General features: G+C 36.2%; 3 protein-coding genes across 6 annotated transcripts in view; 1 reads left to right on the top strand and 2 right to left on the bottom strand.

Annotated features, from left to right (window-relative positions):
- Positions 1-302: 302 nt before the first annotated feature.
- Positions 303-7160, bottom strand: LOC106867536 (DNA-directed RNA polymerase I subunit RPA43). Its single transcript, XM_014912434.3, has 3 exons — positions 6982-7160; positions 1566-2057; positions 303-527 (listed from the first exon to the last, which is right to left on the bottom strand). Exons 1-3 carry the CDS (start codon positions 7158-7160, stop codon positions 473-475), a joined length of 726 nt encoding a protein of 241 aa, XP_014767920.1. The 3' UTR covers positions 303-472.
- Positions 7161-7618: 458 nt separating this feature from the next.
- LOC106867532 (GDH/6PGL endoplasmic bifunctional protein) lies at positions 7619-19218 on the top strand. The gene is made up of 3 exons (XM_014912429.3): positions 7619-9315; positions 12246-12337; positions 17569-19218. The coding sequence occupies exons 1-3, from the start codon at positions 8648-8650 to the stop codon at positions 19161-19163; spliced, it is 2355 nt and encodes a 784-aa protein (XP_014767915.1). The 5' UTR covers positions 7619-8647; the 3' UTR covers positions 19164-19218.
- Positions 19219-46150: 26932 nt separating this feature from the next.
- The window catches only part of LOC106867534 (atrial natriuretic peptide-converting enzyme), a 169452-nt gene continuing 154654 nt past the window's right edge, over positions 46151-60948 (bottom strand). For 3 of the 4 annotated variants that reach the window (XM_089352458.1, XM_089352459.1, XM_089352460.1), the window contains exons 16-20: positions 58012-58061; positions 54925-55108; positions 52013-52317; positions 48391-48539; positions 46151-46604 (exon numbers count right to left, since the gene is read on the bottom strand). In XM_089352458.1, the coding sequence (XP_089208584.1) occupies positions 46419-46604; positions 48391-48539; positions 52013-52317; positions 54925-55108; positions 58012-58061 (874 nt within the window). In that variant the 3' untranslated portion in view covers positions 46151-46418. The remainder of the gene's footprint in view (positions 46605-48390; positions 48540-52012; positions 52318-54924; positions 55109-58011; positions 58062-60948) is intronic. The other variant, XM_089352461.1, reaches the window with a different exon arrangement.

The following is a 60948-nucleotide window of genomic DNA, read 5'->3' as shown; positions in this document are numbered from 1 at the left end:
TCCTAACGCCAAACACTCCGAGAGTGTAGTGGGTGCTTTTATGTGCCACCAGTATGAAGGCCAGTCAGGCGGTACTGGCGACGGCCACGCTCAAAATGGTGTATATTACGTGCCACCTGCACAGGAGCCAGTCCAGCGGCACTGGCAGCAACCTCGCTCGAATGACTTTTCACGTGCCAATTGAATAAAATCATAATTAATTGATCCTCCTGTATTTTCCTTTACCCAAAGCCAGGAACTTTTCAGTACCTCCTCGTATGCAAAGGTACTTCTTATTTCTTAATGACTACAATGACTAAATATTTAGAAAATATAAAATTTATTTTCTTCCTAAAGATGAAGTGATATCAGTTTTTTAATGTGATGTGGGTCTGTAGTATCAATGTGAATGTTGAAAGGCTGTTTGACGTGTTCACCACAATAAACAATTTGTTTGGTGTTGAAGCGGTTTTCAAATCAATGAAAGATCAAATCAGTTATCTTCATCCACTTTTTTCTTTTTCTTCTTTTTTTTCTTCACAGGAGAACTGAAAAATAAAATAAAAATAACAAATCTAAAATTAGTTGCTGAAAATTTAAAGAGATCTAAATTATAGCTTTCAATAATTATTATTTGATAATTCTGTTTTATAAGAACTACAGAAATAAGATATTTGTCAAATAATCCTGTGATGTACACATCAGGAATTAAAGTTTATCTGTTCACTTCATTTGTGATCATGGAAATTCTGATTGTATGACTAAATAATATAATGGCTGTCATCTGATAGGACAGATACATTATAATGTCAGCCTACTTGAGAGGTGTACAAGTGAGCTGAGAGAGGGGCTGCAAATTAATGGCATCAGTTAATGTATGCAGGAAGAAATGACTGCCTTGGTATGCAGATGTAACATGAATGAACAAGGAGCGGTACATGTGGTTTGTCAATTTACCTGTAGAAGACGTGAAGTCAGATCTCTGGATATTGGACTTCGCAGTTAGATGAAACATGACTGAAGACAAGCAGTAACATGCTGTGTAGTAACTCCTCTAACCAATGCCATATTAGAAAATGATGACAATAGATTGGTAAGAAACTCACAAGAGTAGGTCTTCAGAGAAGAAACACCCAACTCATACAAGTGTTTCAGTCCTTAACTTCTTACATTCTAATGCCACTTGGATATCAGACTTGAGCATTTAAACCATATTGGAGATTTCATCAAGTTCTAACTCCTCTCCTGTCTGAGACTACTCTTGGTCCTAAGATACAAACTTCCAATTTGAAAATGAATCAAATTAAAACCTTCTACCAAAACTTCAAGTTAATTTATGTTCCAAACACCAGCTTAATTATTTTGAATGTGGGTACAAGACCAGAAATGCCACTAAGCATTTTGCCTGATGTACTAATGATTCTGCCAGCTCACCATGACAAAGTTATTTTACTGAAGTTTTCATTGCTTTCAAAATTAACTGAAACAAAGGTAGCGCATTTCAATAAAATTTGGAAACAAAAGGATTAAACACACATTCACATTCATATGACAAAATTCATAAGCAAATAAAATTACTATCTTACCTGCTGTCATTGATAACATCAAGTGTGTGGCCATTTATTTCATGGTTTTCGATTTTTAACTTCTCACTGTCAGGACATACATCTTCAGATTCTACATCCCTATGTCTTTTCTTTGCCTTTTTATCTTGTTTTACAAGAGAGTTTGTTTCAATCCTTCTAATTAGTTTACCTTTCATGGAGAATAATTTAGGAGTTGAGTGTAAATCCGTAACTGTGAACTCTATCAAATTACTAACTCTAAATGCATTAATGTTCCACGTAGCGTCATCACTAGATTTAATCACAGTAGCATTGAATAGTTCATGCACAACACACACTACGTGGCTGGCATAAATCTCTTTGATGACACCCGTTAAAGTACTTCCAATTTTTGGCTGGAACAGAATGTAACTAATTTTCATCTTAAAATAAATAAAAGGTCGATCTCCTTGTATTCTTCCTTCAGAACTAAGCAATTTCAGGTCTTTATAAGCCAAAATTACTCCATTCAAACTGAAAAAATCAAATATTAAAATTAAATTGAGATATTAGTATAATTATTATAATAATAATAATGATGATGAGAAAGTCAATATGAGAGATACAGCAAAGTACCAGGACCTTGCCATTGAGTTACAGAGGTTATGGAAAGTGCAGGTAAAATATATTCCCGTAGTTATAGGTGCACTAGGAACAATCCCTTAAAGATTTGAACAGATGGAGATGAAATAGGCATAAAACTTAGTTTAGGGCAGCTCTAGAAAACAGTGTTATTAGGGACAGATAGAATACTTAGGAAGGTTCTAAGCATCTAAGGTTACATGTTGTAGCCTTATGTTAGGAGGTTCTTTTTTTTTCCAACAGTTTAATCTGTAGTGCATATATGAAATAATAATAATAATAGAGATTTGAGAAGACTTGTTAACAAACCTCAAGAAAACATCCTAGGTAACTAAAACCCTTTAACATTTAAACTGGCCATATTCAGCTCAAATAATCTACCCATTTTATGTTCAAAACGACCAGATCTAGCCTTTCACACCTACCCTACAATGTCATAAAAATAAACAATTACATCATAGCAATCTCAAAGCTATGAAATAATGCATGATTAATTCAAAACAATATGAATAAATAAGCATTATATTTGATAGAGTAATCTGAATGCTAAAGGATTAAGAGAATATTAATTCTTTCTACTATAAGCACAAGGCCTGAAATGTGGAGGCATGGAGCTAGTTGATTACATCAACCCCAGTGCTTAACTGCTACCAATCTTATTTTACTGACACCAAAAGGATGAAAGGTAAATTTGACCTCGGTAGGATTTGAACTCAGAACATAAAGAGCTAGAACAAATACCACAATTCTCCAACACTCCATCAATTCTACCATTACCATGGAAGTATGCAATGAAGAGGACATTAGGACAGTTTACAGTTTGTTGAGAGGTTTACATAAAAATACTGTACGGGAAACTTAGATAAAAATTATATATTATATACAAAGCGAAATCGTGATGGCACCTGTGCCCAGCGTAGCCTTCCTGGCACGTGTAAAGACATTCGAGCGAGATCGTTGCCAGTGCCGCTGGACTGGCTCCTGTGCAGGTGGCACGTAAAATACACCATTTTGAGTGTGGCCGTTGCCAGTACCTCCTGACTGGCCTTTGTGCTGGTGGCACATAAAAGCACCCACTACATTCTCGGAGTGGTTGGCATTAGGAAGGGCATTCAGCTGTAGAAACTCTGCCAAATCAGATTGGAGCCTGGTGTAGCCATCAGGTTCACCAGTCCTCAGTCAAATTGTCCAACCCATGCTAGCATGGAAAGCGGACGTTAAATGATGATGATGATACAAAATATATGAATACCTGGATGATGCAGTCCTAAGTAGGGCCAATCAAAGAACCCCACAAATCCAAGATCACTCACGCTTCTAAGGACACAATCCCTCCCTCAATCTACAGGCACATGCTTAGAGTAATTCAATTCACTCAAACCATTTTTGTGTCATTCACCTTTTAACAAATTTACTGAGGCAAATGCACTTTGCTCTCCATCCTCATTTTTCTTAATGAAGTGGAATTTAAGTTGATGAGGGCTTCACTGAAGAGGAAAGTGTCTGCTACCACATAACCACTTTCACCATAGCCACCAGACAGAGGAACACTGCCTGCCTCGCTGAAGATGGTGAGACAATCTACATGATGAGCTTGACTAACAGTCAGATCCATCCTACACAGTCAGATCCATCCTCTTACAAGTTAGCAATAATAATAGTAATAATAATAACACTAATATTAGATATTTCTTTTTCATTTTCAAATCAGTTTTTGTTGAAATTTCCATATAAGTGCAGGTATGGCTGTGTAATAAGCAGTTTGCCTCCCAACCACATTGTTCTGGGCTCACTCCCACTGTGTGGCACCTTGGGCAAGTGCCTTCTACTATAGCCTTGTGAGTGGGTTTGGTTGACAGAAACTGAAAGAAGCCTGTTATATGTGTATGTGTGTGTCATTGTCCCCCACCACTGCTTGACAACTGGTGTTGGTGTGTTTACATCCTTGTAACTTAGTAGCTCAGCAAAAGAGAATGATACCATAAGTACCAGGCTTAAAAAGAAGATAAGTACTGGGGTTGATTAGCTCAACTAAAATTCTTCAAGGTGGTGCCCTACAGTCAAATATCTGAAACATGTTAGATATGTAGCGAAATCGTGATGGCACCTGTACCAGTAAATCACTAAGAGCACCGTCCGAGCGTGATCATTGCCAGAGCACCAGCTGTCTGGCTTTCGTGCCGGTGGCACGTAAATAGCACCATTTGAGCATGACCGTTACCAACGTCGCCTTCCTGGCACTTGTGTCAGTGGCACGTGAAAAGACATTCGAGCGAGTTCGTTGCTAGTACCGCTGGACTGGCTCCTGTCCAGGTGGCACGTAAAATACACCATTTCGAGCGTGGCCGTTGCCAGTACCTCCTGACTGGCCTTCGTGCCAGTGGCACATAAAAGCACCCACTACACTCTCGGAGTGGTTGGCGTTAGGAAGGGCATCCAGCTGTAGAAACTCTGCCAAATCAGATTGGAGCCTGGTGTAGCCATCTGGTTCACCAGTCTTCAGTCAAATCGTCCAACCCATGCTAGCATGGAAAGCGGACGTTAAACGATGATGATGATGATCTGGCTCTTGTTTACCAAGAGAATAACTTTAATAGGTACCCTGCTCTATGATCTGATGGTTACTAAAGAAGCTTGCAGTAGATAAATGGCTTGCGAAAGCTAACAAGCTAATGTACAGAGGTGCGGTTAGCAAGGTAAGTGTTAGTGATAGGTCTGGTGATGAATCTAGTGTGAAGGTAGGGGTGAACCAGAAAATAGTCCTCAGTCTCCTTTTGTTCCTCAAAACAATTCAAGAAGAGTTTAAGACCAGTTATCCACAGAAATTTCCATATGCTAACAATCTAGATATACAGGTTGGCCAAAAGTCACCTGACAGTAACTCAATACCATTTAATTCTAAGATTTATTTATGTTTAACAAATGAATGAATTTAATAAAAGCATCTAAATATGAAATATGATGAAAATTATTCAAACTGAAGTCCTTGAGCGACACGGTTTTCCATTCGAGTCAATACAGAATTACAGATAGTATTTATGGAATTTTGATTTATACACTCTCTGAGTGGTTGGCGTTAGGAAGGGCATCCAGCTGTAGAAACTCTGCCAAATTAGACTGGAGCCTGGTGTTGCCATCCGGTTTCACCAGTCCTCAGTCAAATCGTCCAACCCATGCTAGCATGGAAAGCGGACGTTAAACGATGATGATGATGTCGAGTGACTTTTGGTCAACCTTGTATCTGAAGTTGAATAAAAGAAATTTAGCAAAAGCCAAATTCTTAGTAAATACAAGAGAAGACAGAACCCTGCTACTATCAGGGAAACGACTATGTTCGATATGAAGAAAATAAGTAGAAATTCCGGCACTATCATGCTATTAGCTGTCAGAAGTGAAAGTGTTCACTGCTAGTGAAGTATCTGTCTGTCTGCCTGCCTGTTGCTGGCCTGTCGATTCTTTGGCTACTGACAGCTAATACCATGACTGGCCGGAGCGAGCTATATGTCTGTCTGTCTCTCTCTCTCTCTCTATCTATCTATCTATTACTCGAAAGTTATTGGAACAAATTTGACACCTATATCCATGCGTTTGAAAACACAACACAGAGTATAAGGGTACTCGCGTCCGCGCTAGCTAGTCGCGAGTGGTCGATCCTATTATTTTTAAACTTCAAACTTCATTTGTTTTCTATTTTGATAAATTCTCTCTGTTGAAAATTATATTTTTATATTTTAAATAATTTGCAATTTCAGGAAATATGTTTTTATATTAAATTTGTGTTTTCTACTCACGACTAGCTAGCGCGGACGCGCGAACTTTCGAGTAATAGATAGATAGAGAGAGAGACAGACAGACAGACATATAGCTCGCTCCGGCCAGTCATGGTATTAGCTGTCAGTAGCCAAAGAATCGACAGGCCAGCAACAGGCAGGCAGGCAGACAGACAGATACTTCACTAGCAGTGAGCACTTTCACTTCTGACAGCTAATAGCATGACAGTGCCGAAATTCCTTATAGTGTATCCGGTGTAAACACAAGAATTTTACTGATTACAGGCAGATTAACGGAAAATGTAGACGACACATGTGTACGTGGCAGGTGTCACAGAAACCAAACATTAAGAGCACGCGAAATAGATAACTGCTGTGCCAATGATGCCAACTAATGCAGAAACATGTTTATAATATTGTCCTCTCATTCCAAATACACTACGTTTTAAAGACAAGATGATCAAGACTTGATTACCTTTGATCACAGGCTTACTGGAACAGTGATAACCTAGGGTCAAACATCAATAACAATACTAGATCTTGTAGTCTCTGATACTCTATGTCTGAATCTGAATAGAGGCTGTGATGGTCACGGTTAGAATAACTTTGATTATGGGTTTGCTCTATCAAGTTGGATAACGTAACCTTTGATTCACTGTTTGGCTAAAAGATGTGACAGTCACGACTGGAACACCTTAACTCATTGGTCTACCCTATCAAGACTGACCTGGAGAAAAAGAAATAAACGTCAGAATGTAGTCCTCGGCGTAGTACGTTTCAATAAAAGACGTGACAGTCACGGAAGGAAGATCTTTGTTTACAAATTTACTTCATCACGATTCGCCTAGTGTTAAAACCCCATCAGATCTCTGTGATGAAAAAAAAAACTAATAATCAGAAACAAGTCATAAAACAAGGTACTTATAATCTCGAACAGCTTCGTGTCTAATAATTAAAAATGATGTGGAGTACATAAGACTTAAAACTGCTTCAACAGAATAGGAAGAAATCGACAAAATACATGTGCTCGATTTCTGAATACATACCGATGAGAAAATGTGTTGATTTCAGTATTCAAACGAAATCGAATACCTTCGTTCAACTTTCCAATAAAAGCAGGCGGAATAGCTATTTCTTCTTCGCTGTCTTCTTGTATACATAGTGACGCTGGATCATCTAAAAGTAATTTAGCTTTTTCAATACCTAACGCTAAATTATTAAACATGCTGGATTACAAAACGGAAGTAACTGTTTGAAATTATAGGAGAGCAGTAAATATGCTTGGCGACAAGGCTCAACAGTTAAAGATGTTATACTTGGTATATTTTACTTTTACGTTGTTGAAAATATTCAATAATACTGAAAATATTCAAGAAATAAAACATAAAATCAGAAAGAATGGCACTACTTATTAATTTGATGCTAGCCATAATGTTTTAATAAATGTGAAAATTCTATTTTTGTCCCTTTGAAAAGTGGTAGGGTTAAGTTACACATTTTAAGTAAAATAGACTATAGTTTTAGATTATGGTTATAAAAATCACAGGCATGTATAGATATATGTTTTGAGTGTGTGTAGAATTACATATCAGTATGAAAATGTATGAAGTTATATTATATTATATATTACATATATATTTTATACATTGTGTGATAAAAGTGTGTGGAGGTATATTTGCTGCTGAATACTTCCAGTGGAGCAGACAGTATGATTATAACGACAGCTGACGTATATATATTTCCTTTACACATGTCTATAGAAACAGGGGACATTAGATAAGTTGCTGCTCTTTTATTTTTGCAATATCCATTTCATTTATTTTTGGCTATAAAATTGCTGCATATCACAATATGTAAACAAAGGAAAGAATAAAATTTTACATTGGAGGGCAGGATATTGAAGACCCCTCTTGTTTTTATTATAACTGAAACACGAAAACTCACGGCAAAAATGATTATTATAAAAATTATTCAAAACCCAAGCCCTAATTAAAAGAGAGAAACAAATTGGAAAATCACTGCTTTACACCGGACCGGATTCACTGAACTAATTGGGATTATTTTTTACCGAGAATTAAATATTTCGATAGTTTACTATACACAAAGTGAATTTTTATTTTATTTCAATTTCATGTTTTTCCCCTAAGCTTATATATTATTGTATATGCATAACATGTGGAGAGCATACGCCACTGAAGGAAACACCGGTGTATGTTATTGTTGACATTGTAAATTTCACAGTAAAGACTTTTTGCAGTCTGCTAGATGGACGATGTCTATCAAGTAATTTGTTATAAAACTTATCCGCTGTGTATTAAAGTCATTTACACACATACATACACGCATGCATACTTGTAAATATATATGGAACAAACAAACGTGATGTTGAAAAGACGAAGGCATTAACCGAACGCATTAGTTTTTTTTTTTTTTAATGTCTATTTTATGAAATGCTCCCAATTTTACCTCTAAATTATTTATGAGGAAAAAATCAATGAAACTATCATCTTATTTGATATCATTTCCATCTAAAGATTTCTCTCTCACCGGTTCTGCCCATTGTATAATACACTGTATCCTTGAAAAACAATATTATATTGTTAAAGTGGTGTGTTCACTGTATTAATTTCAAAATCCAATCCTTCAACGAAGTGGTTTGTTTTTAATATTGATGTTTTTTTGTACAGAGGATATCATTTAGGTCTTCAAGAAATGTTACTTAATATGAATTCTTGCCAGAACTTTCTGGCTGTAATATTCTTTTTATGCATCCTTCAAGCCGTGTCTACCAATCAGTTTATCAGTGTTGTTTTGGTTGGTGCTACCGGAGATCTAGCTAAGAAATACCTATGGCATAGCATGTTTGAAACCTATAGAAACGGAATCGAAAATAAAGGTCCCTATTTTCTGTTCTTTGGGGGTGCGAGAGCAAATAGAACTTTTGGCGAAGACACTCTCATGAAAATAATTGACCGTTCTGTTACTTGTTACAATATGCAATGTGAAAGTCATAAGAGACGATTTATAACAGTTGTTAGGTATGTCCAGCTGAAAGTCGAAGAAGATTATGAAAATTTAGCCCATCAAATGGCCCTTGACGAAGAAAGTCATTCCCCAGATAATCCCATTGCTGGTCGTATTTTTTATTTATCAACTCCGCCAGCCACATATGTGAAAACAGCTCAGCTTTTGCACAAACACTGTCGATCACATGTGGCTAACAGTTGGATACGATTAGTTCTGGAGAAACCCTTTGGCAACGATCGTAAAACTTCAGAAGCCTTAGCCTCGTCTCTTGAACAGTGGTACTCAGAGGAAGAAATCTACAGGGTTGACCATTACTTGCAGAAGCCTGTTGTTAAACAAATTCTACCATTCAGGTAAGTGGTGATATTTTTAGTAAAATAATACCGAGCTGAACTGATAGGAATAATAGTGTGCTGAATTAAATAAGAACTTAAACATTTGTGCATCTATGTTTATTTATCTCGCCAACTCCACTCTGATTACTATAAACCACACTTGTACAAAGCGAATAACTATGTAGGTCTTCTACAGCAAGATACCTGTTCTGGCTCATTCCTTTAACAACCCCTTGTTTTCTAGCATAAAGTTGCTTCCTTCTCTATCATAGCCCTACTGAGTAGAAAGGGATCTTAGTCATGCAAGCTACAGAATAATCTTACTAGTGCTAATGCCACGAAAAAGCACTTGGTACATAAAGTGTTGGCATTAGGAAGGGCATCCAACCATAGAAACCATGCCAAAGCAGACATTAAAGCATAACACAGTCCTCCAACCCATTGGATGCTGTCAAAATATTCCAGAATGGAAGACAGATATTAAATGATGATGATAATGTCCTAGGTTTAAATCCATTCATGGTGCCTTGTAGTGGGACAACCCAAAACCATGTGAGTGGAAATCAAACTTCTCAACTACATTTCATATAAGAAAAAAACAACCAGAAGTCACTCAACAGCAAAATCCAATACATACTGTTACACACACACACATACACACACATATCAATGGTCCACATTCTTCAGATAGTCAAGACTGTATCACTTACTTTCCATTTCCTTTCAGGATCAAGAAGTAGTTTGACATTGAACTGTTGTTCTTTTATCTCTTTACAAAATGTTTGCCTAATGCTATCCTGCAAAGTGCCTTTTAAATGTTTAGGATTGGTCACAAGCACATACATTCCAGGTTATGGTCAAGAATAATGGAAACTGGCTATCTGCTAAACAAATTCCATATTAAACACTATACAGTAATCCCTCGCCATATTGCAGTTCACCTATTGCAGCTTATTACTTAAACTTACATTGATTCCTCCATGGTGTTGTTTTGCATTTATAATAAAATGAATATGTACAAATTATAAAAATAATTTTTAAAAAATACAGTACAGTACTGTTTCTACTTCACAGATATTCACCTACTGTGGGGGGTTTTGGAACATAATACCTGTGATAGTCAAGGGATTACTGTATACAATATTCTTTCACTGAAATTTATTCTTCCACTACTTTCTTCCTGCCCACATTTTCCCCTCTAATTACTCTCAATCTTCAACTATTTCTACTGAACCATTAACTACATAGAACCTGAACCTCCACAGTTATCTCTATCTTCCAGTTGTGGAAAATTCACAAATTTTACTGCTACTGAACCACCTATTCCCCACACTAACATGATATGCCATAACAACATATTACATGAAATACCAGTGACAATAGTATTTTCCTTATCACTCTTCCACTGCCAGCTCTATAATGTCTTTATACTAATAAAACTGTTTCAACACCCCTAAACGTCTGCTTTCCATGCTGGCATGAGTTAGACATTTTGACCGGAACTGGCAAGCCAGAGAGCTGCATCAGGTTTTAGTCTGATTTAGTTTGATTTCTACAGTTGGATGCCCTTCCTAATGCCAACTACTTCACAGTGTGCCAGGTGTTTTTAATGTAGCTTCAGCAAGAGCAATATTACACAGTGCTGGCACAAGTGCTTTTTACATGGCACAGGACTATTGCAGGCCACTCCTCTTCATCAAGGGAGGTGACCTCAACAGGACAGGTCTTCTGGAGTACACCAAGGTGCTAGATATCTAGGTCCTTTGTCATCTCCTCCAAAAAGTTCAGTGTCCTGAGGTCATATTTTGGTACTTTATGCTATGTCTTCCTTTCATAAAGTAAGGTGAGTTTGTGTGTGAATGAAGTTGAGGAACTTCATTCACAGCCTTTTAATACACACCTTATATTTCTTCAAAAAAGTCAGAACTCAGAGCTCCCCACTCCCAAGCATACAAATTGATCTTATTTTATCAATTGTTTTTTTTTATATATATCTTATAAAATTTTATCAGCTGTTTTAAAAATTCCATTGACTATTAATCTTCTTTATTTTTTTGACAACACAGACTATCACAAATTTTTATAAATATCTTGCTTTTTTTTCATCCCTTTTGCAATTTATAATTTCAGCAGATTTAAAGTTTTACTCATGACCATTCATTTACACCCCTTTCTTTCTCTATACATACACATACCTTTCATCTTCTACCTATTTTAGTCATTTGACTGCAGCCGTGCTGGGGCACCACCTTGAAGTGTTATAGTCAAGCAAATGAACTTCTGGACCTTTTTTTTTTTTTTGAGGCCTGATATTTATTCTATTCGTGACTTTTGTCTAGCAGCTAAGTTACTAGAATATAAACATATCAATACCAGTTGTCAAGCAGTGGTAGGGGAAAAACACACAGACATATATATATATACATATATATATATATATATATATATATATATATATATATATGGCAAACTTCTTTCAGTTTCCATCTGCCAAATCCACTCACAAGGCTTTGGTCAGCCTGAGGTTGTAGTAGAAGAATCTTGCCACACAATGGAACTGAACCCAGAACCATGTGGTTGGGAAGCAAGCTTCTTATGACACAGCCACACCTGTATAATCTTCAAACCTACACAATAGACAGAAGTATGGCAAGTTTAACTATTTCTGGGTTGATTGAGAAAATGATGAATGACCTTAATCAATTTTCGACCTTTATGAGGTATCTCTATCATTTGACCAGTCCTTGAGAAACAAGCAGCCAATCCATTTATATGCACAACCATTCCTGTAGCTTCAGGGCACTGGGGCAATTAATTTGCCTACTATAAGAGTTCAACACTTTATTTAATGTCAGTGCCCTATCACCTGGGATCCCAGTCCACACAGTATCAAGGTATGGATGTATATATGTATGCATGTATGTAATATATGTATGTATGTATTGTAGGATTAAAAACCAAAATTGGTTGGAACCTCTATTGAACAGACATCATGTAGAAAGGGTGGAAATTGTCAGCAAAGAATACATTGGTGTCAAAGGTAAGTCTTGGCAGATTACTATTTTATCTTGTGAGCTCTCTCCTATTGTGTTCTTCTAATTCTCTTCAACTTTCTTAAGGACTCGAGCATAGCTGTGTGGTTAAGAAATTAACTTTATAACCCATAGTTCCATGTTTGATTCATATTGCACTGTATTTATATTATAGCCACCGACTGACCAATATTTTGTGAACTGAATTTCATAGATAAGAATGGTATGAAAGCTCATCATCTATATAATGTGTCTGTTCATATATATATATATATAAGGTAAATTTTGCCACTCTATATTAGCAAAAGATGTAGACATAAGTAAGAAAATTGGAAAAGCAATGTTCTTTCAATGAAGTTCTTTGTGATGTTTGTTCAACACTGAGTTACAGATACTCCTTTATCATTCTCACCATCATACAGTGATGCAGTTATTGGTTTGTTGGAAACCTATAACTAAGGATGTTGTTGATCACCAAATAGGATATGAAGTAAGTAAAACAAACAAATAATACTAATTTAAATAAGGCTATTAAAGTTATTCAGTTTTCTAAAAGAATCAGAATATATGGTATGGTTTCTTTTTGGTGTTTTTTTTTTTTATCATTGAGGATGAATACTTATATGCTGAGGGTACTGTTGTTATTTGTCTGAATGCTGGAGTTGATGTCTCATCAAATGATGAAGAAGCTCTTTAGGTATTTCAGCCCCTTCCAATTCAACACCGAAGTTACCCAGGGCCACCCACCAATGTGGCCAATAAAACTCCCTCACAAAACCACAAGCTTTGTTGCAACTCTGGGCCAGATGTTTGTATCATCCTAAACACTTAATCTTGCTGCATCACTCATCTTCTCTCAGCCAGATGTAATGGCTTGCTTTCTCAACAGCTTCAGACAGTTTTCTGGCATCTTTTCTCTCCTTTGCAGTTACACTGTGACTCCTGAGCATGAATAGACATCATCAGCATAGCAGTTATACATTTCTTGTGCTCTTATTGTTTATTGTTTCTCTGCACCTGTCACATTTGGTTCCAATGATGCATGTAATAAGATGTGTGATGCCTGAATGCATGTACCAATTGAAATATATGAGTCAATAAAGTTAGTCAGCTCTGAAATGAGGAGAAATAGTAGGGTCTAGTTAGACCATATATGAAGTGTTGACCAGAAATAGTTGAGCTGAAGTCAGTTTAAAAAAAAAATTACTGGACATAAAAGATATTAATTAATGTTTACAGATGATGTTAATTGATGCTTACAGACGATACTAATTTAATAAGCCAAGAATCTCATGAAAATAGGTTCTTTTCTCTGTAACTCTATGTCATTCTTCCTGTTGGTCTCATTTCATTGCTATTCAGTCAATTTTGAAAACTTGATCTACAGTGAAAGAACAAGTCTCTATGCAGTTGCATTACCTATTAGAAATAGCTGCCAAATCACCCTTAAACCGTCTTAAAATAGGTAGGACACAATATAATCCTAGATACACTACATCTGAGAAAAGACAATATGGGCAAGGCTGACACATCCTTGTTCTCTGAGATTTGTGATTGAGTGTATTCCAACTGTAACTGTACTGGTCATGCTCTTATCCAACTCACCATGGTTCAACAACTTGCTGTAAGAAAATGTGAGTTGTTTCCCCTTCATTTTCTTAGAATTGAATTTTTGATGCATGTATGTTCATAGACATGTGTTTGTATTTAGTGGTGGTGGCGTGGTCACCATTATCATCATCATCATCATCATCATCATCATCAATATTATTATTATTATTATTATTATCATTGCTATTGTTGCAAATTAATAGAACTGTTAGCACATCAGGCGAAATACTTTGCAGTATTTAATACAACTCTTTACATTTTGAGTTCAAATTCCACTAGGGCCAACTTTGCCTTTCAAACTTTCAGGATCAATAAAATGAAGTACTAGTTAATTACTGTGGTCAATATAACCGACATATGCCCCCCCCCCACCTCAAAACTGCAGCTATGTGCCAAAATTAGAAAGAATTATTTTTATTATTGCTACCAAGGGTGACTTTGCCTTCCATGCTTTTGGGGTTAATAAAATAAGTACCTGTTGAGCATTTGGATCAATGTAATTAACTTATCCCTCTCCCAAAACTGCTGGGCTTGAGCCAAATTTTAAACCATTATTAAGGTGAGAATCATTAGCATACTGGACAAATACTTAATGACATTTCTTTCAGTGTCATAGTCTGAGCAAATATCACTGAGATTGACTTTGCCTTTCATCCTTTCAGGATCAATAAAATAAGTACCAGTTGAGCACTGGGGTCGATGTAATTGATGTACCCACTCTTCTGTAAAATTACTGGCCTTGTGCCAAAATTTGAAACCAGTATTATTGGGTGAGGGAGCAGTGCATGTCATCAAAGTGACACTGGAGTACAAATATATGAAGCCCAATATACCCCTATATGACTACCTATCTGATAAGGATACACCAGGCACATACATCACATCATATGTGCAACATGGTGATCTTGTATCAAGATAAGCAATGCATGACTTTGCAGGTAGGGGACCCAACTAGAATTATCTTCCAGTCGAGTAGCCCATCCTGCTCAAAAGGTCCCTGAATAAGGGTTGTTTAAGAATGATGAGCAAAACAACCATGTTTCCAGGGGTGAGTTATTCAAACTCCAAAGAATACTTCTCAACACATGGCTATGATGTTACTCCACTATACCTGCCTGCGATTAGAGATGCACAAATTGTCAACCACTAAGGGACATGCTCAACTGGTTATGGTCAAGCCAATGACAAGTAAATCTGTGGTACTGATTGGAATATTTGCTGTAGCCCATCTTTTACACCAAGACTAAGTATGTACATGATAACACTTCCAATCAATAAAGATCAGAAGCTATGAGAGCTAGTGCCTGGTACTGAATCAGGGCATTATTATTATTATTATTATTATTATTATTATTATTATTATTATTATTATGAGGAATTAATTGTTCAGTTAATTAACCAAGCAATTCATTGAATTTATTTCATAGTGGCTTCTATTGATAACTATACTTTGTGATAACCTATGACAATACTGTATTAATTATTCCAGGAATAAGATTGCTTAATGTGTTTATTAATATTACTATTGTCATGCTTAGCAGTATTTCACCCATTGCTACATTCTGAGTTCAAATTCTGCCATGGTCAAAATGTCCCTGAATAAAGTTTGCTTAAGAATGTTGAATGAAACACCTATGTTTCTAGAGGTGAATTATTCAAACCCCAGAGAATTCCTCTCAACACATGGCTATGATGCTTCCCCTCTACTTCTGCTCGGGATCAGAGATGCACATATCATCAGCCACTAAGGGACATGCTCAACTGGTCAAGGTCAAACAACTGACAAGCAAATCTGTGGTATTGAGCAGAATATTTGCGGTAGCCCATCTTTTATACCAAGACAAAATAAAACATGTACATGATAACACTTCCAATCAGTAAAGATCAGAAGCTATGAGAGCTAGTGCCTGGTACTGAATCAGGGCATTATTATTATTATTATTATTATTATTATTATTATTAATTATTATTGGTTACACTAAACTGTTTGGTAAAATATTCTTATTCTTTTTCCTTTTCATTTTTCTTTTCTCTTTTTTTTCTGTCTTTTTCTTTTAATCAGTTATAAATTTGTAACTTAAAGACTGATTATGTCATTCCAACATGTGGATGCTGGTTGCTCTCATTCATACTTTAGATCTGAATTCCTATAATTTTCAATTTTTAGCACTTTTTTATTTTGAACTTGACAAAAACAGGCTTACTGTCAAAATATCGTTCAACCAATAAAATATCTATTGTAATTGCATCACGCTCTTCGTCTTCTCAGCTTACCTTTGTGAAGAGTTACGTCAATCCTTTTAAAATATTATTATTGTTGTTCTTGTTGTTATTGTTATCATCAGTTAATTAAACAATTCATTGACCTCTCTTCATGGTGGTTTTCACTAATAACTGTTCTAGTACACCTGTCTCAACAAACTTTGAGTTGAGATATGCATCAATTTATATACATACATACATACATATATATATATATATATATATATATATATATATATATATATATATATATATATAGATTAGATTAGATTCACTCATTGTGGCCTTTCTGGGGTACCATCTTGAAGAATTTTAGTTGAATGAATCGACCCCAGTACTTTTTAAGCCTGATACTTATCATTCTCTTTTGCTGAACCACTAAGTTACAGGGACATAAGACACCAACACGGGTTGTCAAGTGGTGTTGGTGGGATTAATACACACACACACACACACACATATGACAGGTTACTTTCAGTTTCCATCTCTCAAGTCTGCTAATAACGCTCTGCTTGGCCTGAAGTTACAGCAGAAGGCACTTGCCCCAGGTGCTGCACTCTGGAGCAGAACCATGTAGTTGCAAAGCGAGCTTTTTAACTACACAGCCATGAGTCCAAAATTAAGATTGTTTAATGTGTGGCTTGGCAATTTAGAGACAAATGAAAACTGACAAAATTTGCAATAAATAGTTATCCATGCTCATCATCATTATCAGTTTGACTAAACTGGGGAGCTATACCAGGTTCCAGTCTGATTTAGCAGAGTTTCTATGGCTGGATGCCCTTCCTAATGCCAACCACTCCAAGAGTGTAGTGGTTGCTTTAAAATGTGCCACCGACATGGGTGTCAGTTACATAACACTGGCATCAGCCACAAGTATGATTTCACCTGGTTTGACAGGTCTTCTCGAGCACGGTATATTGCCAAAGGTCTCGATAACTTGTCACTGCCTCCATGAACCCAACATTTGAAGGGTACTTTTTATGTGCCACCAGCACAGGTGTCAGTTACACGACAATGGCATCAGCCATGACTACAATTTCACCTGGTTTGATGGGTCTTCTCAAGCACAGCATATTGCCCAACGCTTGAAGGGTGCCTTTTATGTGCCACCAACATAGGTGCCAGTTACACGATCCTGGCATCAGCCATGACTATGATTTCACTTGGCTTGACAGGTCTTCTCCATATGTAAAAAAACCCAATTTTTTAAAAATTTGCCAGGGTGAGGAGCATGCACCACATTTACTCCCAGCTGGGTACACCACATCAGTAAGTGGTAAGTATTTAGGGAAACAAAATAATTCTCATCATACATCACTATTTCTAAACTTGTATATATTTAATTTTATTTTATTTTTTTCAGGAAGAACGAAGTTTTACAATAACGTAGGTGTACTTCGTGATATGATGCAAAATCACCTCACAGAGTTACTTACACTTGTTTCAATGGAACTTCCTGCTGATGGAAATGTAGACAGCATTGATGAAATAAAAGAAAAGAAAATTGCTCTCCTTGAACAAGTACAACCAATGAAAGTCAAGTCTCTTCTTTTCGGTCAGTATAAAGACTATATGCAAGAAGCAGAGAAAGAAAGTATCAATAAATCTTCATCAGCCAAGACACCAACATTTGCAGCTGCCTTGCTTCACATAGAATCTGCACGATGGAAGGATGTCCCATTTGTCCTTGTGGCTGGTAAACAAATGGATGAAAGGACCACTTATGTTAGAATTATTTTCAAAAATAATGTATTCAAAATTCCACCAACTACTGATAGTGAGAGGATTCAACAAATCATTTTTCATATCAACTATGGTGTTATGAAAGAGCCCTGCATTATTGTACCATGGTCTCTTCACAAAGCTCTCTGGCCTAAGGATGTTGTACCTAAAATGTGGTCCCAGCCTCCTGCTTATGGTTCTGAGATGTCTACCTACCAAACTGGTGTTCCTGGTCAAACTACCGATGCTTATATACAAGTGGTTCAAGATATAGTAAACGGTAAACAAGCTCACTTTGTTGGAACCCGTCAATTAATGAGTATGTGGGATATTTGGCAAACTAGTCTTAATGTATTGGCAAAACGTCCCAAACTTTACACACGAAACAATACTTTGGATTTTACAATTATCAATAAACAATTAGCATTCGTTGAGAGTGAACATTCACAGCAAGAATATGTGAAGCCAACTTCAGACAAACCAGTATTTGCTCAATTACCAAAACACTTTCTTGGTGGAAACCTCTATGTGAACTCAACTGGTGCATTGGCCATGCAATTAACTTCATCTATTATTGAAATCTCAATGAAATTGATTAAAGAGAAGAAGCCATTCCACATTGGATTTTCTGGTGGTAAAACACCAGCTTTGCTTTTCCGTAAATTAAGAGAAATTTACCCCCTCCACTTGTGGGTTAACACTCACATCTGGTTGGTTGATGAGCGATGTCAGCCTTTAAACAGTCACAGATCTAATTTCAATTTATTGTTTACTGAACTTCTACAACATATTAACATTCCCTATGTCAACCTTCACCCAATGCCAGTATCAATAGCTGGCTCTCTCTGCACTGATAAAGATGAAGGGGATATTCTTTATGAGAGACAGCTATCTAATGCTGTAATCAATGGGCTGGACTATGTTGTACTTGGGCTGGGAAAAGATGGTCATGTAGCTTCTTTATTTCCACATGATAAATCCTTAACCTTAACAACCCCAAGGAAAGTGATTCTGACTAATGCCGCCAACAGAGGGGATAAACGAATGTCACTTACTGTTGACTTTCTTAATATGTCTAAAAATATTGCTCTTTTTGTAACTGGTAAAGAAAAACATAAAATCTTAAACAGCATTAGTTCAGAAAGTGACAGACTTAAATATCCTGTTCAAAATATTCAGCCAAATGCTGGACATCTTACTTGGTTTGTAGATTCAGCTGCATGGCTTGGAGTGTGATCAGATGAGAGCAGGAAAAATAAAGTTCTTTTTGTTTCAATTAATTAATAAGCAATACTGTAGGAACTTATTCGATTTAATTGTTCCCAATGGCATATACATATATATATAAATACACACACCCAACTATACATACATATATATGTACATGTATATATATATATATATATATATATATGTGCATACAAATGTCTGTCATCACTTAGAAGCACAGCATTCACATTCCAAATTTTAAAGGCATCTAACTACAACCACGAATTATATTGGACTATTTATTGTTATTTTGCTCTCTATACATCTAGTCCCAATGTTCTTTATATACTCTACAAAAAGTATTTAGAATTTTGGATTGCACACTACTATAGAATACAACAGATGATTATAACATTTCAATTTATTCAGGACGCAGTTTCATTTTTCTAGTTTAATTAGTTTAGTGATAGTAAATCAGTCATCTAATTATTGTCTTAGCTACTACACTGAAATTAGTTCACATTTTAGTAAGACTCCACTGTGGGTGATATAATGAAATATATAGTGTTGCACACCTCATCATTCACTTGCCTCTTAAATTTTCCTTCCACCAAAGCAACCCATTTGGGTAACTTTGTTCACATTTATTTAGCCATGTAAAACACACACACATGCAAGGTGGAGAAAATAGTAATCAAGTACCAAAAATGAAGTAAAACAGTGTTTTATCGAAGCTGAAAAGACTTCACAAAATGTGACTCAGAGTTTCACAAAACCGATCATCAGAAAGTCATGAGTATTTAGGGCAATGGTATGGTTTGTATGTATTTAATAAATTACTCTCTCTCTCCCTATATATATATATATATATATATATATATATATATATAGTATTCCTCTCTCCCTATATATATATATATATATATATATAGTATTCCTCTCTCTGTCTCTCTCTCTCTTTAAAACAAGTACTGATATATTAGTTAATAGAGTGGATATATTATTTTATATAATGTTATAAATTTTGTTTCATTGCAGCCAATTCATGTTACTGAATTCGTGTTACTAACATGAGTTGACTAAATTTGTAATATTGTATAGATAACACTTGCACACACATGTGTGTGTGTACTTTCACACAATTGACTTATTTCTGCCAACATGTTTTTAAGGTGCTAACTAACATAGATGTTTCAATTAAACATTTATTAAATGGTTTCTGCTCAGTTTTGTTCTGAACTCATCCACATTAATCTATAATTAAGATAGTCTCTAAGGAGTCCAGTTGACAGAGTGTGTTTATGTATTAGTGGAGTTAAAAAAGATACACACACTGTTTCTAGTTGTAATCTATAATATTTTATTTTTTATTTTTATCAATTATAATTGTTTGTAAGAGTAGTGGGTTGGTAGAATTGTTAGAGCATTGGACAAAATACCTTCTGGTATTCAGTTATGGATCTTTACATTTCCTGTTCAAATCCAACCAAGGTTAACTTGCCCTTCATTCTTCCAAGGTCAATAAAATAATGCACCAACTAGAAATAGCAGTGAGCTCTATCCCTTCAAAACTGCAGATTAGAAACAATAACACTGGTTTACAAAAATTTTTTTTTTGCTCTGAAGCAAGGATGTGAATAGTTGTTTTTTACTAATTTTTGATATGCTGAATTCAATTTTCTGAACAATTTTGCTCTATCACCTCTAGGGTTTTTGCTTTTACATATCCCATTTTAATTATAAATGGTATAAATTCAAAATATAGGGTTTATTTCATCTGTTACAAGGCATATTACAGAAGGAAAAAAAAACAGCATAGATACAGAACACTGATGGAACTAAATTACTTGGATAATAGAATATACACAAATCATAGTACAGCAGACAGAAGTGAGTTTTTTGGGATGATCTTGTGTACTTTGCCTCTGGGATGTCACTCAAGAGCATCTGGCAAAAGTTCCCCATCATGCTAGAGTTCCACTTGTCTTTGTAATTGCTCTCCATCTTAGTAATATCTTGGTGGAACCTTTCTCCATGTTTATCACTCACTGCTCCAAGCTTTGGAGGGAAGAAGTTGAGGTGAGAGTGGAGAAAGTGAATATTGAGTGACATTCAGCTTCCCATATTCTCATAAAACTGTAACAACTTCTCGATACAATTTTGGTAATCTAGTACCCATGTGTTACCAAGAGAGCCATGGCAGACTGATTTAAATGCTTCCCATGCTCTCAGTTCCTTTAAGGTAAGAAGCTCCTCAAAGTCCTTATCCTTCAGCACCTCTCAGATCTGAAGTCTGATAAAGATGCTCTCCTTGAGCTTAGTAGAACTCAGAGCTGGGAACAGAGTGCACAAGTGTTGGAAGGCAGCACCATTTTTGTCCATGGCCTTCTCAAAATTCTTCATTAAACCAAGTTTGATATGAAGAGGAAGAAAAAGCACCTTGTGCATGTCCACCAGAGGATTTTCTTGGACACTATTCATAAGGCATGAAAGTGCTCCTAGATCCCCAGAGACAGAGAAAGCAACAGTACTCTGTGAAGCCAGCTTGCATACCTATAAGGAGTTCAATGACCTTGAGGTCCCAACAGAGACTCTACTGGTAATGGTTGTACATGACAGCTTCTAAAAGGAGCTCCATATTGTCTTACGACTCCTTCAGATGGGCTGAGTAGGCAATGGGAATGCTGTGGTATTTATTCCCAATTGTGCAGGAGCACAGATTCAGACTTCGCTTGGAAGAGTCTATGAAAAAACACTAGTCTGAGGGATTGTGTGGAAAACCAAGGAAGGTGAACAAGCCAGAGACAGTTGTGCAGTAGAACAACCTGTTTTCCATGTTGAAGAATGAAGCAAAGTCTTGGTTCCATGTCCTGAAACTGGTGATCCTTACGTCAGCCTTCACCAGGTTCCACTGCTTAAGCTCGGATGCCAGGAGCTCTGACTGCTGCTTAGATAGATACAAATCACGGGGAAGATCATTCAGATCTTCCTGCGTGATCCAGTGGGGCTCAATGCCACTTGCTCCTGAATAAACAGAGATATTGTCTTCAGAAGAGATCAACTTGGCAGAATCTCCCCCTGAAGGCATTTCTTCATCTGATAAAGGAAGAAGATCCTTATTTGCTGGGAGTGTAGGGAAAGGGAAATCATCTGCGTGGGGAACAGGTGTCATAGCTGAAGGAAGGTTGGGATATTTGATCTTTTTTCTAGAAGAAGCATTATAAACTTGTTATATTTGTTAGACAAAAATAACAATCATCTGCATGGCTTTGTGGCTCTCTCCAGACCATCAGGACAGCAAAGTTGAAGGCTGTGCAACTGTCATGAAATCTCCATACATGTAGCAGAATGAATTTGACTTGTTGATGCATCCTCAGTGTTTTGAAGTGCCTGAAGCCATTGTAGAGATATGTATCAATAAGTATCACAAAAATCTAGAAAACAAAATAAAAATTGGTCATATATATGGTCATGTGAATTGTTGAAACATCATAATTTATATCTTAAAAACTAGAGGTGATGAGTGAAAACTGATTTTGTATCTGAAATCAGCACCCTAAAATCAGGCTAGAACAACTATTTTTATGTTTGCTTCAATTTCTCTGTAAACCAGTGTAATTACAGCTGTCTCTATTTTTTTTTTTCTTTTTACAGGCAGGTCTGTGCCATTTCATTTTAAAATTTGATAGTCTTTCTTTTTCCTCTTTCTTCAAAAGCATCATCTTTTCTTTGTAGTGTTTATTATTCTGATAGCATTGGAGTGGTAGATTGGCAGGATTGTTGAGGCTTCAGACGAGTTGTCCTGAAGTGTTTCTTCCAGCTCTAAATGCTCTGAATTTCAAATCCCTCCAAGGTCAACTTTGCCTCTCATCCTTCTAAGGTCAGTAAAATAAAGTTCTAGTCAAGTACTTGAGTTTATGTAGTCTACCAACCCTCTTCTCACAAACTACTAGCCTTGTGCCTAAATCGGAAATCATTATTTTTTACAGTATTATCATATACATTGAGGTCTTTTACACCTGCCTTTCTCTCTCTCTCTCTTTCTCTCTCTCTCTCTCTCCCTCTCTCTCTCTCTCCCTCTCTCTCTCCCTCTCTCTCTCCCACTCTCTCTCCCTTCCTCCTCCTCCCCTCACATACTCTCCTGCAACTTACCCAACTATATGTCATCTCTCCTTTCTCTTGTCCTTCCCCCAACTACTCTTCTACTGATCACCCCAATTTTTCCACACTTTACCTCCCTCACATCATGTACCATTCATCATCCTCCATCCCTATCCACCACTTGCTAAATCTACACTTCAAGCCTACCCAATCTTTACAGTTGTTGAGTACCCCCCCCCCCTCACTCATTCTCCATCTCTTACTCCTCCGCACACTCTTGTAACTTCCACCAACCCACACTCCTATTTTGCTGTCCCCACTCACTTCTACTCACCTTGTACCTCGAAGGTTCAACAAGGTGTCTCATCATCACTATTTCTATCAATTTCCATCTCCTCTCAGTCACTCCCACCATCTCTTTTAAAATGTGAGTTGCCATGTAGCTTCTCTACAACTAGAAGCTTGTTCTGCTCTAGCTCCTTCTCTTGTATTTTAACCATTCATCTCCAAGCATAACACTACCTCTCTCAAGATTTGAAGCCTTGCAGGCTGCAATGGAAACCTCACTAATGCTGGTGCACCCAGTACACATTGTAAAGTGACTGACATTAAGAAGGGCATCAAACCATAAAAACCATGCCAAAGCAGACACTGAAGTATGATGCAGTTCTTGGAACCATTGAATTCTGTCAGACTGTCAATCTATGACAGTGTGGAACATGAACGTTAAAATGATGATGGTGGTGGTGGTGGTGATGATGATGATCTTTTTATATCAATTTTATCAATATATCTGATAAAGTGGTAATGATATCTTCCTAGTTTTTCCTGGGTTTTGCCCCAAACAAGCAAAGACTGACATCTTTATTCCATCTATTATAGCAAGTTAAGTAAGGGAAACAAAAAACTTTGTCAAAGTTTAACACTGAAAATTAATTTGTCCTCTTAAATTTGTTAAAAGATACATCTTTGCTGAATGTATCAATTATCAGATTTTGGGCCCTAGTATCACTTTTTTTGTTTTGTTTTGTTTTTTTGGGTTTTTTTTCTTTTGCATCTATCAGAGAATAAAGGGCTTTGTTGTATAATTGTATATTAATTGTTAATATCTTTGAGAAATAAGACAGTGAGCTGGCAAAATCATTAGCACACTAGGCAAAATGCTTAGTGGCATTTTATCCATCTTTGCATTCTAAGTTCAAATTCTAAGTTGAGGCTGACTTTGCCTTTCATCCTTCCAGGGTTGATAAAACAAGTACTAGGAGAGCACTGAAGCCTATGTAATCAACTTACCCCCACCTCCAAACTTACTGGCCTTGTGCCAAAATTTGAAACCAATATCTTTCAGAAATATTTTGCACTAATGTAATAAAGATTTTAAAAGTAAACCTGACAATTGGTTTTCTACAGTGCTTTACCAATAGAAATTTTGATATATTTCACTATAACAATGACCTCAAATATTTGTACATGATTAAGCCATTTGTTATTATATTTCTGTAGAATTTAGTGAAATATATTTGTCATTATTAAGTTGGTGATTGGAACTTAAATGTACATGAAATTTTGATGGAGGGTTTTAGTTTACATCACTTTAAAACAGGGAGTTTCGTATCATAGAACCAGGAGTAGTCTCAGGCAGGCTGATATCACAAGGGTTAATATACCTTCTTGACCAACCTTACCAAGCAATAACAGTTATTCTTTGCTGTTGTACATAACTAGAAATACTGCTTATATATAACTAAGTGTACTAACCAACAAGGGAGTCTTAGCAAAGTTACTCAACCTGTTAGAAATACCAGCTAATTCTCCTTTAAATCACACACTGCTATCTTAAAGAAAGGAGATCACCAAAAACAAAACCAAAAGGAAAGAATGATAATGTATTCCTAAATAAGCGATGTCTGAAAATAATAAGATGAGGTGGTCATGGATAGCTGGGATTCCTTTGATTATATACTTGCTTTGTAAGAACTTACAATAAGTACAAATACTATTGACCTCTGAGCTTTGTTTCAAACAAAGGCAGAATCAACATAAAACTATGTAAGCAATAAATGAAAACATAAAAATGAATATTGTAGCAACATTATAATGATTAACCCACATCAGACTCAGAGCTGGCAGAATTTTAGTGCATCAGATAAAATCCTTAGCAACATTTTTTCCAGCTCTTTACTTGCTGAATTCAAATTCCTCCAAGGTCAATTTTGCCTTTCATCCTTTCATCCAATTTTGCGTTCATCATCATCATCATCATTAACGTCTGCTCTCTATGCTGGCATGTGTTGGATAGTTTGACATGGAGCTGGCTAGCTGTCCAGACTCTAGCTGTCTGTCGTGTGCTGGGTGCTTTTTACAGGCCACTGGCATGGGTGCATCTATGCAGCAGCAGCACAGGTGTGTTAACACAGCACCGGCACCTGAAAGGACAAAATACCAGTTGAACACTGGAGTTAATGTAATCAACTTACCCTCTCCCCTAAAGTTGCTGGCCTTGTGCCAAAATAAAATAAGTACCAGTTACATACTGAGATCAATGTAATCAGCTAACCCCTTCCCGAAAATTTCAGATCTTCTGCTAAAATAAGCAAGGATTATTATCATTATTATTATTATTATCATCATTATTATCATTATTATTATTAAGGTAGTAAGCTGGCAGAATTGTTAATGCATTGGGCAAAATGCTTAGTGACATTTCTTTCAGTTATTTACGTTCTGAGTTCAAATCCCACTGAGATCAACTTTGCCGTTCATCCTTTCAGAGGTCAATGAAATAAAGTAACACCCTCCCCTCAAAATTGTTGAACTTGTGCCTAAATTAGAAGCCATTAATTAGTTATTAGCCACATCAAACTCATTATTTTTAGTATTACCTATTTGTCACAAAATATCAGTCTCGGAATGATATAAAAAAGAGAAAGGAGACAGTGTCCTCAGTCCCTTTTTCAGGATCCCCAAGACAGGTAGGTGGAAGGGATCAGGTCTCTACCCTCAGAGTAGGGACTTAGTCTTACTTGCTTGCAACAGATGGTACTTAACTAAAGGTTTCTGAGGTCCAAATGGTGATGTTAAACCAGGTTATATGTTAAATCTATCATCTTAGAATCAGAACAGATCTTTTCACAGACTTCCACGACTTTCACACAGCTTCAGTCTTCCAAATTTTACTTACAAGGCTGTGATTGAGGCTAGAGTAGAAGACAACTGTCTAAGGTACCCTGCAGTGTTAGGGAAACCCTAAAGCCACATAGTTGCTGTGCAAATTTGTTAATCACACAATCATACATAAGACCATAGATACACCCTTAACAGACTAAACTCCTGATGAGATTAATTATAATGTCTTAATAAGATTTCTTCTATGACTCATCTAAAGAACATTACTCTTTTCCTGCAGGAATTAGGGGTCAAGAAGACAAAGATTTGGAGTTCAGGGACCAAAACCCAAAAATTTTATTAAGCTACCATCTCTCTTTTTCTTTCTCTCTCTTTCTCGCTTTCCCTTTTTTTCTTTTCCTATTAACCATTCCGGTTGTGTTTTATAAATTTATAAAATAACTTTTACTGTACAAACTGTTGGAATATAACTTTAACCCTTTAGCACTTAAACCTATTCTACCTGTTTTATGTTCAAACTGGCCAGATCTATCCCCTCACACCTACCCTACAATGTCGTTGTAAAAAAAAGACCAGTCACATTATCAAAATCTTAAAGCTACAGATTATGCATGATTAATTGAAAACAATATGAATTAATAAGCATCACATTTGATTGAGTAATCTGAATGCTAAAGGGTTATGAGAAATAATTGTACAACTCTTTGTCAAATATTTATGTTTCCAGTGAGTTTTTTTTCTTGTTTTTCAGATTTTTAATCTATGGATTTTTTTCTTATGTAATATTTTTATGATATAATTTGAAGTCATATTAAATATTTTTATGTTATAGATGTCTTCCAATTCTGTGCTAAACTGTCATTTGTGCCCTCAACCAAATGCAGTTTTTCTTGTTTCCTATCTACTTACATCAAGGATCTGTTGAGTGTTACATCTACATTAATATATATTCATCCAAAATTGTCTAAGTCATCTTTGATAAAATGGCTGTGCCCTTGCATAGCCATAACCTATTGGTTGGAACCAGTAAAAATAACATATCTTTTTTCCATTGGTCTTAAATCTTCTTTTGTTACTTAGTGGTTTGGCAGAAGATACCAATGAAATAAGTACCAAGCTTTAAAAAATGAAATTCTACAAGGCGGTACACCAGTACACTCACAGTCTAATGACTGAATCAAGTAAAAGAATGAAAGAATATAAAAATAACTTGTATGTCAATTCGTTCAACTAAAAATCTTCAAGGCAATGCTTCAGCATAGCCGCAGTCTAATGACTGGAATACGTAAAAAAGTAAATATGCAAAAAAAAAATCTGTAGACACACACACGCACATATACGCTAATATATCATTATGTATCATATATATATATATATATATATATATATATATAACGTGAGAGAGTTAGGGGTTATATATATATATATATATATATATATATATATATATATATATATATATATATATAACGTGAGAGAGTTAGGGGTTATATATATATATATATATATATATATATACACACATAGACACACATTCATATATTATTATTATTATTATTATTATTATTATTATTATTATTATTATTATTATTATTACTAAGGCGGCGAGCTGGCAGAATCGTTAGCACGGAGGGCAAAATGCTAAGCGGCATTTCGTCCGCCCTTATGTTCTGTGATCAAATTTTGCCATGGTTGACTTTGCCTTTCAGCCTTTCAAGGTTGATTAAATAAGTACCAGTAAAACACTGGAGTCAATATAGTTGACTAGTCCCCTCCCCCAAATTTCAGGTCTTGTGCCTATAGTAGAAAGGATTATTATTATTATTATAATACTATTAATTTTATTATTATCATCGTCATCATAGAAGACAGATGTTAAATGGTGATGATGATTATTATTATAAAGGCAGCAAGCTGGCAGAATCATTAGCACATTAGGCAAAATGCTTAGTGACATTTTGTCTGTCTGTACATTTTGAGTTCAATTTCCACCAAGGTCGACTTTATCTTTCATCTTTCCAGGGTCAATTAAATAAGTACCAGTTGAGCACTGGGGTTGATGTATTTGATTTGGCCCTCCCCAAGAATTACTGGTCTTGAGCCAGAATTTTACTTTGAGAAATTGAATCAAATGTCTTCAAATCAAACAAATATATATATATATAAGATAATCTTATACTGAATCTGGTAGTTGGGGTAAAACCTTTTGTCTTGTTCTTGTTTAATACTAAAGTAACACCCTTATTGACACCTACTTTACTTATTGGTGATGAAAAATTTATAATAATTAAATGTTATTACAATATTGTAAATGTACAGGCTTAAATAATTGTTCTTTGCAACCAATTACCTATTTTTTATTTACAAATAAAAAAATGGCGGAGATAAATTTTTAATATCTCCTAATTGTGATGTATACCAAGATTTGGTGGTGACACTTTACCCCACCCCAACTTGATGTAGTTCACTGTAACAGTTCATACCTATCACCTTGTACATTGTTTTGTCTTTCAAACACTACTGGGTTTTTTTATTTGTATATTTCTGTTTTTCTTTAAGAGTTTGTGATTGCCTTTTCAACAACCTTTTCTTTATCTTTGTATCTTCAATGTTCCAATTATGGATTTCTTTTTTTATTATATGAAATGTAGAATGAAATTTTAAACAATACACTTTTTCTCTGAATTTCTCAGAAATATGGAACATTACTAGTGAGAGACCCCAATTTTAGAGTAACAAGATGCTGCAGTTTTTATGTGAAAAAAACTCATGTAGACATGTTAAAGACACAAAAGCTGTTGCCAGAATGATTTTTTTGGCTCCCTTTGATATATATTGTATTCTTAACACAGCATATTTAAAACAGATTTTATCTTAGAGGAAAGCTATAGCACATTTCCTGTCAATGAGGTATATACATTAAGTATATTACACAGATGATTATTTTAATTTAATGCAATTTTAATTCCTTACACAAAGTTTTTATTCACCCTGGTAGCTATTCGCAATGTCAATGTGTGTGTTAGTCATTGTTTCTTATATATCAGAAGCAACGAATTTCATTTAGACATGCGGCTATGAGTACACATAATTGGTAAAGCCCAAGAAGGTTGAAATGCTTCTGGCATTCTTGCCAGCTATTTCCAGGAAAATTTTTTTTGTCTCCCTCTGATATATATAGTGCTTTTAACATAGCATATCTGTAAAAGATTTCATCTTAGATGCAAACTGCAGTATTTTGCTTGTCAGGTATGTATACATTTAGTATGATATATAGATGGCTATTTTAGTTGCAGGCCTCAAGTTTTAACTTATTCATATTTCAAGGTATTTTGTTTGTATTTTGTTAGTGTTTTGTCCATGTTGTTTAGGCAGTGACTTCACAGAATCATGAAGTCATCAGATAGAATGTCTTGTAGTATTTGTTCTGACTCTGTACTTTGAGTTCAAATTCCACTGAGGTCAACTTTGCCTTTAATCCTTGATTATAAAGTACTAATCCAGTGTGGTGGATTGGTAACTGAAATAAATGTCAGACTAGATGCTGCCTTGCGGTATCACAGTTCAAATCCTGGGAGGTTGACTTAATCCATTGCCTGGCTTAACACCACCACCTGGCACCTTATGTACTTGTAGAAAAGCCCATTCATTCAGACAAGGTCTTCAATTTGAATATACCATTCTTGCACCTTCTTACAAGTTTTGGAGGCCCTATAAAGGGGGATGGTCACAACCTTCCTTCTGGACTAATGACTCTCATCATCATCATCATCACCATGTAACATCCATTTTCCATGCTGGCATAGGATGGATGGTTTGACAGGAGCTGGTGAGCCAGAGGTCTCTCTGCCAAGCTTCAATATCTGTTTTGGCATGGTTTCTACAGTCGGATGCTTTTCCTAATGCCAGTCACTGCAGTGTGTACTCGGTGCTTTTTATGTGACACCAACTCTAGTGAGGTCACCAAGTAACTCACAAGACAAAGACCCTTCATGTGAAGTAGGGAAAGTAGTATTAAGAGAAGTGGTTTTATGCCAAGTGATTAGAGCTTAAAGCATGATAAAGGGACAGTTTCAGGTGTTTTGTAGTAGTGGAGATATATGGCTACTCCAGTTGGATAAGAAAGTAAAGAAGAGAGAGAGAGAAAGGGGAGGGAACTAAAATTTTTTTTTTATTCTGTATTAAGATCATAGTTTTTTTATATAGTTTCAAAGTAACTGGAAAATAATTATTTGAAAGTTTTTTTTTTTTTTTTTTGCTTCTCAACCTTTTTAGATTTTTGTCCAGATTATTTCTATTTTAGGTTCTTTGATTTATAAACAATCTATACCTCGTTCCTTTCATCAATACATTAACTTATGTGTACCTGATCAATTGCATTCCATTATTGGGGCTCTCTGCTTTTAATGCTGACTCATCAGAAATAATTCTAACAAAGGTTCAAAAATATTCCCTAAAAAAATCTGTCATTTCTTTACAAAACAGTGGTACTCATGTCATGTTCTTCAGCTCACTAGAATATCAAAGTGTGCTGTGGATTTTTAAAAAACATATGAGGATGTAGAGAACCCACACTAATACTTGAGTAACTACAAAAAAGAAACATTATTTGTAATTTATATATGCACAAGTATGGGTGACAATACAAGGTAAGTGGTAGTTTTCTACAATGTTTTCCTAAATGTCAAAATACAGGCTGTGGCAGAATAACCCCCCTTATTTTACACGGCCATTGATGTAGTACTTTTAAAGGTAGGTAGGTAGGTGATAACATTGTCTTCATGTAAGCAATGTTTTATCGTTTTGTTTCATTTACCAACACAGTTTGAACTGATGCATACCATGTGTTTGCTATTGAAACTTATCAAGAATAGTGAACACAGGAGGTTGTTTTTTTTTACCACACCCTCTGTGTGTGTGTGTGTGTTATCCATACAGGATGCAGCAGGACAACTTCTCATTTTATATAACCATCAATATGATACCAGTAAAGTTAAACAGGTAGTAATGGTGTCTTCATATAGCTAATGTTTTGTCACTTTGCTTGGGGTACCATCATGTTTAGCTTGGTATACACTATGCATTTGCTATTGGAATAGGTGCAGGAGTGGCTGTGTGGTAAGTAGCTTGCTTACCAGCCACATGGTTCTGGGTTCAGTCCCACTGCGTGGCACCTTGGGCAAGTGTTTTCTACTATAGCCTCGGGCTGACCAAAGCCATGTGAGTGAATTTGGGAGATGGAAACTGAAAGAAGCCTGTCGTATATATATATATATATATATGTATGTATGTGTGTGTATATGTTTGTGTGTCTGTGTTTGTCCCCCCCAACTTTGCTTGACAACCGATGCTGGTGTGTTTACATCCCCGTAACTTAGCGGTTCGGCAAAAGAGACCAATAGAATAAGTTCTAGGCTTACAAAGAATAAGTCCTGGGGTCGATTTGCTCGACTAAAGGTGGTGCTCCAGCATGGCCGCAGTCAAATGAATGAAACAAGTAAAAGAGTAAAAGAGAATAATGGTAAAAATCTTTTTATTTATTTATTTTTGCTGCACGCTGTTTAAAAACAGTGAATTTTTTAAACTTCCTATGAGAAGTGGATCGTTAATCATTAACTTTTTATTCAAAATTCAGGAGTAATTTTTTTTTGTTTGTTTGAACTCCAGTGAGCTATGAAGTCAGAAACACTGAGAAGTACTGGTCTAAAGTATACATTCTTTTTGTTTTTGTTTTTCTTTTTTAAAACCGTATTACAGTGTGACGGATATTGTTATAACAATTATAGCGATCACTGACAGTGGTTCATTGCAGATATTGAAATCATAAGATAAACCTGGATAATGTCACTTGTTTAAATAACTGTTACATTCTGTCTATATATGAAAAATGGTGGAAAGTAATAAAGATGAAAATACTGTATCCAACATTTAAATAATAATTACATCTTCAATACACATTTTCACAGGTTTCTGGACAAATTGTTTTATTACAGCTTTTAAGACTGTAACAAGTATGTGTGGTGTGTGTAGGGGTAGCAGCACTGCTGATAGGATTTATCTAGATCCACCTGATGATATTGTGTAACCAAAACCGTCTTTTACAATGGGGGGAGGGGGGTCTAAAGTATGCATTCTTTTTGTTTTTGTTTTTGTTTTCTTAAAACCGTATTACAGTGTGGCGGATATTGTTGTAACAATTATAGCGATCACTGACAGTGGTCCATTGCTGATATTGAAACAAGGTATACAAATCATAAGATAAACCTGGATAATGTCACTTGTTTAAATAACTGTTACATTCTGATTTTTTCCCACTTAATTACTAGTAATCAGTTTTAGTAAAGTCATCATCATCATCGTTTAACGTCCGCTTTCCATGCTAGCATGGGTTGGACGATTTGACTGAGGACTGGTGAAACCGGATGGCAACACCAGGCTCCAGTCTGATTTGGCAGAGTTTCTACAGCTGGATGCCCTTCCTAACGCCAACCACTCAGAGAGTGTAGTGGGTGCTTTTACGTGTCACCCGCACGAAAACGGCCACGCTCGAAATGGTGTCTTTTATGTGCCACCCGCACAAGCCAGTCCAGGGGCACTGGCAACGATCTCGCTCGAAAATCCTACAGGAGCCAGTCAGGCGGTACTGGCAACGGCCACGCTCAAAATGGTGCATCTCATGTGCCACCCGCACAAGAACCAGTCCAGGGGCACTGGCAACGATCTTACTTGGCTTGCCGGGTCTTCTCACGCACAGCCCATTTCCAAAGGTCTCGGTCCGTAGTCATCGCCTCGGTGAGGCCCAATGTACGAAGGTCTTGCCTCACCACCTCAGCCCAGGTCTTCCTGGGCCTACCTCTTCCACGGGTTCCCTCAACTGTTAGGGTGTGGCACTTTTTCACGCAGCTATCCTCCTCCATTCTCACCACATGTCCATACCAGCGCAATCGTCTCTCTTGCACGCCACAACTGATGCTTCTAATGTTCAGCTTTTCTCTCAAGATACTTACACTCTGACGGGTATTCACATTGACATTACACATCCAACGGAGCATACTGGCTTCATTCCTTGCGAGCTTACGTATGTCCTCAGCAGTTACAGCCCATGTTTCACTGCCATGTAGCATGGTTGTTCGTACGCATGCGTCATACAGTCTGCCTTTTACTCTGAGTGAGAGTCCCTTTGTCGCCAGCAGGGGTAAGAGCTCTCTAAACTTTGCCCAGGCTATTCTTATTCTAACAGCTACACTTTCAGCGCACCCACCCCCACTACTAACTTGGTCGCCCAGATAGCGGAAGCTATCGACTACCTCTAGTTTTTCACCCTGGAATGAGATAGAAGTTGTTTCCTGTTTGTTTGCAGTCTTTATTGCACCTGAACATCTGCCACAAACAAAAACTAACTTGCTAGTTAACCTGCCTTTGATGTTGCTGCACCTCTTATGTGTCCATAGCTTGCACCGGGTACATCTTATAGAGTTACTACCTACTCCTTTTCTACATACTGAGCAGGGCCATCTACCTGAAGGGGTTTGTGTTTTATCTACCTTCCTACTTATTAGGATTTTGGTTTTAGCTAGGTTGACTCTAAGGCCCTTCAATTCTAGACCTTGCTTCCACACCTGAAACTTCTCCTCTAGTTCTGATAGTGACTCCGCAATTAGGGCAAGGTCATCAGCATAGAGGAGCTCCCAGGGGCAACCTGTCTTGAACTCCTCTGTGATTGCCTGGAGGACTATGGTAAATAATAGGGGGCTGAGGACGGAACCTTGGTGGACCCCTACCTCTACCCGGAATTCATTGCTGTACTCATTTCCAACCCTCACCTTACTGGCCGCATCTCTGTACATGGCTCGCACAGCTCTCACTAGCCATTCTTCTATCCCAAGTTTCCTCATTGACCACCAGATGAGGGATCGGGGGACCCTGTCAAAGGCTTTCTCCATGTCAACGAAAGCCAGGTACAGAGGTTTATCCTTGGCTAGGTATTTCTCTTGCAACTGTCTCACTAGAAATAAGGCATCAGTAGTGCTTTTACCTGGCACGAACCCAAACTGCATCTCATCTAAATTTAAATTGAAACTGTATATGCATGCATGTGTGTAATTAGAGAGAGTGTGTGTGTGTGTGAGTATGAGTATGTGTGTGTTATTTTGATGTGTTGGTTTGGTATCTTTGAACTGAATGAAAAAAGGAGAAATTGCAAGTATTCTATGTGTATGACATACATTAGTGAGAAGATATAGATATATATATATATATATATATATATATATATATATATATATATATTTAGTATTTATTGTGAAATCCCATTCAATTTGATCTTCACAATAAATTTGATTCTATTCTTAGAATAGAGTCATCCCATCAGTAAATGTTCTGTTGCTATTCATAAACATACTCTAAAATTAACACCTTATTTTTTAACAATTATAGTATGGGGAACACATATTAGCCACTCAAAAATACCCAAAGACTTAACTTTACTGAAACCTTTGTTATGTTGTATTAAACTTTTCATTGCATCAGCTGCGACCTAGTCACTGACATCAAATAATAAATGTTTAAGTGAAGTTAATCTGTTGTGAACGGCTAAAATGTATCTTTCATGCTGTAATTGGTTGGATCAATTCACTTGCCAGACAGGTACATATCTTATTTTCAACATTTAAATGGTATTTATATCAATTGTTGTGATTAATCAATGAAACAGTAGAGTGTGAGAATGTTCATGATTTTGCTGGGAAAGAAAGTTAGTTAAATAAAACAAGTTAAATTAAAGAAAAGAGATAATTTGAACATTATCTCTTATCAGAAATCTGTATGTATCCCAACTGCCTCTGAGACTAATCTTACACATAAAGTGGGGTGTATCAGAGTTTTCCCAGTTTTATATGGGTGAATGCTATCTCCATATATAATTTGTTCCCCACTCCTATGTGAGAATGAAACATGTTTAACTATCACCATAATCGTATAGTACTCCCACTGTCTACTGTCTTCATAATGTCTGTTTAGGGTGGTGATGGCTGTGAAGAGTGGGTCTTTTGGAATTAAATGTCTTTGCCAGACACAAAATGAAATACTGATAATTTGACTAATTAAGCCAAAGTCAGACAATGTTAACGACTTGGTTGAATTCAAGCCAATAAGGAAGTCTCTACATAGTCACATGATCTGTAGCATTTCCCTCAAATCACACCATCCTAAAGGTCACAATACATGATGTAGTCTTAGGTATATGGGGAGGGATGGTCATGACAGGAACACTGTTAATCTGTTGGATTAAGTCTAACCTTAAGCTAGTCAAAAATACCATCCTTATTTAATGTTTGTTTTCCATGCTGGCATGACTTGGACGATTTGAGGATCCAGCAAGCAACAGGGTTGCATTAAGCTCCAATGTCAGCTTCATTGTGGCTTCCATGGCTGGATGCCTTTCCTTATGTCAACCACTTTACAACTTGTACTTGATGCGTTTCTCATGCCACCTGTCCTAGGAGGTCACCAAATAACTTGCAAGATGGAAAAAAAGGGCAGGAAACAGAAAAGAAAAGCCCCCTTGACTAAGTGTGAGTGTGTGAGTATTTGGGAAGAGGTGTCTTTATGCTGGGTTTGAGAGACTAAAGTATGATAGAGGGACAAGCACAAGTGACTTGCTATAGAGGAGATACATAGCTACTCCATACTATATAGTGGTAGACCAGAGTAGCCGGGAAGAAGATAAGTTGGTAGTGATTGGGAGCCAGGGCAAACTCTCGTAGAACTCTCAAGAAGGTAAGCGTAAGAAAGAATATAAACAGTGGTTCAGTGGGAAAGGAGAAGGGTTGTTTTGTAAGAGTATGTTAGGAAAGTAACAGATGGTTGGAAATGGGAATAGAGGTGAATGTTGGTTGGCACTCTGTCGGTTACGACAACGAGGGTTCCAGTTGATCCAATCAACAGAACAGCCTGCTTGTGAAATTAACGTGCAAGTGGCTGAGCACTCCACAGACACGTGTACCCTTAACGTAGTTCTCGGAGATATTCAGCGTGACACAGTGTGACAAGGCTGGCCCTTTGAAATACAGGTACAACAGAAACAGGATGAAAGAGTGAGAGAAAGTTGTGGTGAAAGAGTACAGCAGGGTTCGCCACCACCGCTGCCGGAGCCTCGTGGAGCTTTAGGTGTTTTCGCTCAATAAACACTCACAATGCCTAGTCTGGGAATCGAAACCGCGAGTCCACTGGGCCATTGTGCTTCCACGGAGGTGAATGTAATGAGTGATAAACAAACAATAATTTGTTTAATGTTCACTTTCAGTAATTTAACATCCTCACTATGGTACCCACTTTGTTTCTCATCTAAAATTAAATTTTGTATCATTTTAGAGAATTGCAATTAACCTTATAAACTTTTAACATTTGCTTTATTTTGTTACCTGCTATGTTATATCTTATTTAATTTTAATTGGTTTTGTTGTTATTATTTAGCCTTAGGAAGGCAGTGAAGTGGTAGAATCACTACTGCACCTGACAAAATGCTTAACAGTATTTCTTCTGAGTTCAAATTCTGCTCATGTCAACTTTCATCCATTTGGGGGTTGATAAAATAAGTACCAGTTGAACATTGGAGTCAATGTAAATGACTTACCCCCTCCCCCAAAACTGTTGGCCTTGTACCAGAATTGGAAATCTGATTAAATAGAACTATGATCAAAGGGCAATCCAGCCATGACTGTCACATTTTTTATTCAGACTTTCATGTATTTAATACAACATTATCTTAAGTATTATCTAGTTCAGGGGTTTTCAAACTGTGGTCCGCAGACCACAGGGGGTCCACAAGGACAAGACAGGGGGTCCGTAGACAGCAAATACTTTTTATGGGCAATTTGATTTTATATATGTTTTTTAATCGAAATCTTTTAATTGACAATAAACCTATTTGTTAAAAACTGTTAAGTAAATAAATGTAAAAATATATGTTATTTTAAGCAAATATTTATGTATAAATTTCATAAGCATTTATAAGGGGGTCCCTAAGGTAAAGCCTGAAATATAAAGGGGTCCGCAAGTCAAAAAGTTTGAAAACCCCTGATCTAGTTGATACTGTTGTTGTTTAGCCTTATGTTTGTCCTGTTTGAGCAGATCTATGATCAAAAAGCATTCTAGCTGTGGCACTCCAGACATTCAGAATTATTTCATCATAGGTACTCTTTCTTTGTTTAAGAGAACAGGATTTGCTATTTGAGAAAGGTGTTTAGTTGAATGACCATGTCAAGGCCCTCTCATTTACTCACTTATTAATCTCTTGCCTGTCCAAAGCATTTTCATAAGTATGTCCCGAATGTCCAACCTTGTTTTCAGACTTTTATTTAGTCCCTTGTTTCACATATGCAGAGTAATATAAAGCTTCTCTTTTATAAGTCCCAAGTTAGTCTGGTACTTGAAAAAAATTGGGAATTTGTATCATATATGATACATGGATGCCAGGGTAATATGTCGTGTGTGTCACATGTGATGCACAAGACGGTCAAAAGGTTAATTAGTTTTAGCAATTAATCTGTCCATAACCTTTCAGAAGGTTGTGACTCTCCCAAAACTACCCTTTAATCCAAACAAATATTCTGTTTGTGTCTTTTTTGGGGTTTTTTTGATTTTGATTTAATGTTTTCTGTATGAGACAAAACATGGTAAAGAAGTTTTCATTTATCAAGAAACACTTTCATTCAAATCCTACAATTTATTTAATCTTTATTGCGTCTAAACGTTTTTTTTAATTATTGTTGTGTTACTCATCTGTTTGGTTAATTCTGGCAAATATTACATATCACTGTATTTTAAAATTTTATATGTCACACACACACACACAGTTCTTAACAGTTTAACTCAAACTTGATAAAGCTATAAATAATAGCATGTAAATATTGGGTTAAAAAGCCCTTTGAATAGAAAATATTGGGTTGAAAAGCCCTTTGGATAGCCCTTTGGATAAATTCTTATGACATAAGCAATATGTGTGCATATATATATATATATATATATATACTGGCCGTTGCCAGTACCGCCTGACTGGCCTTCATGCGGGTGACACATAAAAGCACCCACTACACTCTCCGAGTGGTTGGCGTTAGGAAGGGCATCCAGCTGTAGAAACTCTGCCAAATCAGATTGGAGGCTGGTGTTGCCATCCGGTTTCACCAGTCCTCAGTCAAATCGTCCAACCCATGCTAGCATGGAAATCGGACGTTAAACGATGATGATATCGGTTCCGTGCCTCATCGCGTTCATACACACATAATTTTTCTCGTCTGGCCGTAAAGCCTTCTGTTTGTTTTCCTGTCTTGTTTTTCGTCCGCCACTACATTCCTCCATGGCTAGATTTAATTTGCGTATACAGATTTAATCTGCGATCCATGGGACGAGCCGTTTTAACGTTGCGTCCTGCCCGAAGCTCGTCGAAACGCCGGTGTTAAAACGTGGGTAGCTGAAGAAGTAGAATGTTCTCTATGTGGCTCGTGTGTTCCCGTCTACGTTTGTGTGCAATGTCCTGTACCCAGATATGCACCTATACATACAGGTGGATGTCGGTATGCACATACCTGTACGTATATATGCATATACTCATTTACTTTTGTTTATATATATATATACATACACACATGCACATACAACAATTGGTAACTTTCTGAATGACATGTCATAACATGGAATATAGTGCTTAACAATATAAATGCAAAACTGCTCAATTTCTCTTTTAGTGAGGATTTTTTCTGAAGTATGGACCACTAACAGATATATAGGAAGGACATCTAACCGTAAAGACCCTGCCAAAACAGACACAAAAGTCAGGTGCAGGGTCCTATCAAACTGTCCGGCCCATACCAGCATGGAAAGTGGACATTATATGATGATGATTATTATACACACACACACATTCACATACACGTGTTTATGTGTACACATGTGCATAATTTAATGTGTACAGATGTATTTCCATGGACTACATAATTTTGTCAGTAAAGCTCTTACCAAGAAACGTTTCTAATTGAAGATTTTTTTTCAACCCAGACTAACCAGTGAAAACTTTTATATGAAGAAAAGCAAATATAGACTCTATATTTTGCACAAATCTTCTCATATTCTCATGTGATGCCTCATTACTATTGGGTTGGTAATTCTAATTATACCTCTTACCCTATGTTCTTTCAAAAAAAAATGTATTCCTTCATCAAAGTGTTTACAACGATATTTAAGACACCTATGTGTGTGTATGTTTACATACACATATAAATGTGTATATGCATATACACACATACACATTTGTATGTATTTTCATTTGTATCTACAACTATGTAACTATGTGCACATATAATAATGTATACCCTACTAAGAATGAACTCAAAATTATATTGATTTACAATCAGTTGTCAATAATTCAATTAGTCATCTTAAGAATTGAGCCAAGAATCCCTTCGCTATTCTTCCTTCAAAAAGTAAGGAAGCAATGTAATAAAAAAAAAACCACAGAGAAGTACTGATTAAAAAAAGAAGCACTACAATTTTATTCCAAATTAAACAATTTTGATGCCTAATTTTCCCTATTAAATATGATTAACTTTGAATGATATGTTTTTGCTTATCCTCTGAAGTATTATTCTAAACAGAGAATGATGCCTTCACACATGTCTATTCACAGGATCATTGATTTTGTTTTTCTAATCAATATTATTTTTTTTAGTTTAAACATACGAACTGACTAAAACACATTTAGCTCATCGATTTGACCCAGTCTATGTATTTTGTGACATGGATTTACAATTAATAGGAAAAAAAACCAATTAGAGAGTATTGTCTGTTTAGTCATTCATCTTGCTAGAAATAGCAGTCAGATCTTTAAATCTCATCCAACTATCTGTGAAAATGGAAGCATGTAGTGTATCTAGGACAACATTGTCCAATATGTCAGAAAAACATGAGCCTTGCTGGACTGCATTTATCTGCAATTCAGCTGCAATACCATTGATCAGTGCTATGATTATTGCTGGAATATCATTGATCTGATTACTGCTCAAATATTATTAGTCATTGATCTGATAGATTAGAACTGAGCTGAAGTTAACATCTGAAGCCTCTTCCTGAACCAATCCTTTGAAACAATCTGTCTTTGATATTGCTGCAGTGTGGCTTATATATATATTCTAATATCAATATAGTAGAACAAATCATCATAATGAATTTCAGTTTCTTGGCAGAGTCTCAACGTTATTGCTTGACTTACTAGAAACAAAAACCACATCTCTCTTAAATTACACCCTACCATCTTAAAAAAAGGACACAGTGAACAATAAACTCCTTGGTATACAAATAGACAGAATGGTGACTGTTGAAACTTTTTTGCCTATAGGTTTGCTAGTTCAAGGTTGCTTCTGATCTAAACAACAGTTTATTTCAGTTCTATATTTAAGAGATGAGGAATTATGTACATTATTTACATTTGACAGATATTTGTCCTCATCTTGTTTGTGTTACCACAACGTTTTGACTGATATACACTCCAGCCTTCATCAGGTGTCTTGGGATATGGCATAGTGGTTAAGAGTGTGGGCTACTAACCCCAAGATTCCGAGTTTGATTCCAAGCAGTAACCTATATAATAATAATAACATTGAAAAATATCTTAGGAATGAGAACCCAGGTTCGAAATTTCCCCCAAGACACCTGATGAAGGCTAGAGGGTATATCAGCCAAAACGTTGTGTTAGCAATAAACAAGATGAGGACAATTATCCATCAGATGTAAATAATGAACAGTTTATTTCTCTTGATCTCTTGTTATTTGCTATACTAGCTTCAACTCTTGTCTCTTGCTATTTGAATCTCAAGACAGATTTAGATGTTTATTAAAACTGTTCAACTTATAAATCTTGCATAATTTTTGTGTATTGGTGACAACTCCCAAAAGTACATAAGAAAAGCCTTACTGGTTCTCCAATAAAATTAGTTTTTCAGTGTTATATTGTTAACATAAAAACTAACTAAAAAACTGTTATACTCAGTATATATTTTATAATATCCATTTTTTGTATGTGTCAGTTTTCTTTTACAAATCTTTTTCTCTAACAAGGTCTCATATATATATATATATACACACACTTAGTGTTTGGGTATACATTTTTTTTCCTCATACACATGAATGTATGCATATTTATTTTTTATTTTTTTTTTTTTTTTTGGTTGTGTGATTGCAGTAAATATTTTCTATGAAATTCCTTAGGATATATTTACAATGATGTGAATATCTATGTATTGTTGTTGTTAGTCAATTTCAAACATTGATTATGCTATAATAACTTATATACATATATACACAAACATATGCACACTAACACATATAAACACAAATGATATATGTATCTTCTTTCTGTCTTCCTTTTATTGATCATTATTATTATTATGATTGAAAGACAATATAAAAATCTGATAACAAAAGAGATATGAATTGATATTCTTCATTGTTGTTTCACCTACTATATATAGCTAAATTATTTTAACCCTTCAAGCACACTAACTAATCTTTCACTATGTCAATCTAGCTATGAAAATATAAATTGTGAAAATTAATATTTTAAAACCAAATTTTTATCATTTTTTAAATGATTTATTGATAACAGTATTTATTGATAACTTCTCTCTCTCAGCCTTCTTTCTGCAAAAAACATTTTTGGATGATTACTGTACTTAAAGGGTTAAACATTCTAATTATTATTTACAATTAATGTTTATTCATTAAAATTATTATATAGTGGAGTTGCTGTTAATTGCTGAGTGGTCAATGGTGAACAGTTGTGGTTGCTAACCGGGTAACACCGATTTTGATTTCTAAAAGAGTAAAACAATTTGGAGATTGCTAAGTAGCTTAATAATTATCATCAGTCCTGTTAAACGTTAAAATTATTACATTCTTGTCTATTTCATATCTTTATGGCCTCCAGCAGGTTTTCATAGCATTTCTTTTGAAATTTAACTTCATTAAGTACAATTCTCAATTAAAATATATCACAACACACTCATTATCTATTTTCAACATCTGGCATAAACACAACAACCAGGCGCTATAAAGCACAACTATCACAACATCCAGGTGCTACACAACACAGCCATCACAACAACCAGACCTTACACAGCACAACCATCACAACAGTCAAACACTATACAACACAGCTATCACAAAAATCTGACACCACACAAGATAACCATTCAGCATCACATAACATAGATGTGACATCTTGCTACACAACACATAGTAATAAACAAAAGCACTCAGAGAGGGAAAACCTCCACCAAGGCAACACCAACGTCCTCTCAACAATTAGCCAGAGATGATTTTTAAAATGAGAATATCTGAAATGAATCTGACTGCTCTCAAAATTTACATTAAAAAAACTGGAAAATGGTAGTCATGGAATGTGAAGGTGGGTGTGTGGGCTGTGTTTATAATGCTGTGTGTGTATCATCTACAGTGGGAACAGGGAGAGTTTTTAGTCTATACACTGATATTAGTGTCTTTACGACCATTAAGGTCTATAGTGAAAAATTTATCTGTGCATGAAAGAAAACGGAAAGGACCTGCATACGGTGCTGTTAACAGAGGTTTAACAACATCGTTGCACACAAAAATGTGAGTCCAAGAAGTAAAGCTTCCTTCAAGGCAGAGCTAGAAATACAGTAGTCAAGTAGGTAAGAGGTTTTAAACAGGAGCGATATATTGAAAATTGCTGAGGATAAATTAAATTCATTATTGTTACTGAATATGTTAGTATTATTTAATTTCTAAATGGTTTTGCTGTTGTTTGTTTATGTAGTTTGATTTCTTTATCCATCAGTTTCTGCTGAAATAGAGACGCAAGTAAAATTAATAATAGCAAAAAGAAAACTTTGGAAACAACACCACCATCATAATTGAAGTGAAAACCATGAGCGTGCTTTCAAGGGAGATAATCAGAGAAAGACTTGAAAGTCACCATGAGGTCATAATACTTTATGTAAAGTAAATATAACAAATAATCCAGAATCCTTCTCCGGTATTTGATCGATCCTAAAATCTAATCAGTTTGTGCCAGTCATGAGGCCAAACAACTCTGAAAGTTTCATCCAAATCCATCCAGCAGTTCTTGAGATATTTTGTCCATGAACAAACACAGCTGAAAATAATACCTCCGCTTTTGCTAAGGCAGAGGTAATAGTTCCTTGAAATAGATAACATAACTTTTGAGGGTTTGTTCTAGTTTTAAAAAGTAAATAAGAAAAATGTTCTCTCTCTAATTAAAAAGTTAGATTGTTATAATTAATGCTTTCAGAAGATTTGATAAGGCAGCTAAATGAAGCTGGGATCACAGAATATGTGTATTTTCCAAACATACCAAACATATCAAAATAATTAAAAAATGCAAGATCTTTTTACAACTACCATATTGCTTATAATTATAGTTATATAACCCTGTAGTTATCAACTATTGTTGGTATGACCAGCAGGAAGCTCTCTTCTACAGATAAGAGAATCCCTTATATAATCCTAGAGGTCCCTGAAATAAAGCATAAACTTCAATGAGGAGAAACTTTCAGCAAAATATATACAATTAATAAATTGTGACATGTACACAGAACAACAAGAATCCAAACAATGACGTACATATTCCTTAATATATTCTGGTAGATTTGAGGGTCAATATCTGATTGTTGTTTATCATCATTCAAGGTTAAATTTATTGATGTAAGAGAACTTTGAGACCATTGTGTTTCAACCTTATGTCTCCTCAGTGCACCTCATAAATCATTATCAGTTTGACAGACATCAGCATACATTAGCAAATAATTTGTTTGCTAATTTCTTTAAACAAGAGCCATTACTCTTGTTAGATTTATTGATCCAATGCAGGAAGGGGTAACTGGCCAAGGAGACACAAGATAGAAACACTTTGGTCTCTTAAAGTCACTTTACATCAGTTAATCATATGTTATGAACAAAGATTATCTAAAGGTGGGGAGATGTTCCCTGATGATAAAATACACCAGTGATTAGCATATTTACATTCAAATCTGCCTGACATATTGAGAATGATTAGATGTGTTTAAATATATTTAATGTTCCCCTAACCTTTTTGATACTAATCTGCTTGAGATTGCATCTGGTTCTATGATACAAATTTCTCCTTTTTAAAGTGGGATGAGGTGATGAAATATGATCTTTTGGAATGTTGACTCTCACAGAGATGATGATAAGTGACTGAAACTTTTGGCAATTTGGTGTGCTTGAGAAGACATGTCAAGCTAAATGAAATCCTAGTCATGGCCAGTACTGGTCACACATAGAAGACACCCATGCCAGTGACACGTAAAAGCATGCTCTAATAGAGTTGGTGTTAAGAATGGCATCCAGACGTAGAAACCAAGCCAAAGCAGACTGGAGCCTGGTGCAGTTCTTAGTTTACCAACTCCAGGCAAACCACCCTAGCAGGGAAAAGAGACACTAAAGGAAGAAGAAAGCAATGAAAGTGATCTAAATTAATATCCTCCACCAAAATTTCATGTTAATTTACATTCTAAAAACAAAACGAAATGTAATTCTTCATTCTTTGTCTCATTGATATTATACTCTGCGATTAACATTACCAACCTACTGATTGGCGGAATAACTTCAGATTTACAGTTTGTATCTGCCAACCGGTAAAATTAATGACAAAGTTATTTTAGTAATAAAATTAATGAAATAAAGGCAGTGTAGTTCAAAAGAAATATGGTAACAATGGAGTTAAATATGACATAAGGCAAGACAACTACAACAAAAAGCATTTTTTAAAATCTTTTTGACATTTTATTTATTTTTTTTTTTTTATACTTTAAAAATTTAGTCAAAAAATTGGGGGGAAAAACCAAGCTTAAATAAACAAAAGTCATGAATAGATTCACTCATAGTGTCTGCCCTCTGCAAGAATGCTTATTTCTTTAATGTACATATATGTATGTATGCAAGTATTTCTGTGTGTGTGTCTATGTTTCTTGTATTTGCGTCTATGTGTTTGTTTCAGTGATATTATAAATAAAATGGGAATGAAAAAACAAAAATTATCAATAAATATATTTATAGATATACCAACAGACTTTTGCTGTGCAGAAAATATTGGGACAAATGATTATTGGTCGATTGGAAAAAAATAATGAATTTGAGATTTTAAAAACATGGTGGAAGTGGGGTGCATATCACTGTGACACCATTGCCTTATTTAATGGTAATATTAACATAAACACTCACTGGCATTAATGACACATATAGATAAATTGATCCAGAAGGTTATTGCATATATCATATATATGTACACATATATATGTGTAATATATAAATGTATGCATATATATATATATATATATATATATATATAAATAAAATCTATTACAAATATATATATTATTATACATATATATTATTATTATTTGATATATATATATATATATATATATATATATATATATATATATATATATAATATATTATTATTATATATAAATATATATATACTATATATAAATATATATATAATATATATATGTAATATATACATAATATAGATATACGTAATATATATAAAATATATATATAATATATATATAATATATATATATGTAATATATATAATATATAATATATATATATTTTATATATATATATATATAAAATATATATGTAATATATATGATATACGTATATGTAATATATATAATATATATATGTAATAAATATATATAAAATATATATATATAATATATATAATTATGTATATTACGTATATATTATATATATATGTATTATTTGCATGTTTTATATAAATATATACACAAACACACACACAAACATACTGCCTTATTGCAATCAGATATCCACCTGAAATATATACATGGACATATGTTTTACATATTACACACCACCTCATGATGAGATGAAAATACGGTATATTTTACAGCAGTAAAAAAGTTCAGTAACAAGTTAGAATTTAGTAGAGTAATTTTTTATAAGGGATCAAGTCCATTCTTCTCCAATTGTTTTCTGGATCCACTGCATCACTGAGTCCACTCTTGTGAAAAAGTTAACCAAAGTTTGTGTGCCTCTTGTGGGCCGACAATCTCGGTTTCCAGCGCTCATAATTCCAATCAGATACCATCTTCCATCTCTGTCTTGACAACTTAAAGGACTGCCACTGTCACCCTGAAAGAAAATAATAATTATTAAGTTAACACTTAAGTTGTCAAAAAGACAGCAACTTGACTATTTGTTAGAACAATGTTCGTTTTCGTCTCTACCTTTTTAAACCTTCTGCTCTCCAATTTCAAATCCTAACAAGGTCTATTTTACCTCAAATCCTTTCAGGATTGATAAATAACTGAAGTTGATTCTTCTTACTTTTCCTATTCGTCTCCCCCACTGCTCTCTCTCCCTCTCTCTCTCTCTCTCTCTAGTGAGCTGTGCCCAAACCTGGAGAGGGATGAGCTCTTCCAGATTTAAAATGATAATTTGAACTCAGAAATTAAACAGCGGGGAGAAATGTCACTAAACACTTTGTTTGAAAATGCCAATCATTAACAATCAATGTCTAATGATATTTTATTTCCACAAGTATGGGAAGCAACTCTGAGCATTGCATCATAAGGAGTAACAAAGTCTTTTGAAGCAGGGAGGGAGAGAAATTTCAGATAAAATGCGACTGATATAGTCAAACTTATATATATATATATATATATATATATATATATATATATATATATGGGAGACCAATACAGTAAGTTACCAGAATTTAAAAAGCGTTAAATACTGGGATCGATTCGCTTGACTAAAAACCTTTCAAGCATGACGCAGTCCAATGACTGAAACAAAACGAAATGTAATTCTTCATTCTTTGTCTCACTGATATTATACTCTGCGATTAAGGATCTTGTTCAAAACGGGGGCACCAGTTTTCATTTATGTTTTATGTAGTGTTTTTGGTACCGAAAGACTTTCAAATTTCGTATACTTATCTATTTTGTGTTATAGAACAGAAAAAAAATTTTTGTATTCGGATTTATTTCATGTAAAAAATTGTCTTATTTCGATAATTTCAACCAATCACTGACAAGTATTCAGCTGTTGACACTTACTCCTTTGGCAGTTTAAGCGGTGTAAAGCGTATTTAATCTCCATTACTTCTGACATTTTGCAGAGGCAACACATGTGTGTTTGTTTTCCCTAACCGACTTGCTCCTTCCCTCAAAAACCATGCTTTGTGCCTATAATAGAAAGGTTTATTAGCTACTGCCAATATGCTTCAGCCATTTTTTGACAAGGAAATAATAATTTTATCACCGCCAGAATCGTTTGTTTACGTAGTCAGCACTTAATGTATATCGGCTGAATGGACGTCAGTCATTGGTTGAAATTACAGAAATATGACAACTTTAACATGAAATAACTTGCGATGTACGTTTTTTTGTTAAGGAGACTAAGAGAAAAAGATATTTTATATGACACATTGTACCAGTGTCCCAAGTTTCAAAGTGTTTCGTTAAGAAAATACTGGTGCCCCCGTTTTGAACAAGATCCGCGATTAACATTACCAACCTACTGATTGGCGGAATAACTTCGGATTTACAATTTGTATCTGTCACCCGGTAAATTTAACCCGTATGAATTACTATACACTTCAGTAGATATTCTGTTAGCCAGGTTTATCGCATGGAATGCTGACTGAGATGTACGTCTGGATTTCTTCAATCCTTGTTTTCGTTTACTATATAACAGTAAGAGGAGTCTTACATTTTACAAATATGGATTGAGCTTGCAAGCTTTCAATTATGATCAATGAAAATAAAGACGCTTGTAATCCGAGGCAATATAAAGACGTCCTTAGAAAGCTTCCAGAATCTTAATGTGAAGTAAAAAAAAAAAAAGGGTGGGGGATATAAATTAGTGTGTGTGTGTGTGTGTTAAGAATAAACAAGACTGCAATAAAACTTACTTTACAACCAGATTTTAAAATTGAGCGATAACCAGCACAGAATGTAGAATTCATATTGATATTCAGTGATTGAATATCATTGATTTTGGAACAAATCGCATCACCCCAGATGTGCATCTTCAGCGTTCGAAGTTTTCGGACAGCCATATCTGGAAAGGAGATAAACGAAGACTCATGAAGAAAATTACTTTCACCAATATTGTTGAGGGAAGCAACTATGATTTAATCTCGAAGGAGTTACATCTCCCTGAAATTACAAAATGCTTGAGTAAGTGAGAGACAGACAGAGAAAAAAGAGAGACTGGATAAATACTCTAACAAAGCATTTTGATCATAGAACTATTGGATCAGAGCTATCCAATGACAAAAACAACAGTTAATAGGCTCACTATGCACGTGGTTTAGTGGATAGGGTAATCAACTCACGGTTGTAAAGTCATGAGTTCGATTCCTGGCTGCGCAAGACACTTTATTTCAGCTGACAAAAATGAGGTGTACTTGTAATGCAAAGGGCCAGCCTTGTCCCATTCTATGTGATGTTAAATCTCCTTGAGAACTACGTTAAGAGTAATTGCATCCGTGGAGTGCTCAGCCACTTCAACGTTAATTTCCCCAGCAGGTTGTTCCGTTGATCGGATCAACTGGGGCACTTGTCGTCGTAACCGACGGAGTGCCAGTGCCAGTCACTATACATCAGACAGACAGATTATGAAGATCAAGTTGACGAGGACTAGAATTTTGGCCAACCGGCTTCTTCAACCAATTCAACTAACAAATATGTGAAATTAGATGACCCAGTCAACTTGGCCTTCTCAATAAATTTGACTCTTTTGCGGGGGATGAAAGTGGTAACAAAACAGTAAAAAACAAACGGTGAGGGTTGTTAAACCAAGACGATGTGAAGTGGTGAATGCTGGAAGAACGAGCTTTGAGAAGAGACAGATAAAAGCACGTCTTGTCTTTAGGAAGGAAGTGGAAGAAAGAAAGATGGATGGACCTCCCCTTCACCGTTCCCCCCCTCTCTCTCTCTCACTCTCGTTGCTCACACAGAAGCATCAGTGTTGTGCTCGCAATTGTGTTTGCATAGATTCCATCTAAGAAGATCTGAAGAAGGAATTGTATTCCGAAATATCATCGGACTATAGATAACTAAATTACAACAAGTATATAGTTCATTTTTTTGTATTATAGTGCATTGTTGTACCATTCAAAACTTTTTATTCTTTATATGGAGGTATGTACATATGCATATATTTATATTATCTATATTATTATATGATTGAACGCCACGCATCCATTTCCAAGTAAGTTTTCTCTCTCTCTCTCTCTCTCTCTCTCTCTCTCTCTCTCTCTCCATATCTCTCTATATATATATGTGTGTGTGTGTGTGTGTGTGTGCGTGTGTGTGTGTACACGCACACTCGCGCAGACATATATATATTTGGTGTGTCCATCAGTTTCTTGCTGACTAATTTTCATGTGTAGGTCCGAAGAAAGTGAGTGCATAGGACAGTGGTGAGAAGAAGCGGATGATGTGCATTGAATTAAAGAAATAAATTATCAAAAAACATGACCAAGGTGTGCGTGTAGTTGACATGGCGAAGCAGTACGAGCGTAGCACTTTTATGATCTGCACCATACTGGAGCAAAAGGAGTCGATAAAGGCTATAACTCCAACCAAGGGCGTTAAAATAATTCTAAACAGCGTACATCTATCCATGAAAATATGGAGAAGCAGCTGATGGTACGGTTGATGGAGAAGCAGCTAGCAGGAGTTACCGTGACGGAGGCTATTATAATTTGCGAGAAAGCACGAGCTATTTACGCTGCTTTGCTGCAGAAGATCCCAGGCACTTGTACGGACGAGGCATCGGGCGAGTTGTTTAAAGCTAGTCGGGGCTGGTCCGAGAGTTTTAAAAAGTGGACCAGCATAGTGAAGCAGCGAGAGTGGATATGAAGGCAGCTGAAGATTATCTGAAAACTTTTGCCGGAATTGTAGCAGCCGAAGGATACATCCCACAGCAAGTCTTCAACTGTGACGAGACAGTCCAAGGTAGACTTATATAATGGCAGAGGAGAAGGGGATGCCAAGCCACAAACCCATCAAAGATAGGCTAACCCTCACTCTGTGCGCCAATGCGAACGACGACTACAACATTAAGCCGTTGCTCGTTTATCGTTCGGAAAACCCCAGAGCCTTTAAGTCACATAAGATTCTGAAAAAAGAATTACAGGTTATGTGGAAGGCAAATACAAGGACATGGGTCAAAGTAGTTCTGTGTGAAGTGGATGAATTTGGTCTGCAAACCCTTCTCGTCCTGGACAATGCACCTGCTCACCCGCCTAACCTCGAAGATGACATCCTCGAAGGGTTCAAGTTTATAAAGGTTCTCTACCTTCTACCCAATACCACCCCTATCCTACAGCCCATGGACCCGCAGGAGATTTCTAATTTCAAGAAGCTCTTCACCAAGCAGCTGTTTTGCTGCTGCTTTGAGGTGACGGAGAGCACAAACCTTACCCTTTGAGAGTTCTGGAAGGACCACTATAACATCGTGATATGCCTCAGAATTATCGATATGGCCTGGTAGGGTATTACAGAGAGGACCTTGATCTCTGCAAGGAAGAAAGATGCTGTGGCCTGAAGTTGTGTCTGAAACGGATTTTAAAAGACTCGAACCCGAGGTGGCAGTGGTGGAGGAGAATGTATCCCTTGACAAGTCCATGAGCCTGGATGTGGTTGAAGGTGACATGAATGAGCTCATCGAGGAGCGCTCCGAGGAACCGACAATGAAAGAGCTAAAGGAGCTACAGGCGCAGCAGCACATGGAAGTTTTGCAGGAAATAGGTGACACGGACGAGGTTATCTCCACCACTGCGATAAAGGAAATGTTGGGAATGTGAGAGAAACTTTCAGACTTTATTCAAAAGAAACACCCAGAAAAAATTGCAACTGCGGGTGTTAACTAGACACTTGCCTGACTCATTTCAGAAACACTCTGAAAGTGTGGATGAAATAAACCTTATTGGACAGGTTTTTATCGAAAACTCCTGTAGATGAAAGTGAGGAAAGCATGGCGAGAAGGGCAAAAATCAGCGAATAAGATTCTATTATTCAGTACAGCCTTTCTCCTCCACCTCCGTCAGCATCCTCAAGTCGTTTGATCTCCAAGGTAAATACTGTACACAATACTTAATAAAACCAGTTTATTGCAGTACATTCTATTGTATTGTCTTTTTTAAATACAATATTCATTATTTATAAATACATTTTTTTCTTATTTAAAGCACATAACAAAAAAAATTGCGGTGTTTTTTTGGTGGGGGCGGAACGGATTAATGACATTTCAATTCATTTCAATGGAGAAATTTGAGTTGACATACGAGTAATTTGAGTTACGAGCTCCGTCACGAAACGAATTAAACTTGTAAGTTAAGGAACCACTGTACTTTGAATACTGCATACTCCAGAAAAGACAATTAAAGGACTGGATCAGGGTTGTTTTATTCAAGGAAGATAATTCTTACTTACTACAATTTACAGAAATCGCTATCTTGAAAGTAACTTTTTTCTGGGTTTTTTTTTTTTTTTCTATTATCGAAAATATTTTTATGAACTTACGAGAACCTTGAGTGATGGCTCCCCAGCCTGCGAGGTGACATGTGGAGTTACGATGGCTTAAAATTCTGCGCCATACCGTTGGAGATGGAGGTAGACATATGGGTTGAATGGTTGGGGTATATGGGATTGGTTTTTCCATTTTAATAAGCCCTATGTCGTAATGCAGAGTGTGGACATCATCGTCTTTTAGCAACGGGTGAGTGATGACTTTGATGGCCCGTCGACGGATTCCGTTCACTGGAATAATCATTCCTTGCTTTGTGGAACCAAGAGTCACATCGACATGAAATGGCAATTTCAAATTTCTGAAGAAGAAAAAAAACCAAATCAGCAAAAAAAATAACTAAATCAATTAAAATCATTTTATTTTTGTTCAGCTAAATATTTGCTTTCCGGAATATATAAGCAAAAATGTGAAATATATAAATATAAACGTAAAAATAAAAGCACAAATATAAAATATGATATAAGAAACAACAGAATTACTGAAGGACATCGTGGTATGGGAGATACAGAGGTACCTACGTGGTTACGAAGTTTGCTTTGCAGCTATGTAGTTTCTGGTTCCATTACATTCAATTGAATGATATCTAAGTCTTCAACAATAGCTCTGGTCTGCACAATGTCTTGTGGGTGAATTTCGTTGAAGGAAGCTGCATGGAAACCCATTAGATGCATGGGTGTGAATAAGAGAGAGAGAGGGGGGGGACAGAGAGAGGTGGGGGTCCAGGTCTTGACAGTGTGCAATAATTGTGAACAATCAATGTCATCACACAAACAGTATCATTCATTTCCAATCTTCTGTGAACGCTTGTGTGTGCATGTCCCTGTGTGTGTGTGTGTGTGTGTGTGTGTGTATATATATATATATATATATATATATATATATATAAACAATATATGAGTATATGCATATATATGTACATGTATGTACATACCTTCATATATATATATATATATATATATATATATATATATATATATATATCATCATCATCATCGTTTAACGTCTGCTTTCCATGCTAGCATGGGTTGGACGATTTGACTGAGGACTGGCAAACCAGATGGCTGCACCAGGCTCCAATCTGATCTGGCAGAGTTTCTACAGCTGGATACCCTTCCTAATGCTAACCACTCCGAGAATATAGTGGGTGCTTTTATGTGCCACTGGCATGAGGGCCAGTCAGGCGGTACTGGCAACGGCCACGCTCAAATGGTGTTTTTTATGTGCCAGCAGCAATGGCAATGACCTCGCTCGAATATTTTTTTCACGTGACACCAGCACAAATGCTAGTAAGGCAAGGCTGGTAACGATCACACTCGAATGGTGCTTTTTACGTGCCACCGGCACAGAAGCCAGTCAGTTGCTCTGGCAATGATCATGCTTAGATAGTGCTCTTAGCGCTCCACTAGCACGGATGCCAGTCATCGAATTTGATTTGGATTTTACATGCCTCAACAGGTCTTCGCAAGCAGAGTTTAGTGTCCAATGAAGGAAAGGTACACATAAGTGAGCTGGTTACACCACTGGCATAGGCCAGGGGTTATGGTCTCACTTGGATTGCTGGGTCTTCTCAAGCACAGCATATTTCCAAAGGTCTCTGTCATTAGTCATTGCCTCAGTGAAGCCTAATGTTCGAAGGTCATGCTTCACCACCTCATCCCAGGGCTTCCTGGGTCTACCTCTTCCACAGGTTCCCTCAACCGCTAGGGTGTAGCACTTTTTCACACAGCTATCCTCATCCATTCTCGCCACATGACTATACCAGTGCAATCGTCTCTCTTGCATACCACATCTGATGCTTCTTAGGTCCAACTTTTCTCTCAAGGTACTTACACTTTGTTGAGTATGCACACTGACATTACACATCCAGCGGAGCATACTGACTTCATTCCTTGCAAGCTTATGCATGTCCTCAGCAGTCATGGCCCATGTTTCACTGCCATGTAGCATGGCTGTTTGTACACATGCGCCATACAGTCTACTTTTTACTCTAAGCAAGAGGCCCTTTGTCACCAGCAGAGGTAAGAGCTCTCTGAACTTTGCCCAGGCTATTCTTATTCTAGTAGCTACACTTTCAGTGCCCCGACCCCCGCTACTGACTTGGTCACCTAGGTAACAGAAGCTATCAATTACTAGTTTTTCTCCTTGGAATGAGGCAGAAGTTGTTCTCTATACACTCTTTTACCCATCAAAAGTTGTTGGATTTCAGTTATGCTGAGTGTTTTATTAATCAGATTGACACCAGTACATATCTTTAAGTGTGTGTGTCTCATGCTCTGATGATACAACAGTTGGACAAATCTTTACTGTGTGTGTGTGTGTGTGTGTGTGTGTGTGTGTGTGTGTGTGTGTGTGTGTGTGTGTGTAAGACAAATCATGACTAATGGCTATTGCATTTTTCTCAATTGTAGTAAATTTGACTGAAAGTTGGTGCTCCAGCATGGCCAGTAGTCAAATGACTGAAACAAATAAAAGAATAAAAGAAAGTTGTTTCCAGAAGTCATAGGTTCATTATTGATTGGTTTACTCAATTGACCCACTGATCAGTATTTAGCCTGGATTGGTAATCCCTCACTAATAACTATATATATATACACACACATATATATCTGATAGGCTTCTTTCAGTTTCCATCTATAAAATCCACTAACAAGGCTTTGTCAGCCTAAGGATAGAATAATAGACATTTGGCCAAGTGCCACACATGATGTTGGGACTGAAGATTTCATATGAATCATTAAGTAAAAAAAATGAAAAATCATTGCCTTAACATCTGACAACATGAAGAACCAACAGGTCAATGTCATTGCAGGTATACAAACAGGTGGGATGGTCATAACCAGGATACCTTTATTCAAAACCTTGGCTAAACAACAACAACAATACAAATGACTAAAATAAGACTTACTTGGAGATACAATGTCCAGCTGTAATAAGCCATTGTTGATTCAACAAAGCAGCACTACAAGACATCTCACCAAGTCTTCGAAGTGATGCCATCCAGGGCCATTCTCCTGTTTTTGCAATATTAGCACCAATTAAAAAAGGTTCTAACTGCACCCTGTCATCAAAATATGGTCTCTTGCCACATACTGAAAGAAAATACACAATTAGAATACATAATTAATATCAGTATATTATTGTATTGACTAGACTATTGAATGCTGTTATATAATATTGGTCACAATGTGCTTTCTTGCATTGTTGTGGCATTTGAATGATGCCACCTTGCTGACTAGGCAGGCAGGCCAACATTCCACTTGAACAGAATGCCAGTCTCTCACAGGGTTGCCCTGAGTGAACTGGAATAACATGAAAGGAAGTGTTTTGCTCAAGATCACAACACATCACCCATGAGTGCAACAATCTAACCACAAGGCCACACACTTTCACGTATAATTAATTATTAATAATTAATATTCATAATTAATATACAATTAATTGCAATCATGGAAACTTAATGACTGCAAAGTGTTGAAAAAAATGAACTTTCCAAACACACAGCTATGCCCGCACCTTTAATATTTAAGGTGGTGAACCAGCAGAATCATTAGCACACCAAAGAAAATGCTTTGTAGAATTTCTTCCAACTGGAAGTGTGGGGATAGCAAGGAATTGTATCAGATAGCCAGAAAAGATGCTAGGAGGCAGGTATATTTAACCAGGGAAGTAGCAGAAAAGAAGAAGTTTGCCAATGTTCTGTGACATGAGGACCAGAGACTTGAAGTTTTTGGATTGCAAAACAGTGAATGAGAGAAATTGTGATGTCATAGGAGAGAAATGTGTCTTCATGAATGATGGCTCACTTGCATTTAATGATTCTGCAAAGAAAGAGACTTGGAAATGCCATTATGAAAGGCTGCTAAATGAAGAAAATGAATGGGAGAAGGAGACCCAACTGAGGGACCAGCTATCTGAATTAACAGTACCTCGGTAGATAAAGCAATTAAGGATATGAAGACATGGAAAGCCCCTGGCCCATCAGGAATCGTTGTTGAGATGCTTAAAATATCTGGTAGTGTAGGTTATGGTCTAGTCCTCCATATAGTTAGCCAGGTGGTACATGAAGGAGTCATATCCAATGACTGGTGTAGCAGCACCATAGTCAACTGCTACAAAGGTAAAGGTGAAGTATCAAAGAAGTATTAAATTGTTGGATAAGGTGATGAAAATCATGGAGAGGGTCATAGTCCAACTAATTAGGGAGAGAGTTAGTCTAGATGAAATGCAGTTTGGTTTTGTGCCTGGGAGAAGCACCACCGGTGCTATATTTCTGGTGAGACAGCTGCAGGAGGAATACATAGACAAAGATAAGCTTCTGTACTTGGCTTTTGTTGACATGGAGAAAGTCTTTGACAGGATTTCCTGATTCTCTTATCCAGTGGTCAACGTGGAAACTAGGGATAGAGGAGTGATTGGTGGGAGCTGTACATGCCATGTATAGGGATACTGTCAGTAAGGTGAGGGTTGGCAATGAGTACAGCGAAGAATTCAGAGTACAAGTAGGAGTTCACCAAGAATCAGTACTCAGCCCCCTCTTGTTCATCATAGTCCTCCAGGAAGTAACAGAGAAATTTAAGACAGGATGCCCCTGGGAGCTCTTCAATGCTGATGACCTTGTTCTTATTGCTGAATCACTACCAGAACTAGAGAAGTTTCAGGTGTGGAAGCAAGGTCTAGAATTGAAGGGCCTTAGAGTTAACCTAGCAAAAACCAAAGTCTTAGTAAGTAGGAAAGCAGGCAAATCACAAATCCCTTCAGGTGGATGGCCCTGCTCATCCTGCAGGAAAGGCATTAGTAGAAATTCCATAAGATGTACCCAGTGTAAGCTATGGACACATAAGAGGTGCAGCAATATCAGAGGAAAGTTTACAGGGAAACTAGTATTTGTGTGTGGAAGGTGCACAGGTACTAGCACTAAAAACATACAGAAAGTATAGACTACTGACCAGGTCAGTAGCAAGGGTGAATGCACCAAGAGCATAGCTGCTAGAATAAGAATAGTTTGGGCAAAGTTCAGAGAGCTCCTACCTTTGTTGGTAACAAAGGGCCTCTCCCACAGAGTGAAAAGCAGATTTCATGATGCCAGTGTGCAGTGAAACATGGGCTGTAACTGCTGAGGACATGCACAGGCTTAAAAAAAGATGAAGCTAGTATGCTTCACTGGATGTGCAATGACATCATGCATATTATGACAGAGTGTAAATATCTTGAGAGAAAAGTTGGGCATAAGAGGCATCAGATGTGATGTGCAAGAGAGAGAATTACGTTGGTATGGTCATGTGATGCATATGGATGTGGACAACTGTATGAAGAAGTGCCAATCTCTACCAGTGGAAGGAAGCTGTGGAAGAGGGAGACCTAAGAAGACATGGGATGAGGTGGTGAAGCATGGTCTTCAAACATTGGGCCTCACAGAGGCAATGACTGAGACCTTTGGCAATATGCCATGCTTGAGAAGACTCATCAAGCCAAATGAAATCATAGTTGTGGCTGTTGTTGGTGTCATGTAACTGGCACCTGTACCGGTGGCATGTTAAAAGCACCTTTCAGACAGTGGGCCTCACAGAGGCAATGTGGCTGATGTCGATGTTGCATAGCAAGCACCCATGCTGTTGGCACATAAAGAGTACCTTTTGAGTGCTGGGCCTCAGAGGCAATGACAAATGACTGAGACTTTTGGCAAAATGCTGTGCTTGAGAAGAAGCCCCATCAAGCCAAGTGAAATCATAGTTGTGGCAGATGCTGGTGTCACACTTCTGGTACCCATGCCAGTGGCATGTAAAAGCACCCATTACACTCTCAGAGTGGTTAGTGTTAAGAGGGGCATCCAGCTGTAGAAATCATGCCAAATCAGACTAGAGCCTGGTGCACCCCCTCAGCTGACAATCCCTGGTCAAACCACCCAACCCATGCCAGCATGAACAATGGACACTAAATGATGATGATGATGATGATACAATATGTGGAATGTAAAGATTTGGTCCCAACTCACCTTTTCCTGGGCACAGAAGTTTAAGAGTTCCATGTGGTGTACAGGAATTACTGAAACAGAAAAACCAGACAAGATTTCAGCACATTTCTAGAAGACACATTAATCTAGTATTTAACCCCTTTATAACCATATTTCTGTTGACATACACTGCTTTTGTTTAAATTAATTTTCAAAATGAGGAAGAATAACTTTGTCATTATTGAGCTGGTGTTTGAGACATAATTTCACATGAAATTTCAATGGAGTATTTTAATTTATATCATTTTAAACAGGAAGTAGTCTCTGGTGAGTTGGTACCAAAATAGTTAAGCTATCTTGCCACTATTTCTATTTGCCTATATATTTTGATAATTAAATAAAGAAGAATAGAAAAAATGCTCTAAAAAAGTAGGTCTAAAATGTCAATGGCTCGTTGAAATCGTATGTGTTGAATATTTGAAGATGTTAGAGAATATTCTGGAGTGAAATATTAAGGATGTCAATAAGATATCAAAACTTCAAAGTACAAAAATTATTATAAGTCTGAATAACAGCTGAAATTTCACCATTTGGCATGTATTCTTCAATAAGGAATAATAAACACTATTTCTTTCTTCATTTTAAAGACTTATTTAGATTTCAATTGCCAATGAAATTATAGATATTTACAATATAAATATCCGTTATAGAAACATGTATGCAATAGTTATTTAAATAACTCTTTTTAACTGTTATATTATACATACAAAATACATACATACGTACATCGGTACATACATATGTACATCTGTACATACATATGCACATACATACATACATACATACATACATACATACATACCTATTATTCTAAGACAAAAATATTATTGACAATAACTTCAAAGTTTCAGCCAGTTAAGCCTTCGTTGGACTGTGATGCAATGAAGTTAACTTTGGCTTTATATTATTTCTGTTGAGCTAAAATCTTCCTTGAGTATATGGGTTTGAATGGAGTAGTAATTAGGTTGTAGAGAGGGTTGTCATGGAGAGGTGCTTTGGAGAAATTTTTATAGATTAAATTTGGGGTACTCTTATTGTTTAGAATTCATTCATGCATATAGTACTTTGTAAGCAGCTGTGTACATTTGGGTGTGTCTGCTTCATGTCATGAGATTGTTCTTAGCGGTTCACAAAAAGGAAGTAGGTAGGCATAGGAAGCCTTCTGATCACTGGATGTGCCAGTAGTTATTTCTGGTTTGATTGGATTTAATCTTTTGCTTAAAGGTCAAAGGTTCAAAGTTTAATCCAGTATTTAAAAACTTAGTAATTGGGTGCTCCCACTTTTTTGTTATGGAGTTTTTAAAGATTCACAAAAGAATGTTAGCAGGTGGTATATTTTAGCTGGTCATTTTTTTACTTGTTTTTGTTGTTATTTAGGGTATTTCCTGGTTGTATTTGGAAGATTGGGGTTATTAGTTGAACATGCTATGGTGGTGTTAGTATAAAAATTAATCTTGTATCTTGCTGTTCATAAAATGTGGGTAGGTGTAAAAGCTATTGTTCAATAATTTCTCTTTTTAGGGGTTCATTGATTAATAGGTAGAAATTTTAACCTTTGTGTTTTATGGAGGCAGAGTTTGTGGGCTAAGTGTTTATAAATATTTTTTCAATTGTTTCAAATGTGGGTATTCTACAAAATATTATTTTAGGTCAATGGATATATGTAAAAGTGGAGTGTGGTAAAACGTGTGTGTATACTCCTGTATAAAAATGGGAACGAAAATAAAATTTAATTTTAAAAATTGATTTTAAATTAAAAATTAAAAAAAACATTTAAAAAGTAACTGAATATAAACAATATGTATTTTTGTATGTATATATATATATAATTTCATTTTCATTTTAACATCTACTTGTCCATGTTTGCATATACGAGATAGAATTGGTTAAGGCAGATTTCTATAGCCAGATGCCTTTCCTTCTTTTTTGTTGCTAACCCTCACCTATTTCCAAGCTCTGAGTGTGTGTATGTGTGTGTGTGCGTGAGAGAGAGAGATATTAAGTGATTTTGTTGTTATGGTTGTTTGGAATCTATAAGACTTATAATAATAATTATCTGGACAGCTTTTGGCCATTTTTTTTTTCTTTTGTAATTAAAAACAATGGGAGGAGCCCTTTTCAGTAAAAAAAAAAAAAAATTGTAAATATTTTCAGAGGAAAAGGTAAACAGTTCAAGGGAGGTTTGGCTGTTGTTTCTAGCACAACCTAAATCACCTCCCACCACCCCATTTTCACTCTCACATGTATTGATGATTTTTCAATATTTTTCTCCCATTAAACACATTTTATGATGCCAAAGTAACACATGCGTGGTCCATTGGTGGAATATAAGCAACAAAAAATATTTTAATCTAAATTTTTACCCCCACCTCAATCAAGCAAAGCCATGTGTATGTGTATGTGTGTAAGAAAAACCATTTTCTAACAGAAAAGTATGCTATTAAAATGAATTATCGTTTACATAGCTCTTCTCAGGCTCTCCAATATTTCAATTGGAGGCAGGGAATGGGATAGCAAAAAATTCATAATTTTTCAAACTTTCTTTCTTTAGTATATAAATATATTTATGAGGAGAAAAATATTGAAAAACATAAATATATGTGAGAGTGATAAAGAAACATGGAAGGTTTATTTCATTCATTGTTTGCATGCTCTCTCTCCCTGTCTCTTTCTCTCTCTCCCTCCCTCCCTCTCTCTCTCTCTCTCTCTCTCTCTCTCTCACACACACACACACACACACACACACACACACACACACACTGCAGCTTACAGATGAGCTGCTGAAATGAAATCTTTATGTTGCTTTGAGGGGAAGATAAAACTTAACAAACTGCTTCTCCTCCCTCCATAGTTGGACTACCTTGATATTTGTTTAAAAAAAAGAGAGATTATAACTGATAAACTAATGAAAGCAATATT

The sequence above is a fragment of the Octopus bimaculoides genome, chromosome 5 (assembly GCF_046866305.1).
Source record: "Octopus bimaculoides isolate indiv1 chromosome 5, ASM4686630v1, whole genome shotgun sequence".
Lineage (NCBI taxonomy): Eukaryota > Metazoa > Mollusca > Cephalopoda > Octopoda > Octopodidae > Octopus > Octopus bimaculoides.
The sequence above is the reverse complement of the archived record's forward strand: the minus strand, read 5'-3'. Positions and strand labels throughout refer to the sequence as shown.

Excerpts from the sequence above, each read along its gene's own strand:
- LOC106867536 (XM_014912434.3), bottom strand. The coding sequence starts at position 7,160 with ATGTTTAATAATTTAGCGTTAGGTATTGAAAAAGCTAAATTACTTTTA. Across the intron at positions 2,058-6,981 it reads ATCAACACATTTTCTCATCG|TTTGAATGGAGTAATTTTGG; the intron begins GTATGTATTCAG and ends TGATTTTTTCAG. Across the intron at positions 528-1,565 it reads GATGTTATCAATGACAGCAG|TTCTCCTGTGAAGAAAAAAA; the intron begins GTAAGATAGTAA and ends TTTATTTTTCAG.
- LOC106867532 (XM_014912429.3), top strand. The coding sequence starts at position 8,648 with ATGTTACTTAATATGAATTCTTGCCAGAACTTTCTGGCTGTAATATTC. Across the intron at positions 9,316-12,245 it reads AAACAAATTCTACCATTCAG|GATTAAAAACCAAAATTGGT; the intron begins GTAAGTGGTGAT and ends TATGTATTGTAG. Across the intron at positions 12,338-17,568 it reads AGAATACATTGGTGTCAAAG|GAAGAACGAAGTTTTACAAT; the intron begins GTAAGTCTTGGC and ends TATTTTTTTCAG.